The sequence below is a fragment of the Canis lupus genome, chromosome X (genome assembly GCF_011100685.1).
Source record: "Canis lupus familiaris isolate Mischka breed German Shepherd chromosome X, alternate assembly UU_Cfam_GSD_1.0, whole genome shotgun sequence".
Lineage (NCBI taxonomy): Eukaryota > Metazoa > Chordata > Mammalia > Carnivora > Canidae > Canis > Canis lupus.
In genome coordinates this window covers 30,776,634-30,848,722 of record NC_049260.1, presented here as the reverse complement: position 1 = coordinate 30,848,722, position 72,089 = coordinate 30,776,634, and the positions used below count along the sequence as shown (strand labels likewise).

The following is a 72,089-nucleotide window of genomic DNA, read 5'->3' as shown; positions in this document are numbered from 1 at the left end:
AGGCAAAACTTTTCCAGTCCCACACAGCAGAGTTCCCCTTGCATTTCATTTTGAGAAATGTATACCACGCTTGTGGATAAACTAGTCTTTGGTAAAAGGCATGGTATATTCACAAAAATTGGGATAATTAGTGAAGAAGAAAGGAAAAATAACTGCTAGGAAGGCGAGCAACAGTGTTCTCTAGGGTTACAGTATATCAATGGTACTGCTACTTATAGTTGGAGTCTAGCGTGAAAACTGGGGAAATCATGAAATTATAGCATATTAACTCCACCATTAAGCTCCTGATCATCTTTCCTCTTCTAGTTACTGTCAAGGAAAGGGAGACCCAGGTAATCCAATTCAACACCATCCAATCCGAGGTCATAGTTCTATGTAGTAGCAGGACTTGCACCTAGTTTACCTGATTTCCGCTCCAGTATCTTTTCTATGATAAGATTCCCCCCAATTTGTTGGTTTAATTCTCTGGTTTTTGCGAGTCAAGTAGTGTAACGTGATCCTCAGAAGAGAGATATCAAAGATCTAAACAATTGAAATTCTTTTTGGTTAGATAAATACAAAGAAATTGCTATGTTTTGAAATATATTTCAGAGTGCCTGGGTGGCTCAGTTGGTTACTTGTCTGCCTTCGGCTCAGGTCATGATCCAGCAGTCCTGGGATTGAGCCTATATCGGCTCTCTGCTCTTCAGAGAGCCTGCTTCTCCCTCTCCCTCTGCTGCTCCCCCTACTTATGCTCTTTCTGTCAAATAGATAAGTAGCTAAAATCTTTAAAAAAAAAAATATATATATTTCATATGTGAATCTTGTTTTAAAAAAACTTGATATTTATTTGAACACTTTTTAAATACAAGAATGGCAAAGTGTAATTTCTCTTGCTTTTCTCATTGAAATATATCACAAGGAAAGTTATGAAAGTTCTTTCATTTAGAGTCTTATCTGGTTCCCCACTGTACTGTCTTAATTATCAAGTATATTTTCCTTTAAGATAAACATTATTTTCATTTACCAAATAAATTATTACATGCTCATAATATATTTTTTCAAAGATTAGTTTTTGAAATAAATTTTATATTGCTATTTTAAGTCATGTATACTAAGAAAGGGTTCAAAAAATTATATTAACCCCAGATTTTAACCTTGAGTGTTCTGCTACCAGTTTCCCCGATTTCCCAAAAAACACATTTCCCATCACCCTCAACAGCGCTTTTTGCATCACACCCATAAGCTGGTCCTTCACACATAAGGCCGTGAAGGGACATATTTTTCATTTTGAAATTTACCTCCTCAGGCTACAAAAGTGAACCTGAAAATCAAATTCTTTAATTTTGTTTTTATTCTATTAATCTCTGAAATCATTTCCCTATGTCTATTGTCTAATGTTTTCTCTACTGAAGAAATGTGAGATCACATCTCACATACTGATGAGAAACTTTGGGGTCCTGATATATTTCTTAATCTTCCTCGAATAATAATCACAGGCAAATTTCCTATGGAGGCAAACCAGCTGTCTTATTCTTTTTATTAACAATCCTTTTCCAAGGCACCTTTATTGGTAAATCTTACTGCTTGTTGACAAAAAAAATCCGAAACAACCACCACAACAAAAAACCCTTTCCTTGACTTTGGATTATTACAGAGGACAGTGTTATTCTCCAATAACTGCTACCAAATATCATCTTCCTACTTCCACATGACACTTTAAGTCCCTTGTAACATTTAACCACTTGTGTTTCTAGGGCAGGCCCAGATCACTTTAAGTTGCTAACTTGAATATGTGCCATTAAAACACAGGAAATTTTCTTTTCATGGAAGTGCAGAAAGATTACAGCTCACTTGGTGTCAGTGCGTCTTTTAATCTCTGCCTCACACCAACCTCAACACTCTTTTGCTCTGAATAATTCTTCCCCACTACCTCCATCCTTTTCTAGATCTTAGGCACTATATACACTGACAGAAAGAACCCTTCCTTTTCCTCATCCTGGTCCTCCAATAAGTTGGAGCCTATTTTTGATTCCTACTTACATTTTGGTTATATTTATTGGCCCTGCTGCTTGTTATTCCTCTATAGTTTAGGATTTCTCAAATTTATTCCAAACTCCATCCTTAAGTTATCTTGTTAATCAACACAATTATCATTTCTGCTTTATTATAATATGTCTTTCCTGGGAAAAGTATTTTTCCTAACCATTTCTGTTTGATCTACCTGACTGTTGCATCATTTCTTGTTCATATACCAAGTCCTGTACTCTGATATCTAATATCTCCACAATGCGGCCCTGACAAGACAATCTTTTCACTCACTACTTGTCTGCTCTTATCTTAGGCATGATCCAAGTTGTACTTCTTTTTCTTTCTTGAATGGCACTATGTTACTTCTCCCCTTCCATAAAGTGCTTTATATAGCTTATACAGACTCATATATCTTTATATCATGTCTTATACAGCTTTTCCCTTCCAATAGAATACACCATTATCCTTGCCTCAAACACAACCTATTCAATATCATATACTCTTTAAGGCCCATCTCAAATGCAACCTCCCCCAATGGGTTTTTCACTCAGAATCTTTTGCCATCCTTTTTTCATGTCTACTTGCCGTTTGAATTTTCCTGCATTATATGGTTCTGTAACAGAGTGATAATATTTTAGCCATTTCAGTCATTTCTAGACTATAGTAATTCTCCTGGGCTCTGAATGGTTATTATAGAGTCTTTGAAGCCATGAGGTCAATGTTCTACTTAGAACACGATTCATTTATCTTTTAGCAATTCTAATTAATCTTTCAGCACATAGGGCAAGCTCTTCTGATTTGCTTTCATTTTCCTGTTTGCTGTTTCTACATGTCAGTGCTATTGGCAATCAGTAACTTCTTAAAAAATAATGCAATGATTGCTGTACCGTTTTAACTCATTTTATGTATTGTAATAATCTGTATATCTTCTAATTTATATATTTCTTCTTTGAAAGTGGGTCACTGACATTTGTGACCCAAATCCAACCCCAATGTTCATACTTTCTGACTACATGTATGAATTATTCCTAATGCATGTCTCCAAGAAGGTGATATCTTTTCACTGTACTGTATATGACACTATGCTGAGACAGACATGGATATCTTTGGTATCAAAATAAATGTTAGTTAAGCACCTATCTTGAGGTTTTTATATTTCTTTTATAAGCCCCAAATAACAGCAATTTTCTATATAATTTTATTAAAATTGAATGACTTAGCAAATGTGCCCCTTTTAGGCCCAGGATTTATGACTAAAAGAGATATTTTATACTTAATAATAACCACTTTCAATGAATCAGAGTCCTTTCTTATTTATGAAATTAATTGAGCTTGAGGAGGTGGAAAATGAAAGTTAACTACTTTTAAAAATCCTACCCCTTCAGGCTACTTGAGACTCATTTCATGCATGAAAGGACTGACACTTTAAGGGGAATCTAGTGATCTGAATATGTTCAACTTTTCTTTAGTCATTTACAGTTAAGTTTTTTTTCAAATGTGGACACAAAAAGAGGAGCAAAGATGAAAATTCTCCTGAACAGGATCATCTTATTCCCAGTAATTGGTTCTATATACACTAGAATTGCTGAAAGTGTAATTATATATTTATCAATTTGCAGAAGAAATTGAAAATGAAACTTGAGTCTGGTGCTGATAACATTTATATAGAATTACATCAGTGTTTGCAACTGTCATCTTTGTGGTGGAAATACTTCTCTATTCTTGTCTATATCTTGTCAGGCTACATTAAACCCATTTTTCTTCGAATTATTTGTTCTGTATTACCACTTTGGAAATATTGTCTAGCATACAATTTTAAATTGTTTATATTTATCTAAGATTTTCCCTACTACTAGTTTTCATAAAATCATTAACCAGATTTATCTGTTTCCCCATGCTTTTTTTCTCAGCACATAATGGACTGATATAACCTTATTTTGTATAAATATTTTACAGCTTTGATCTGATTCATGTTTATTCTTTTTCTTTTTTTCAATTCTTTTTCTTTAAACTGTTCTATGTATTCTTATTCAAACTTTTATTAGGATAAAAATATTCTTATGTTGAAAACTTATCCATATTGATCTTCAAAAGTGTGTTCTGGTGATCTTTAATTTATAACTGTAATCTCCTTGAGAAAATAATGGTGCAGCCTGCAAAAGAGTGTGAGTGATGCTTTATAAAGATTCAGTTATAAATTGGGAAAAAAAAACAAATTCTTGTCTTATCTAAATGTGAGACCTGAAATCATAAAAATCCTAGAAGAGAACACAGGCAGTAACTTCTCTGACATCATCTATAGTAACTTTTTTCTATATAGGTCCCCTGAGGCAAGGGAAACAAAATGTGCAGAACATGACCAGACATTTCTCCAAAGAAGACATCCAGATGGCCAAGAGACACATGAAAAGATGCTCACCATCACTCATCATCAGGGAAATGCAAGTCAAAACACAGTGAGATATCACCTAACACTTGTCAGAATGGCTAAAATCAACAACACAAGAAACAACACGTGTTGGCAAGGATGTGGAGAAAGGGGGACCCTCTTGCACTGTGGGTAGGAATGGAAACTGGTGCAGCTACTGTGGAAAACAGTATGGAGGTTCCTCAAAAAGTTTAAAATAGTACTACGCTGTGATCCAGCAATTGGGTATGTATTAGGTATTTAACCAAAGAATACAAAATCACTAATGCAAAGGGATGCATGCACTCTTATGTTTAGAGCAGCATTATTTAAAATAGCCAAGATATGGAAACAGCCCAAGTGTCCATCAATTGATGAACAGATAAAGAGGTGGTATAAGTATACAACGGAATATTATCCAGCCATGAAAAGGAACGATGTCTTGCTGTTCACAAGGACATGAATGGAGCTAGGGAGTATGATACTAAGCGAAATAAGTCCATCACAGAAAGACAAATACCATTTCACTCATATGTGGTATTTAAGAAACAAAACAAATGAGCAGAGGAGAAAAGAGAGAGATAGAGACAAACCAAGAAACAGACTTTCAACTATAGAGAACAAACTGATGGTTACCAGAGGGGAGGTGGTAGGGGGATGGGTGAAACAGGTGAAGAGGATTAAGGAGGGCACTTGTTGTGAGCACTAGGTATTGTATGGAATTATTGAATCACTATATTGTACGTCTGAAACTAAGATAACACTGTACTATAATTAAAATAAAAACTTAAAAAAAATTCTTGTCTCAAAGTGTAAAGGGCCCAGATTAAAGAAAGAAAAGCATCTCCTTTGCCATTTTCTGCTAACAAATATTGAGATGTGTTCTTTTCTTTTGGCTTTATTTCTTTCTGTTTTTGTCCAAAGAAGAGATTCAAACCTTATAAGAAAATCTCTTCAGCAGTATTTACTAAGATGTATCACCAACTGCAATGACGTGCAAGGGCTATAGAGGCTAACAGGCCAAGTGCTGTAATTACATTGCAGTATTTTTTACTTCAGGATAAAGTTTCAGAAGCATAAGAAGTTATGTTAGTTAATATTTAAACACAAATTTAATTATGATGTAAAAATAAAATTAAAACATTTAACTGAAAACATACTTTCTTGATTTATTTAGCCCATTACTAGAAATAATGCTTGGACTTAAAGAATATAAATAAGATGTTAGAGACAATACTTTTTACACCCAGACTTTAGAGCAGACTATGTCTAGGAAAAGGAGAATTACATAGATTAATTTCAATGTAATATTTATAATGAAAATCTTTGCATATTTTTAAGTTTATAGTTTCTAATCTAAGATACATTTTTTGTTATTATCAGATATTATAATTTATTTGTTTTTTATCTTGGAAAGTCATAAACTACAAAACCCCACAATAGAAAGAAATCACCATGAATGTCAAACTCCTTCCAAAGAACTGAGGACTTACATAAGTTATTGTCTTTGTATGTATTCACTGCAATTAGCATTTTCCACTCAGGAAAGATACATAATTGTCTGCATCTTTTCAACAAGAACTGTTTTGAAAAGAAATTATATGTATTTATAATCCTATAAATGTATAAGCATCATCAGATAAAAATAAATAAATAATAACAGTAAATCAATTCTCCTTGAAATATTGTTTGATCTGTATGATGTTTTTTTGGGAGAGTTCCTTGCATGATGCTTGCATGATGCTTTTTGGGAGACTTCCTTAACATGGTTATACCTCTCAGATGGCTAGTTATTGTGGTTTGTGAACTCATGTGAGTATAGATAAGGGAGGTCAGCCATCTTGTCTGGCCTGCTGCACTGGAAAAGCACCCAAGCTGAGGCATGGTCTGTGTCAATCCCAGGAAATTTAAATGCAAACCCCTAGGCATGACATGAATGGCTGTCAGTCACTCCAGTTTCTACCCACTTCCCAGGCAACTCCTCTTTTCAGAGCTTTTCTTGAACTCCTCAGAGATTAGCAGTAGTGCTAATTATATCTAAAGGTATAATCCACCAGTTCACTAACCCTTGGGGACCTGGAAGGAGTGGGTGATGAGGGACTATCTGAAAAGTCCATGTGCCCGGCTTTGCATTACTTCCTCACTCCAACTTTGGACTCAGGCATCCAGAGGTCTAGCTTGTTGACACTTTTTTCTGTAATGTAGGGAGGGTGGTGGTTGTACCTAGATAGCCCAGGGAAAAGAACCTCACATGCTTGTCCAGTATCTCCTCTCATGGCTTCCTTCTTGTCTCCTTCAGCTGTTCACATGATCCTCAGTCCCCAAACAGTCCTAAACAACCTTCCCTCTCTCCAGGTTCATTGTGGTTGTTGTGTAAGTTGCTTCTCACCTTACAGCTTTTGCAGGTTTGATGTTGCCTGAAGGAGTTAGCAAGAACATTTTTCTTATAAATTATGACTGTTCATAAAACTTATGTATACTAACATTTGCCAAAGTATTTAGTATTGCATAAAATTATGTCATTAGCTAAACTTAGCATCTGTATTTCATGTATTGCCAAAGAAAATCACAGATTTTTTTTATACCCAGCCACCTGAACATATTTGAGATCTTTAAGTCTACCTGAGGCAACTCAAAGAAATAGACCATAAGCTGGGAGTTCCTTCTCCACTCTACACATAATATAGGAAGCATTAAATCTGTTTGTTGTTTAAATCAGGGGAGTGGGGTACCTGGGTGGGTGGCTCAGTGGTTGAGCATCTGCCTTTGGCTCAGGTCGTGATCCTGGGATCCTGGGATCTAGTCCCACATTGGGCTCCTCACAGGGAGTCTGCTTCTCCCTCTGCCTATGTCCCTGCCTCTGTGTGTGTGTGTGTGTGTGTGTCTCATGAATAAATAAATACAATATTTTAAAAATAAATACATAAATCAGGAGACTGAGTTCTCCTAATTGTTGAATTCATTTCTTAACATAAAATGAAAAAATATAATAAAGTCAGAAAAAAGGTACTTAAGAAAACTTAAGGAAAAAACTCTGCTAACCAAGCTTTTATGACTTAATAATCATCTGTCCTGTTTTGCTGGGCAAATTCTCTGCAGTAAAGGGGAAAACTTCCCATCTGTAGCAGCATTTGTCTAGGTGGCATAAAACTCCATCACAACTGCTATAACCAACACTTAAAGCTGAAAAAGTGCTATTATCTTTGAATGAATCTCACTGGACCTGACTAAAGGCTCTTTTGTCCAATGAACAGTAGCACTAATTTTTTACCCAATAGATACAGACCAATGGGCTATTCAGAAACTCTCTAAATTGATCATTTTCAATCCTTAATTAGCATGATCACTAAATAACCCCCTAGCTAAAAATCCCTGAATCCTACCCCTCATTTCCCATCTCTACTCAGTTAACTTACTGGTAAGTATTGACTTTGTCGTAAGTTATTTTATCTCTGAGGATCTAGGTGTAAGTTTATCAAATGATTAGGTTTTAGAAACTTGACTCTCAAAAAAGTGTGGTCCATGGATAATAAGCATTGATCTCACTACAGAAACAAGCTAGAATCTTCAGAACCCTCCCCTAGAACTATTGAATCAGAATTTGAATTTTAACACAATCCCCAAGGGATTCCTATACAGAATAAAGTTAGAGAAGGGTAGGTCTAGGACAGGATTTATCAGAGGTAAATCCATGGACAACCTACATCAAAAGCACCTGGAAAGTTTGTTTTAAATGCAGGGTCCTGGGCAGAGCTTGGTGGCATAGTCTCTTAAGTGTCCAATGCTTGGTTTTGGCTCAGGTCGTGATCTCCGGGTCGTGAGATCTAGCCCTGTGTCCAGCTCACACTCAGCATGGAGTCTGCTTAAGACTCTCTCCCTCTCCCTGTACCCTTCTCCTGGACCCCTCTCCCTCCCCCTCAAATAAATACAGCTTTAAATGAAAGGTCCTGGGATCCATGTCAGATTCACCTAATCAGAGTCTCAGCCGGTAAAACCTTGGGAATCTGAATTTTAAACAAGCACCCCAAGTGATTATAATGTACACTGAAATGTGAGAACTACTACTTTAAAAATTGCAATCATCAAGTACATTTTTTATCAAGCAATTTGTATCTCACTTTTACAATTAATTTTTCCATTTATTTTAAGGACAATGTGTTTACCATAATTAAGGCTAATCAAACAGAAGCAACAGGAATGCTATTTTATCTCTAAATAGTACATTACAGCATATACAAGATTAAATATTTATTATATTGGCTTAATCTTTTGATCTGTGTGTCAAAATGTCTTATCATTGTGCCTGTGTAATAGCCACAATAGATTATTACCCAAATAAATTGCACCAATGATTCACCTTAGATTCACAGAAATATTAAGAAGCATTGGAGGTTTGTTTGGGTTTTTTATTTTTTTTTGGCTTCATAATTTTATGAAATTTAAATGAGAATGCGGTGCCTGATTTTAAATTTAAATTACTATCTGGAGAGGAACACTTCCTTACATATTTGTCTAACTATAACTTCATAGTGATATAGGTACATCTGAAAGTCTGTCATATGTCTTGCATAATTCATACACTGCCTTTACTATAATTAATTTTATAGAGTGAAAATTTTTTAGTAAATAATAATGGTATACCTTGCAACTCAAATAGGAAAGCACTAGGGGCAATTGGGTGGCTCAGTCAGTTAAGCATCTGTCTTCAGCTCAGGTCATAATCCCATGGTCCCAGGATTGAGCCTTGCATTGGAATCCCTGCTCAGCAGGGAGTCTCCTTTCCCTCTGCCTCTGCCTGTTGCCCCTCCTGTTTCTTTCTTTCTTTTTTTTTTTTTTTTTGCCCCTCCTGTTTCTGATTTCTCTCTCTCAAATAAATAAACAAAATCTTTTAAAAAAATAGGAAAGCATTAGAAATATCAGGTTAAAGGGGTGCCTGGGTGGCTTAGTTAGTTAAGCACTTAATTAGCATAATTAAGTGCTCTTGATCTCAGTTCAGGTCTTGATCTCAGGGTTATGAGTTCAAGCCATAAATTTGGCTCCATGCTGGATGTGGAGTCTACTTAAAAAAAAAATCTATATCTATATCTATATCCATATCTATATCTATATCTATATCTATCTATATCTATATAGATAGATATATTTCAGGTTAGAACAAAAGGAGATCTCTTCAACAAAGGTGTTGGGAAAACTGGACAGCAACACACAACACACAAAAGATTGAAACTGGACCAGTTTTTTACACTATGCACAAAAGTAAATTCAAAATGGATTAAAGACCTAAATGTGAGACCTGAAAACATAAAAATCCTGGAAGAGAACACAGGCAATGAATTCTCCAACATAGGCTATAGCATTTTTTTTCTATATATAGGTCCCCTGAGGCAAGGGAAACAAAAGCAAAAAATAAACTATAGGGACTTCATCAAAATAAAAAGCTTCTGCACAGCTAAAGAAACAATAAAAAAAACTAAAGGGCAACCTATGGAATGGGAAAAGATATTTGCAAATGACATAGCCAATAAAATGTTAGTATCCAAAATATATAAAGAACTTATACAACTCAACACTCAAAAAACAAATAATCCAATTATAAAATGGGCAGAAAAATAAAAATAAAAAATGTGCAGAACATGAAAGGACAGAATGACAGATACCATTTCATTTATATGTGGTATTTACAAAACAAAACAAATGAGCAGAGGGAAAAAGAGAAAGAGAGACAAGCCAAGAAACAGACTCTTAACTATAGAGAACAAACTGATGGTTACCAGAGGGGAGGTGGTGGGGGGATGGGTGAAATGGGTAACAGTGAATAAAGAGTACATTCATCATTATGAGAAGTAGGTGATTAAAATAAAAACTTAAGTGGGTGACTCTTGATTTCAGCTGAGGTCATGATCTCAGGGTTGTGAGATCATGCCCCATGTTGGGCTCTGCACTAGGTGTGGAGCCTGCTTAAGATTCTCTCTCTCCCTCTCCTTCTGTCCTTTCCTCCCACTTCCTCTCTCTAATAAATAAATAAATAAATACATACATACATACATATATACCTACCTACATACATACTTAAAAAAAAAGAGGAGAGAATTTGATGTTAGTTTTCAAATGTCAAAAATATTACAGTTGTGTGACTGTGGGTGTGTGTGGGTAGGTGTGCACCTATGTATGCAAAAATGTAAACAAACTTTCATTAATCTTATTGCTGGCCTGTTTTTTATTGATTCAATTTTTCTGCATTCAGAAGTTGTCCTATATTACTTATTCTAAATTTTTGCTAGTACAGCTATTAAAGAAGAGTACCCAAATGTTGATATAAGGAATAAAGTATTTAAATTATGATTTGGCATAAAGATGATAAACAGAAGATATGTACAGGACAGCATCATGTGTATACATGTTATGGCTTCTTCCTCCTCCTCCTTTTTTTCTTTTTCTTTGAATATTGGTTTGAGGAACGCCAAAATGATTATGAAAAAGTTGGCTAGAAGAATAAACCTTCTTCACTTACCCTAAGATCTTTCTGCTGATAGGAATGGGCAGGGCAATATGAAGAGTGATTGACAGAGGCACAGAAGTGGCCTTTGGTAGATTATGGGCTTTCCCAAAATCTCCTTAGGCTAGTTCATTTCCTCTCAATTTCTCTGATAAGGCTACTCTGGGATATTTAATACATAGATTTCTGGTCCCCCTTCCACATCAACTGAATCAGATTCTCCAAGGACCTGGGAATCTGTGTTTTCTCTTCAAGCATACATATTTTGAATGGCAGAGTAAGAAGACTTAGACTTTTCAAATTTTTTCATTCTAATTATAATGATTTTTCTTGAATGGTGGGAAAAGGGGAAGAATTTTTTGTGATCATGTGGATTTTGGTGCAGTAGATTTCTAAATAATTCTTGTTTCATTTATTCCAGTGCCATTTTGGTGGACTCCTGACTAATTGTATCTTTACCATAACAATGAACTAAATCTGGACAATTAGCTAACTACTTGAACCACTGATATTTTTATTTTATAACCGTTAATTATCAAAGGGAATTCAGTATCATCTCATTTTATCATTTATCTAAATTTACATATTGAATCCCCAGAAAAAATAAATTTACATATTGATTTTAATTCAATCAAACAATTTATATTATTCACACTTTTATTCAAATATATCTGGTTATGTGTTACTAGGTTTATGTGCATGGTAACTGAATAAATATGCACCTGATAGCATTACTATTTAAGCTTCCTCCATCAGGTTTGTGAAGTCAGTGTTTACAGTTTAAAAAGAGTCTGAATTCTGAATATAGAAGTAGTTTTTAAAACTTAAATTGCTTTATAATTCTAATATCTTTTAAACTACAGAAAACTCTCAAGGGCAAAATCGATTAAGAAGTATTGTTATGATAATTATAGAATGTCAAGGCAAAGGAAAATAATGTAGATTTTTACTAATGAAATGGATTGATATATTAGCCTTTACTGCTATGCCATTAACGTATTTTATACCTTTGTCTCTGTCTGTGTGATCCTCTTAGATGTAAAAATGGTTCAACAGGTAAAAGCTGGGGTAGTTTTGGTTAAAGGGACTTCCTAATGTTAAAGTCATCTGAAATTATTACAATGCTTAGTCTAAGCTCACCAAGGTTAAAATTAGTGTATTTTAATTTTCAAAAGTGAATTGTACTTAAGCCAATAATTTTAAGAATTACTAAAGGTTCTATAGGATGTATGATTTCTCTATTGATTGTTCTGCGAGAAAAGATGTTAAGATACCATTTGCTTTCTCATTTGGCTTCCATAAACAATACAACATGAGTTAATAAGTTGAGCTTTAATACTATACCGTACCATACCATGCTACATATCATGCTATAACATATCATACCAGGAAATTTTAGATATCTTATGTTAACTTATTTGTAGATAGCAAATATTATCATTGCCAAACACTTTAGTAAACAATTCGTCTAGAAATCTAAATTTCAGTCCCTTGCATCTTCTTAACTAAATGCTTCCTTTGTGATGTAGATTTCACCTAAGTAGTCTCAATAAATTTTCTTTACTTGTAATTTTGAATAATTTACAGTATCACATATTAAACTACAGTCAAACTTCAAAGCAGTGGAGTAGGTATCTCTGAGCATACGTAACAAAAAATTGACTCGGTTTAATGAACAGCAAATTTAAGTCTACTTTCACAATTTGGGATGCAATATAAGAATTCTTTCTGTCTTATAAACTTTACCATGTTTGTTTCTTTTTTTTTTTAAGATTTTATTTATTTATTCATGAGAGACACACAAAGAGAGAGAGAGGCAGAGATACAGGCAGAGGGAGAAGCAGGCTCCATGCAGGGAGCCCGACGTGGGACTCGATCCGGGGACTCCAGGATCATACCCTGGGCTGAAGGCAGATGCTCAATCGCTGAGCCACCCAGGCGTCCCTACTTTCTTTATATAATGTTCTGGAATGCCCAAACACATTCCTAGATCCAAAGTTCCAAAGTTATTGAAGCCATAGACACTAAAGTTATAGGTAAAGGTATTTTCCTTGTTATGGTATATTTGCCAAGCCAAAAATAAAATGGAGTCCACGAGTATAAAAATATTTATAATGTAATTTTGGCAGGAAAGGAAACCTTAGAAGTACTCATCTAAAATAATTACCAAGTCAGTATGAACTCCAACTATCATATCCACATTCTAGACAGGAGCAGAAAAAGAGGAAGGACGATGGAAAGAGTATGACCTCTCCATTTTGAAAAGCTTCCTAAAAATTCAACACAGCACTTCTGCTTATAGCCCACTGGCCAAATCTTAACCAGATTACTGAAACTAGCTAGAATGAAGACTGAGAATCCTCTCTCTCCTCCTTACATGACTAAATAAAATCAAAGTCTTATCAGTGAGGAGGAAAAGACAAATGGTTATTGGGGTAAACAATCAACAGTCTCCTCCACAAAAGCTCACAAAAAGAGTTTTTTTAATCACAAATAGCACAAAGTTATCTAATATGTCATTGATCTGGGGCACTTGGGTGGCTCAGTTGGTTAAGCCTCTACCTTTGGCTCAGGTCATGATCTCAGAGTCCTGGGATCCAGTCCCGTGTTGGGCTCCCTGCTCAGCAGGGGGTCTCCTTCTCCCTCTGCCTGTACCCCTTGCCCCCCCATTCATGCTCACTCTCTCTTTCTCTCAAATAAGTAAATAAAATCTCTTTTTTTAAAGATTTTATTTATTTATTCATGAGAGACAGAGAGAGAGAGAGAGGCAGAGACACAGGCAGGGGGAGAAGCAGGCTCCACTCAGGGAGCCCAGTGTGGGACTCAATCCCAGGACTCCAGGATCATGCCCCAAGGCGAGGCAGACGCTCAACTGCTGAGCCACTCAGGCATCCCAAATAAATAAAATGTTTTAAAAAAATAAATAATAATAATATCTCATCAATCTGCTTTCATTGGCATAATGAGGCCTTTTGATGTTTAAATATTTCTTAATAAATAATGTGTAGTAATGTTGCAAGATAACATTTTTCTTAAAGTTATTATTATTTGACTTTGAAAAAAATTCCAGACACAAATAAAATGTAAGAATGGACATTTAAGGGGATCCCTGGGTGGCTCAGTGGTTTAGCGCCTGCCTTCAGCCCAGGGCGTGATCCTGGAGTCCCGGAATCAAGTCCTGCATCGGGCTCCTGGCATGGAGCCTGCTTCTCCCTCTGCCTGTGTCTCTGCCTCTCTTTCTCTCTCTCTCTTTATGTGTATCATGAATACATTAATAAAATCTTAAAAAATAAAAAGAATGGACATTTAAGATCATAGCTAGAACTAGAAATCCTGTAGAGTATCTCTACGGTTAACTTTTTTATGTAATCTAAAATGTAACAACATTACATTGTCTAAAAAACCCTTAGTCTGGTCTCTAGTTTTAATCAGAAAGGTAACACTGGGAAATAAGAAAAGGTTCAAAAAAAATTCCCATAAACTGACTGAATTGCTATTGAACTTTTTAAAAAAATTCATGTTTCTTCTCTTTTGAGGCACATGGTAGTACTACACTTCCTTACAAATATTGAGGTTAAATATAAACGTATAACTTCTTTGGCCAAAAATGTGTGAGAAAAAGTGCTGTATGTTATTTCCAAATTGAATGTCATTGGATGATTTTTCAAGCTCCCCTTCCCTGCCACATGTAGAAACTGATCCTCACTCAGCATGGGTGTACCTTCTCAGTGTACCTCTGAGTATATCCTTTCCATCTATGATGAACACGTATTATGAGCAAGAATTAAACTATTATGTAAATCCACTGATTTTGTATGATGTGTCCAAAAGGATGTATTTTCTCTTCTCAAATGAGCTTTATGGTACTGAAATTATCTTTCAGGTGTTAAAAATATAATAGAAAATGTTATTTAAAAAATTAAAACAGGGACACCAGTGTGGCTCAGCGGTTTGGCACCTGCCTTTGGCCCAGGGCATGATCCTGGAGTCCTGGGATCGAGTCCCCGCATCGGGCTCCCTGCAGGGGGACTGCTTCTCCCTCTGACTGTGTCTCTGCCTCTATCTCTGTGTGTCTCTCATGAATAAATAAATAAAATCTTTAAAAAAAATATTTTTACAAACTGTTCTTTATAAGCAATAGATAAATATTTAAAAAATTTAGAGCCACCTGTCTGGTTCAATTGAAAGAGTATGCAACTCTTAGTCTCGGGTTGTGAGTTCAAGCCCCGTGGTGGGTGTAGAGATTACTAAAAAATAAACCCTAAAAAATTTAAATGGTGTGGGAGGTAGACTTTATAAACATCACACATTTTATTTTATGAAAATATGAGGTGTTAACATAAGCAAGAACAGTTTACAAATTCTTATTCTAATCAATCCCAAAAGAATAGGCTGGCAAGGACCAGTTTTAGACACAATTTAAAATTGATCGATAGATCTTCTATGCTCAAAAATGACCCCTTTGAAAATAATATTCTACACTAATATGATTTGCTTTTCTTTCCAGCAATATTGACTTATGTACTCATTCAACAATACATACTGGGTGGTATCTCAAGTACTCTTTAGTACTAAAGAATACAATGATGAGTCAGTTATTTCTGGTCCTCGAGGAGCCCATCATCAAGTACAAAAACTACACAAATGTTTGCAGTTGCTCAAGGCAGGATGCTTCCAGTATTATATATATGAAAAAAATGATATATGAGTTGATAAAAGAAGAATATCACTAGATATTATAGTCATGTATATACTGTACTCTGGTGCTTTTATTTATCATGTACAAATGAGACCTTGAAAAATGAGTAAGATCTTGATGGCCAGAGTCGAAAGAAGGGGAAGATGTTCCCTTCAAGAAAAGGAGACAAAGAAGGGATCCCTGGGTGGCTCAGCGGTTTAGCGCCTGCCTTTGGCCCAGGGCACAATCCTGGAGTCCCGGGATCGAGTCCCGCGTCGGGCTCCCAGTATGGAGCCTGCTTCTCCCTCCTCCTGTGTCTCTGCCTCTCTCTCTCTCTCTCTCTCTCTCTATCATAAATAAATAAATAAATAAATCTCAAAAAAAAAATGAGGGTCCCTCCCTAAAAAAAAAAAAAAAAAGGAGTCAAAGAAAGAATAACAGATGTAATGGGGGAACAACAAAGGGATAGCACAAGCCATATGCTTGTGCCTATGGACCACAAGTTTGGCATAGAAGAGTGTGAATAAAGGCTGAAAAGATGCTGAACTGTTTACTGTTCTGCATTGTAATTATTTCTTATAGGTCTGTGTTTTGTGGAAGAAATGGTACATGAGCTTAGGGGCTTCATCACTCATCCTATGTCCCAGAGTAGCTTGACCCACAATAGTCAGCCAAGTGAAAGAATGCTGGAGTGGAGATTTCTATGTGTGTCCTGATCTTACTAAAAGCTCACCAAAAGCTGGATTCTAGAGAGCCATGATTTTAAAATATTTCATTTTACTGCACTGAATTAGCGATTAGAATTAGGCATGTTCTAAAGAAACAGAGCAGATCACAAGCCAAGTGTACATACTAAGTACAGGAGTCTCCCCCTAACCACCAGGGATAAATCCCAAGATACCCCATGGATGCCTGAAACCACGGATAGTACCAAAACTATATAACTATGTTTTTTTTTCTTACTTTTTTATGTTTTTTTTTTAAATTGAAGAATAGTTGACATACAAAATTATATTAGTTTCAGGTATAACACATAGTGGTTTTACAATTATATACACTACAAAATGCTCACCACAGCTAGTGTAGTTAACATCTGTCACCATATAAGGTTATTAACAATATTATTAATTATATTTCCTATGCTGTACTTTTCATTCCAAAGACTTAATTATTTTATTTTATTTTTAAAAGATTTTTATTTATTTATTCATGAGAGACACAGAGAGAGAGGCAGAGACACAGGCAGAGGGAGAAGCAGGCTCCCTACTGGGAGCCAAATGTAGGACTCGATCCCAGGACCCCGGGATCACAACCTGAGGTGAACACAGACACTCAACCACTGAGCCACCCAGGTGCCCTGAGACTTAATTATTTTATAGCTGTAAGTTTTACCTCTTCCAATCCCTTCATCTATTTCACCTATCCCACCATCCCCCTTACTATATTTTTTCCTATACAAACATGCCTGTGATAAAGTTTAATTTATAAATTAGGCACAGTAAGAGATTAACAACAACAATAATAAAATCAAACAATTTTAACAAAACGCCATAATAAAAGTAATGTGAATGTGGTCTTTCTCTCTCAAAATATCTTATTATATGTACTCAGCCTTCTTGTAATGATCTGACAAGATGCCTATGTGATGAGCTAAAGTGAGGTGAATGACACAGGCATGGGGATGTAGCGTAGGCTACTATTGACTTCTGATAATTCGTCAGAAACGATCATCGGCTTCCAGGTTGACTGCAGGTATAACTGAAACCACAGACACAAAACTGCAGACCCGAAACTGCATAAAGTGAAACTGAATAAGAGGGGATTGGAGGGGCACCTGGGTAGCTCAGTTGATTGAACCTCCTACTCTTGGTTTCAGCTCAGGTCCTGATCTCAAGGTTGTGGGCCAGCTCCTTCTCCTCCGGCCCCGCACTCAGTGCGAAGTCTGCTTGTCCTTCTTGCTATGTTCCTCCCTGTGCTTGCCATCTCTCTCTCTCAAATAAATAAATAAAATCTTTTTTTTTTTTTTAAGAGGAGATTGTAATAATGTGTTTTGACCCTCTTGTTCTAGTTCAGAGTTTCTTAACCTTTTTTTATGCCATCAGCCTCTTTGGCAGTTTGGTGAAGCCTATGCCTCTTCACAGAACAAGGAGTTCATACATAAATACATAAAATATGATGCAAGAATTACAGAGCTGCCTGGATGGCTCAGTTAGTTAAGCATCTGACTCTTGATCTCAGCTCAGTTCTTGAACTCAGGGTTGTGAGCTAAAGCCCCACAATGGGCTCCATGGTGGGAGAGGAGCCTACTTAAAAAAAAAAAAAAAAAAGTTACAATGATTATAGAAAAAAATAATAACATCCCAATAGGTTATCAAAAAGTAAAAAATATTATAATACATTAAAATGTGTACTTCTTCATTAACACAATGCATAATAAGATCTAATGGTGGGGCTATTATAACTGTCATACTTTAAAAGTAGAGATAAATATAAATAATATTTCAAGATATCTTTAACAACTGAAATGTAATATAAACATGTCTGTAGTTCTGTGATGACCAAGTTATAGATACGACTAATATTGTTGTGGTTTGGGAATGCTGTATTGCAGTTAAAAAGTCAGTGAAAATAAAGATGGGATTTTGCATATCGACTGTTCTTGGGCCCCAGGTTAGAGCTGCTTCAGATAACTCAATTTCCCAGATGCAAAGGGGTATGAAATGTAGCAAACATCCCATTTTTACTACCCTTTAGATAGCCACTTGGGTACGTATATGAAAATATCTCTATTCTTTTTTATGTTCTGTCCACTTTCTGTATGATCTTTCTTATAAATGCTAAAATATCCTACTATTATGTTGATAACTGCAAATCCTAGTTTCCTTACCCATACAATGAATGTATTTAGATCAATGATTTTTATGTTTCTTTTGGCTTTTCTGAATGGTTTAAACCTATTTAGGTGATGGATATCACCATGTTTAAAATTATAAGGAGAACACAGATTTTTTTTTTTGTTTTATGAAATAACTGAAGCTTTAGAAAAGATGGATAGAATGATAGATAGGACAATGGATATAGGAATGTTCTGGTTATCTCTAGCTACAAAAGAAACCGCCCCAAATGTAGCAGCTTAAACAAAGAAAATCAATTATGATTATTTTCTCTCACACTTCTGGGGTGACTAAGCTAAGCTTGGTGCCTCTTGATCAGTCTCTCCTGTAGTTCCAGTCAGACGGAGGTTGGAGCTTGAATCATCCAAAGGTTTTTCTCACTCACATATCTGTTGGTCAATGCTGCCTTTTGGCCAAGACTTTAGCAGGCGTTGTTGGCCTGTACATGCCTGTGCGTGCAACTCAGTCTAATTCACAGGATGGTAGTTTGGTTCTAATGGAGAGTGAGTCAAAAAGACAGAGAATTAGGCAAGAAGTTTCATAAAATTTCCTGATCTAGTGTCAGAAATTACATCACTTCATTTCTTCTGCATTTTAGCATACTAGGCTAGAATGAAGTCACTAAACCGGGCCCACTGTATCACCACATTCCAGGCAGTGTCAAACAATTTGTGGCCATATTTTCAAGCCACCAGAAAGAGGAGTTTATGGAGTAAATAAAACAGTCCTTTACTTCCCAGTTCAAAATTTCCCTCACACCTTGTGTTGTGAACTGTTACATAGACTATAAAAAAAAATTGAAGATTCAGGGGTGACTCCTTTGCTATGTATATACAGGTTAATTTTTAACAGTACTGGAGTTCCCTTTGTAGTGAAATTCTTTAATAGAGGGTAGCAATTATGCATTTTTTAATATCAAGGTTGAGCTGGGGTCACCCATACTTTCATTAACAAATGTATCATCTTCTAATCTTGTGTGCTAATGCTTTGAATAGTTTTATTGATCCCAAAATGTTCGTCACTAATTGAAACAGATGCTTTATTTAAACAGCACTTATGAAATGATATGCAAACAAGCTCTGCTTCATGTTTTGGCAGAAGTTAAGTCCAATTTGATCAGAGAGCTCATCTGTTCTATATATACTCTTTACCTGGGAGAGAAAGGGACCTCAAGCCCAGAGCTCTACTCTCCTCCCTTTGACATGACATGTGCTCCTGTGGTGAGAGGAACAAAGACATGAGAACAGAATTGTGGTCTCTACTTTCAGCGTGGACTGCAAACTTAATGGAGTAACCATCTTTAACAATATATCCTAATGTGCTTTATTGATCTGAAAATTGAAACAAGATATATGCAGACCTTATATTCTCTATTTATAAAATAGAGAAAATAATTATGTTAACTATATTACAGGCTGTTGTGAAGAAAATAATGCTAGAAAGTTGCTCCACAATAATGATGAGTTACTAACATTCTTGGAATACTTGAGGCACTGTAGCACTCAATAAATATAACATGTATTGTTATAATGATAAGACATTATTCACATGAAATAATTAAAACTGTCATTATGGATATTTGATTGGATTTGAAACAAAATTTATAAAATAGAGATGATAGAAACAAGAAAAGCATGTGAAAGGCAGGGCAGAGATTCAGGAAAAAGTGGTGGTTGTTTTTTCAGTCAAAATGGCTTATATTGTGACAAGAGAGAACATGAGATAAGGTTTTGGGTTTCATGTGAAAATTAAAGTTGTAACTGAAAACTCTGCATAAAATGGGAACTTTAAAATAGGTGTACCTTTGTTGAAATAAGTGATTAGATCAAATCTAGCAAAAGTTTACAAACACTCTATTTTGTGTGTCTTTGTCTGACTGCTAGATGAGAAAAAGCATTTCCCAAGAGGTAACATGGGCAGTCTGTTCATCCAGTGCACTCTTGGTTTGTATTATTCCACTTGAATGGATCAGGAACCCCAAACCAAGAACTTTACATAGAAATTAGTCTAGGGACTGTTATATCCCCTAGGATTACTGGTAAAAGCAAACATAAAGTAATTCAAGAAAGGAATTCATACAATTCAGGCTGCACAGAGGGGCAAAGGGGTGTGTGGGGATGAACACAAAAGCACATAAAGAAGCAGTCTATCAAAAGAAAGAATCATGAGAGTCCAATGGTCAGAAAGAGTAGAGCCCAAATAACATAAGCAAATACTGCACAAATGTGAGATAAAATATAAGCATTTTTTAAATGGCGAAGACATAAAAAAATGAAATTCAAATAGTAATTTAACAAAAGAAAGAAATAGTAATGAAAAATGATCCTTTTAAAAATAACAGGAAGGGGCTGGCTGGGTGGATCAGTTGGTTAAGTGTCTGACTCTTGGTTTCAGCTCAGGTCATGACCTCAAGGTCATGGGATGGAGCCCTGTGTAGGACTCCAGGCTCAGTGTTCTCTATCCCTCTCTCTCCTCCTCTGTCCCTCCCCTGCTTGCATGCATGCCTGGGCGCGCTCTCTCTCTCTCTAAAAATAAAATAAATAAATAAAATCTTTAGAACAATGAGACTTTTAAAAAAATAACAGAAAAGAACTGGAAATTTCTGAGTGAAAAATATAGGCACTGACTTTTTAAAAATATATATATATTCAATTGGTGTACTAAGTTGCAAATATTTGCAGATGATGACAGAAATAGAGAACTGCAACAAAGTTTTGAGTAAACTAATTCAGAATCCAGAATTCTGCATAGGAAGACATAAGTGAAAACTACAAGAGACATTCTGACACATGAAGGATACTATGGACTCTAACCCATATTGTGGGGGACCTCGTTTTGAATTATATAGATGCCTTAGCCAGCATGCTCTAACTCAGTTCACACCTTTCCTCTAACAGGCACCACTTCATTTGCTCTTGGGCCTAAGAGTCTACCTTCAGGAGGACTGATTCAGAGAGAAGTCCTGTGCAAGTGCTAGAAGTAGAGTCAGGCTAACTAGTAAGGAATCTTGGCTTTACAGGTGCCTGGAATGTGAGGGGGGATGGACACGTTCCATTGGATCCTCAGCCCCTCCTTGCCCTGTGAGGAGTGGCAAAGACAGAAAAAGGGTAAAGTGAGGCTCTGACAAGCATGAGGCCTAGGGCATGGACCTCAGTTGATTGGTGTGAAAGGAGGTTTTAGGTTGTATACTCCCAGAAGCAGATATTGAGCTACACATTGAGAACAAATAGGTTTTTTTTTTTTTTAAGATTTTATTTATTTATTTATTTAAGAGAAAGAATAAGCGGGGTTGGGGGTGGGAGATGGAGGGGAGCAAAGGGAGGAGGAGAAGCAGACTCCTCACTGAACAGAGCACTGAGCAGATGGAGCAGGGCTCCATCCCAGAACCCTGAGATCATGACCTAAGCTGAAGGCAGATGCTTAACCAACTAAGCCACCCAGGCACCCCTACAAATAGTTTATTTAATAGGTGATCTCAAGAAGCATAGATAGAGGAGTGGGAGACAGTGAAGAGAGGAGATCAATTCAGGTGATTTTAATACAGGGAATTAAAAAGTACAAACTTCCACTTATAAAATAAATGCCACCAGGTTTAAAAAGAACAGCACAGGGAATACAGTCAAAAATACTGTAATACCCTTATGGTGAGCATTTTGTAACATGTATTATTGTTGAATCACTATATTGTATGCCTGAAACTAATTTAATATTTATGTCAAACTATACTTCAATTAAAAATTTTAAACCTTTAAAGAAACATTTTTTTTTAAATGAGCAGGGTACCACTGTGGGCAATTGGGGCTTAATCCTGTTGAGGACCTCTGGAAGAATTCAGCTCAGGGTTATTCTAACCAAAGGGTGAGGAAGCTGGGTTATTTCTCTGCTAATCCCCATCCATCATCCGTTGAGAACTGCTCCTGCGGGCATTCACTGCCACTTCTGGCCTGATCCATGGATCAGGAGTGCTCCAAGGGCAGAGCACTCCCCTATAGCCAGAGAAAGCCCTCAAGAAGAAAGAAGCTTTCCATTCAAGCCATTGACCTACAGGGACGATTTAAATGCCCAGAGGACCTGGCAGAGCATGGATGGCATCTGCTACAGTGCAGAATTGGACGAGTCTTTGTGAAAACATGTCCCTTAAAGAGAATGATGGTATGATGGCATAATGTGGCCGGTAAAATTTCCAAATTTCTAAAGAGCAAAATGGTTTCTACCTCTGCTATTTTACATCTGAAGGGGCATGAATACAGAAGGATGAATCTCTTGATCCAGAGTGGCTTCTTATTTATAATATTTGATAATACTTCTATTTATGTTTATTACACAAATCAAATTACTTTGCATGTTTAAGAAAAGATACATATTATTTTAACAGTACATCTTCAAAAACAGAACTATGTTACCATGAGCTTCACTGTTACGATGAATTCCTTTTTGGAAGGAGAGAGACTGGCCCTATGCATTCCTTCGGGTCTTTACTCATGAACATTTCATGAATTGCAAAATGTACACTTAAGAATGTCCTTGGCTTCCACTTTCAGGCTCAGTATCATTAAAAAGTAAATATTTTTAGGAAAAACGAATGGTGTATAACATAAAGCTTTTGACACAAGCTTCATACTTTAACTTGTGCATTTCCACTTTTGTAGACTATAAAATAGCTAGTGATTCTTTATCTTTGATGACATTATAATACTATTGAGATGTTTAAATTTCCTATTCTAAACATTTCTTTTTACTTAAATTTCCTATTCTAAAGGTTTTCATCTCAATCTGTTTCTGTGTGAGCAAAATCAGGCATATTTTTGGGCGATTTCTGTTAATAAAACAACACACTTTGATCAAACAATTCTTTCTCCTGATTTGCTTTAATGAGATTGCCACAACCCAAATACTTCTCTCAGAATGAAAGTAATCAATGAACAAAGGTGATAAAATGTGCCTGGAGTCCTTTTTTGCCAAGAGAAAATTACATTCTAAAATTATATATTTGTGTTTGAGTAGGATGGAATTAAAATAGCAATATTTTGACAATCTTTGAGACTACCTGTTTCCCCCATAGACCAGCTGAGAATGCTGGGGCTTCTGTTAGACATAGTATGGATTCCAACAGTGGTTCATTGCCAATGTGTGTTACTGTATAATATTAAATTATAATATGGTATATGCACATAGCAGCATATAATATGTGCTGTATAATTTACAGTTAATATGTATAATTAATTTGTGATATAAAATATAGTTCATACATATAACATAAACACATACAATAGCTAGATTTGTTTTACAAAGGATTTGAAGTAGTTAATATTCTTGCAAGAGGAACTGATTTTCTTGACATATAGATTTCAGTGCATTTGAAAATAAAGTTTCCATCTTTAACATTTGATGTGTTAAATGTTTCTCATAGTGAATTAAAATTCTAGCCAATCAGTCTCATTGTCATGGATACTTGTCTGATTGATGTGCTTGACTTTCTTTCTAGTTTTCCAGAGAATTTCCTCATATGGAGTTAGGCCTCAGGACAGTTTTTATCACTTGTTGTTTATCGATTACTTACATATATTGGCAGTAAATGGAAATAAAAGTAAAATGGTTAAATTTTTATTATTATTTTTCAAATTTATTATTGAGTTATAGTTGATATCCCATGTTTCAGGTGTACAACATGTGATTCAACGAATTCATACATTTGTATTATGTTTTTTATACTGTGTCCTACCTTAGGGTTGAAAAGATACTCCGAATGATGTTAGGATCTCACTAGGATTACAAAAATGGTAACCTTAGAGACAAAGTGACATTGCTCAAAGGGAAAATCAGCATAGATAAGTGAAACAAAGGATAGCCTGCCTAGCCAGTGTGAGGCCTTGAAGAAATAGCAAAGCTTTCCCTGGCTAAACAGCAAGGTAATGAGAATGTCTTCAACAAAGTAAGAGTAATTATTATGCTTATGTTGTCCAGCTGTCTGCCTTCTACCTTCTTTTTACTTTTTCTTTTTCTTAAAGATTTCATTTATGACTCATGAGAGACAGAGAGAGAGAGAGGCAGAGACATAGGCAGAAAGGGGAGCAAGCTCCCCGTGGGGAGCCCAATGTGGGACTCCATCTCGGGACTCCGGGTCATGCCCTGAACCAAAAGCAGACACTCAACCACTGAGCCATCCAGGTGCCTTGATGTTGTCAATTCTTAATGGTATTTGAGTAGTAGACTGAATATCCTGTGAAGGTCTAGAAGTGAGATTTGAAGATACAGTTTCTTCTTAAAAAATTAATAGCATACCTTATCATTTCTTTGTTTATTTGGAGAGAGCTGAGGGGAGGGGCAGAAGGAGAGAGAGAGAGAGATAGAGAGAGAGAGAGAATCTTAAGCAGGCTCCATGCCCAGCATAGACCTTGACATGGGGCTCAATTCCACAGTCCTGAGATCATGACCTAAGTAGAAATCAAGAATCCGATGCTTAACCAACTGAGCCACCCAGGCGCCCCAATTAATACCACATTTTCATTTAAAAAATAAAAGATCATTAAATTGTTCTTGCCTCTTTCTCTCTGTTGGATAAATCAAGCATCTTAAATTATTTACCTGCTATCCTCAATAATATAATTTGCACAGATTTAAGAAGGAAAACAAGAGTCTGGAGTGAAGGAAAAGTAAAATCTCCTAAGATATTATGGTGAGGATAAAACAGGACAATTAAGGGAGGAAACAATGCTGAAGTTACTAGGGAATTACAGAAAAGTTTTATCTTGTAGGTGCTGATGAAAAAGAAAGAAAGAAAGAAAGAAAGAAAGAAAGAAAGAAAGAAAGAAAGAAAGAAAGAAAGAAAGAAAGAAAATTATATAATGAAGTTCAGACCAGCAGGCGGAAATCTCTGAATGTCATGCTAAAATACTGAAAATCAATTATTTATTCATTCATTCAGGTAATGCTGGTGGGCTCTTATATGTGACAGAATCTGTGTTTAGTAGTAGATATGACGGTCTGAACAATGAAAACAAATAATGAGAGTTAGAAATTGTGTTTGAGAAAAAAATGTTCAGCAGATGGGAGACTAAAAAAATAGAGACCTGAGGTTCCTAAGGGGTTCAGTTGGTTAAGTGAACTTGATTTCGGCTCAAATCATGATCTCAGGGTTGTGAGATGGAGCCCTGCCTTGGGCTTTGAGTCAGTGGAGACTATGCTGGAGATTCTCTCTCTCTTTCTCCTTTTGCCCCTGTTCTCTCTCTCTCTCTCTCAAATAAATAAATCTTTTTAAAAAATTAGGCATATTGAAATTCAAGTGTTTTCAAGAAACTAAATTACGTAATTTTGAGCTTAATCCAGGAGCAGTAAAAGTCAGAAGTGATTCTCAATAATATGAGAAGAAATACTGAAGACTGAGGAGAGCCAGGTGAGAGATGGGCCTCCTGCAATCTAGGTAAAATACAAAGAAACTCAAGAGTGTGACTATGAAAAGGAAAGATCATATTTGGGGAGGGAGGAATGTCATTTGGAGTTTTCAAAAACCTCTTTCAGTGTACCTACTTAATAATACTTTTTATTTTTCCTTTTTTACAGAAAAATGTTTTCTTTATCATATTTGTCTACATTTAACTTTATGCTTATTTTTAAACACAGGGCAATATAGCATGGTGAAACTCATAATGTCATAAATTTTTTCTTTAAGATAAAATGCACATATTAAAGTAGAATTTGAGCACAGGGATGCCTGGTGTCTCGGTCAGTTAAGTGTCTGCCTTCTGCTCAAGTCATGATTTCAGGGTCCTAGGATCAAGCTCCATGTTGGGCTCCCTGCTCAGTGGGGAGTCTGCTTCTCCCTCTCCCTCTGCCCCTCTCCTCTGCTCATCTGTCCTCCCTCTCTTTTTCAAATAAATAAATAAAATCTTAAAAAAAAAAAGAATGCAAGTATAGTGCTCATGTACAGTGTTTCCTATATTTCTCTAACTGGATGAAATTGACTATAGGCAAGTATACTGAAAATATACTCATGAATTTTGTTTAAAGGTAAATTGTTTAATTAAGATTAATTATATGCAAAAGAAATGACATACTTAAAATACTATCCCCCAGTAGGTATAACATTTTGCTCGACAAAAACCAGAGAAAATAATAATTCTCAAATTAACAGGTCATTAATCTTGACCTTATGAAAGAACAAAGTAATTTGTTTCAAAAATAATTGAACCTAATATGTGAAACCTAATAAAGTTGTGATATTAGTAATGTAATTGTTCTCATTTTAAATTTGGGTCAAGTTTATAATGTAATGAGAGAGCAAACAAGGAGAATATTAACTTCATGAAAACAAACAGCAAGAAGTTTCCCTTTCCTCGACAGACAGTAAAGTACAGCATAAATAGGCAAAGTTTAAAACCCTAGAATCAGCTCTTACTATCCTCAGGACAAGTCACTGAACTGCTCTATAACTGCTCTGTCTCATTTTGGGACAGAGATGGTTCAATGAAGAACATATGATGCTATATTTAATTCACTTAAGCCAATGTGTAGAACATGATAGATACTAATTAAATGTTATTAATTGTTTTTGTTGTTATTATTAATTCATCAGGTAAACAGAAATGATCTAGGGGCACTTGACTGGCTCAGTCGGTGGAGCATAAGACTCATGATCTCCCAGTTGTGAATTTGAGCCCCATGTTGGGTGTAGAGATTACTTAAAAATAAAAACATATTTTTTTAAGGATTTATTTACTTAGAAAAAGAGAGACAGTGTGGGGGGGGGGGTCAGGAGCAGAGGGAGAGGGAGAGAGAAACTCAAACAGACTCCTCACTGAGCATAGAGTTCCGCACAGGGCTGGGTCTCAGGAACCATGAAATTATGACACCTCTACTTAACCTCTCTCAGCCTCAGTTTCACAGGTTCCTTTTTCCACAGGCTTCAGTGGTTGAGGTGACTCAGAATATTTCAATAGTAGGTGCAGATTTTTATCTTATGTTAAATGAAGAAATGTAACATGTCTCTCAGGGATGCTAATGCTCCAGAAAACAGTTATCACTAAATTTCTAAACAGAAAGTTCAAGTGCCAAACTTTCCTGAGTTTTTTCCTGCCCATCAACCTCTGTACAGCTGACTTTAAGTAGGTATCTGCTTAGATGGTGTGACATCAGTGGTGCCAAAATGTCTTTGTACAAATCTATTTTTTCACCAGGCTTCAATAGACTTTAAAAGGTCCATCTTTCCTTTGGATCTAAAGCAATGATGGCTTCAGAGGAAAGCAAGTTGGTTAGCTGATCTGAGTAATGCAATGAACAAACATATAATCTAGAAAGAGCCTTAGGAATTGTGATCAAAGGCTGGTACAAGTTAATAGAGTCAAACTTGTCATGTGAGAAGCACACAGCTAGCAGCAATTCCAGGATCCTGATGAGTGCTCTCTCTCTTTATTCCCACTTGCCTGAACATCTGTTAAGATCCAAATATTGTTTTTATGCACCAGAATAAATGGTCATCAAGAATACTCTTCAAGCTCAGAAATCTCCTCCCTAGAGGAAAGTGAGTGCCATATGACTGATAAACGTTAAGAATCCATAAAATGGGGCACCTGGGTGGCTCAGTCAGTTGGGCATCTGCCTTCAGCTCAGGTCTTGGTCCTACGGTCCTGGGATTGAGCCCCACATCAGGCTCTTTTCTCAGTGGGGAGTCTGCTTCTCCCTCCGCCACTCTCCCCTGCTTGTGATCTTTCTCTCAAATAAATAAATAAAATCGTTAAAAAAAAGAATCCATAAAATGATGGATCCCTTTAAGCTAAGGTATTAAGGAAAGGCAATCTATAGGAGCTAGCACTGTAATTGAGGCTTGGAGAATGGCTAGCACATTTATATGTAAACTTAGAGGTGGTTGTAAATCCAGGGAAAGTGGATGACAAGAATAAATTCTCAGAATATGGAATTTTCCAAATTGACTGAGACACTGCACCTTTGGGAAATTTGGGGACTTGAGGCTGCAAAGGTATATTCATGTCAGTGATTGTTTGCAGCACTCACTGAGTACTGGGGAGTCATGAGAAATTTTTATGTGGAAGTATAACATAAAATAGTTCTTTGGAAAATTACTATGGCAGTCTAAGATTAGAGAAAATATTTTAGGTTTATGAAATCAATTTGGTAGATATTTGCAGTAATCTAGCCGTTAAGTCACAAAGTCATGAACTAAAGTGGTAAGAATGGATATGGACAAATAAGGGCAGAGGCAAAAGAAAAATCAAAGTATGTTTTGTAGGACTTGTATGCCAAGCCAGCCTACAAACACTACTACTACTCCAATTACAAAGATTCTCAAAATGGTTAGTCAAACCAAGTTTGTTTTGCTTTCACATAGGTTAAATAGTTCAAATGACTTTGACTGGACTGAGGATATAAATATGAATGCAAAAAGTTCTCAGGATTTCCATAGTTTCTCCAGCTTAGAGATCAATGCAACCCATACTGAGTGAGATCAGGTGTAGCCTGTGGAAAAGTTTGTGTATGTGTATGTTCTGCTCTTTAAGTTAATCATACAGAGCTGGGGCCAGGTAAACATTCGCATACAAAATCTTATGTATCTGTGATTACCACAGAGACTAGGAAATGAGACCGTCTACTCAACATGAGAAGAGATGAGTCTTGGTAATTAAAGTGCTCAGGGAAAGATCTGAAGAGTCCTTTGGAAACTACCATGTTAGGAAAACATAAAATTGATGAAAATATGGCAAAGCAGGGGTGGAAAAGACAGTGAGAGTGCACAAAATTTTAGGAATAACCCATATTTGTGCTTTCCTTACCATTTTGCAGGAATTCGCATAATAGTAGGGGTAAGGTTAATCTACGATAGATAAACTTCTGTAACATCGAGAAACATCAAATAAGTAAGAGATTCAAGGGCACATTTGAAATAACTGACCATGAGCTCTATGCTAATTACCAAGATGCTGTCAGACATTTTTATGACATCACCTTACATTTCCAAAGATAATGGCAAGAGACAAATAAAGGAAAACCTTGATTCTGGGATTAGATAGCATATTTTAAAAAATGAAAGTAGGGTCCTCTGGGTGGCTCAGTCAGTTTAGTGTCTGACTTCAGCTCATCTCATGATCCCATGGTCCTGGAATCAAGCCCCACATCAGGTTCCCTTCTCAGAGGGTAGTCTGCCCTTCCCTCTCCCTCTCCCTCTACCCTTCCCTCTTCCTCCACCCCTCCACCCACTTGTACATGCTCTCTCTCCTCTGTCTCAAATAAATAGATAAAATCTTTTTCAAAAATGATAGTAGAGAAGTAAGTAAATGATGCAGAGAGACCAGTTTAGGTTATAAACTTATGATGAATGACTGCTGAAGAATAATGGTCTGAATTTATCTATGATGTTCTATCCGTGTTCCATTTGCCTTCTTTTGAGTCTGGGGGAATAGATTTGGAGATGACTAAGCAAATATTTAAGGAAATAGCAGTTCAAGCTTAGGTAGGAAGATATGGATAAATTTGAACCCAGTTAGGGGTAGAGTGGGTAGGATGGGCAGAAAGATCACAGAAAACTAAGGAACTGAACCAGGTAAGAAAGGTAGAATCAAAGATTGTTTGATGGGAGGGTCCATACCTAACACAGAAGGTGTAGAGAACTGGAGCAAAGAAGATATTGCATAAATAGTAGACTGAATTCAAATGCTATTAGTGAGCAGGAGGGAAATTTTTAAAAGGCATAAACATGGCATAAACTTTTAGTTCTGTTTCACTCCATCATCCTTTGCCACTGTAACAGAACATACTGTAATGGAGGTGTCCACTGGCTCACTCCTCAACTTTGGGTGTACTTCACATCAAATGTCACCACCACAGTAGTCCTTAACATCTTCTGAAATCTTCTCATAACTTTCAAGAATTTTGTTTTACAAAGTCCATTAAGAATTCATGAAAAAGGGGTGGCATAGTCCATAAATGTCCAACTGTTTATTTTGGCTCAGGTCATGATCTCAGGGTCATGACAATAGAAATATTCATCTCAAAAAATTCGTATATGGCTTCTATGAGATAAAGTAACAACAGTGGCTGGTAGGATTGTTTTATGAACACTACCTGAGTTTCACTTTAATGTGTCCTCGTCTGGAATTCTGGCTCACTTGTTCTACTTCCAGTCTATTGCTTTACGTTTCTTTTCCTTTATAACATTAGGGGGAAAATTTCACAAGAGAGTAGTATAAATCTATTTTAAAACTTTCAGTGAAGTAGTATCTTTTATCATTTTTTTGCATGTAATCCAGGGATGTAAACTGACTTAATGAATTTCACTTTTAATCATCAAATGACAGCTCTACAATTGAACTATTCTTTTTGTGAAGAGCAACAACTCCCTCAGAATTGGCATGATTATTTTTAGACAAAACATAATGAACCTCAGTGTCCTGTTGTATATAAGGCAGCAAAGTCTGCTACTTATGAGAAGGAACACGTGAGGGATCATGAACTGTGCATTGTTGAATTAAGAATATTTGTGACAACCGTGAAAGAAGCTTCTGGGCCAGTAGTTATTGAAATGAACAGAATAATTAAATAATTACACTTGATATGCTTTTCCTTTATATAAGCTTTTTTGTATTGGTCTAATTATCATTTGTAAGGCTGTACATTTCAAGACATGCTTAACAAATATGTGCTCTTCTGACATATTTGCATAGAAAATTTCAGAAGGAATTTAGGGAAGTAAAGGCAAGTCAGGGTGTAAAATGCAAAGTGAGGGTGGATTACTGTAAATGTTGCTGGTTACATAAGAGATTTGCAGGTCTTATTATTTTGAAAAATATTTGTGAAACATGATTATGATAGCTCTGCTCAGAGTTTTCCCTTACAGTTGAATTAATGTTGCCATTATGCTCTGAAAAAAATTGAGCAGTCAAGGAAAGGCTAATTTCATTTTTATTGATATTACTATTGGAAGACTTGTACATGCTTTTAAACACTAAGTACAATTGTTTTTTGAACAGCTGTTAACTAATATGAAATAACATAAGAAAAGTAGACTATAAATTTTCACACATATATGAAAATCTCCCTATTTGTTCTGGCCAAAGATGTGTATTAACGTGTGTGTGTGTGTGTGTGTGTGTGTGTGCATGCAGCAGTCTTTAAAAAAAAGTTGCATTCATTTTCAATTGTTCTTAAGTATAAAGCAATTATTCACCAAGGATCTATAATTAAGAAACCCTTGATAAGCACAGTAGTTCTGAACAAGGCTGACCTTCAACCAGTTATGTTCTGCTTGTTAAAATATTGCAATAGTTGCTTTTATTATAGTGTAACCCTTGCCATTCTAACCACCACAGGCCCTCCCTCAGAACCCTCTGGATCTCCCAGTAATCTGGTAACAACTAAGGAGTTAATACATAGTGTATTAGGGGGCCTCAGAATCTTGCTCAGGTGTCCTTTCAGATTGGTAAAGACTCTAATCTATGCTTTTTAATTATATTTAATATTAGTACTGGATAGAAAGATGGATATGATATGGCTTCTGCCTCCCAGGAATTTATATCTGGTGGTAGAAATAGATAGTCATAAATCATCTCAGTACAAGGTATACTCTGATATATCGAAAATTTAAACAAAGTGCTGGGGAGCATGGTGGAAAGAGATTAATCACAACAGTGAGGATGTGAGAAGTCTTCTTAGGAGATATAGGGATTTACTTGAATCTTGAAGGATGAACTGGGATTTATCAGCCAATATGGATGCAGGAGGGCATTTCAGCAGATGAAACAACCTTAATTTAAACACAGAGGAGGCAATTTCTATAAATAGTGAATAAAGAGGTATGTTTGGAAGGTGTGTGTGATTTGAATGCAGAATGACATATGGGCAGAATTTGTAGGGTGGAGTTTTTGTTTTACTTCTTATTGAAGTGGGAGCCATTGAAGATTCAGGAGGAGTCAAGAGGCATGAGTCAATAAATTTAGAAATCTGGAGGTACTATATTAAACAAATGGTGAGGGAGAGATAGAGCACCTAAATCTGGGAGATCGTCTAGAAGCTTTTGGTAATAATTTAGATCATGTAACAATAATCTTTTCTGTAAATGTTCAGAGAGTAAAGGTTTTATGCTTGCAGGTCATCTGGTCTCTGTTGTAACTACTGGAATCCACTGTTACAGCATGAAAGCAGCCTTAGACAATATCTAAATGAATGTGAGTGACTGTGTTCCAATAAAACTTTACTTACGAAAACAGATGGCAAGCCAGTTTTGGCACACAGGCCTGTTCATTCCTTTTCTAGATCATCAGTTATTAGCGTTAAGTACCTTATTTTGAGTTTCTCACAAAGCAAACTCTGAAACAGGGATTTGAATGCACATAATTTATTTGGAAACACCTGTTATCTTAGGAAACACCTGAAGTGGGAAAGTAGGAGCCCAAAGAGTGAAAGCCAATAATAGGTAGAATTAGAAACAGATTACTACCAAAATCTGGAGTACCTCACTGGGGACCTTATTAGAGACAATGTGGAATACCCCTCAGAATTGCACAATATGCAATGAAGAAGCTGGATATGTATTCATCATATCCCATTATTTGAGGGACACCCTTGAGATATTATCCCCTAAATATTTCTGACATAAACAGGCTACATATGCTCCCATGACAAAGAATGCCTTCAGGCAGAGAGATGCAGGAAAACATTAGTGGATATGAGAACCATTGTGGAGAGTAGGTGAGCTAGGAACAGTATGTGCTTCAATGGGCATCACGGCATATAGGTGAATAGGAAACATTTTTAAGAGAAGGTGAAGTTGAAATGTGTCCCTTTACTGACCTCCAATCAAGACCCACAAGTCTGTGGGAGGAACATTTATTTTAAAGCCAACATGAAGGCAGCCCTGGTGGCGCAGCAGTTTAGCGCCACCTGCAGCCCAGGGTGTGATCCTGGAGACTGGGGATGGAGTCCCACATCCGGCTCCTTGCATGGAGCCTGCTTCTCCCTCTGCCTGTGTCTCTGCCTCTCTCTCTCTCTCTATGTCTATCATGAATAAATAAATAAAATCTTTTAAAAATAATTTAAAAAAAGCCAACATGATGTGGACTAAAAGTAGAATGGCCACTTGAAATCAAAGTTAATGGTAAATGGATATAGGTCCATGAGGAACAGGAAGATAGTTTTAAGAGAAATAAACAGTAAAAGAGTCTGTCACAGGTTGGGTTCCAAAGGAAGCAGTTTTGAAGATGCAAGATGTTTATTAGGAACTGCTGATGCCATCGTGTGTGTGTGTGTGTGTGTGTGTGTGTGTGTGTGTGTGTGTTGGTGGGGGCGGAGAGAGTATAAAACAGAAATGGAGAAAGGTAGGTACATGTTGAGCTGGGATGCAGTCCCAATGGAGGCCTCTGTCAGCCTCATGGGGCATGCAACAACTGAGCTCACCCTCCAGAATTGCCACCAGTCAGGGCAAATGGGCCAGGTCTTTATAGCCCTGTGTTGGTCAGTCATTGGAAGTTGGTTTGCTTTGGAAAGAAGCATGATCTTGGATGAAGCCGTTTTCTTCAGCTGAGGAAAACCTGACAGAAGGCTAGTAGCCAAAAGGACCCTACAGGACCCCAACAACTGAGGGAGTAATTCCTGGTTGGCGCTTGATAATTTCCACCACAGCTACATTTGATGATGATTGGATAGAGAGAGACTAGGGAGAAAAAATAGGCAAATATGGTAATGGCACTGAGAGACCCTAGAGCAGGTGATGCCAGTAATTTAAAGAGAGGGGAAAATTCAGCGGATAAAATCCCAGTTAAATTTTGAGGTCAAAATTACCTTTTTTTGCCAACAGATTATCAGGAAATGAAAATATATTAAACAAGTTGTCCTACACGTGAAAATATGAAAGCTAGTTTCACAAATACCACATCATCTCAGTGAGAGAAAAAGAAGCAAAACAAAGCAAGCAAGCAAACACACTATGTGTGAAGTTCATTTTTCTTAAGACCGTGGCAGAAATAATATTAATGATATCACACTTTAAGACATGATGAAAGTTAAGATTCTTTTTTGAATAACAATAAAATGACCTCTCTGGTGTGGATATAAATTATAATTAGAAAAGCCAATTTTACTGTCTATTATTGCAGAATTTCTACAGAACAAGTTGTAGAAATGTAGTAGTATGGCCTGTTATTTACTTGAAGTAGTGAAATATGCAAGTAGATTTCCATTTTTGTCAGGAAGAAGTTTGTTTTGCACAAGACAAATTTAAGTGAATATGATTGGGCCTAAGTGGTTAACTTGTGCTTTAGTAACAGCATCCTTAAATTTATTTTGATTGCAATGACATAATATGATTCACAAACGTAATTTAAAGATGGTTATAAAAGATGCATGTTCATAAGATAGAGAGATCTCACTTCTAATGCGGTATTATGAAAATTAACTTGCACAATTAGAGGTTGTATAATGTGGTATAACCTGCACATCGTTTTTCTGATAATTTTCTCCAGTTGCTCTTTAATAATCTACATAGAACTCATACTTCTGAGGTGTGTGTCTCAGGCATGACAGGTCTGAATTTCTTATGAGGATGTTACCCTTATCAGCTTGATGCTCACCAGCTTATGAATATCAGGACAATAATATACGTTTAAAAGGAAAACTTCCATAACAATAAACAGGTAAGTGCTTAAACTTACAGGGCCACCTTCAGGACCACTTTTCTGTGCTACCAGTTCCCTACTTCCAGAACCTACTATGTACAGTATAGCTGTTTTGAGCCCATTTTTTGACACAGATTCCTTTGGCAGTCTAAAAAATATATACCCAGAATACTACTTGTATATAAATAAAAATATATGTATAGCAAAGGAAAGCAATAATTTGGAAATAGTGCTGTCAAAATAAAAATGAAATGCATTTGTGATGTAGGATATGTGCTCCTTAGCATAGTGAACAACACAATATAGGGAGTGGTCCCATAATTTTTATAATTCCAAGATGTATATCACAACCATTACATGATTTCCAAATACCTGGGAGTTTTACTGGTGACCTAGTCATAGGTACTTCTTCCTCATTAGGTTGTCCACATTCATACTTGAAGGAAACGATACATTTCAGTGAGATGTTAGTGAAAACATAAATGTTATTTTTTCCTCTGATTCTTCAACACTTTTCAATCCTCTGAATCCTATACTTGGGCATCTTGGGGGGACAGACTCCATGGATGCTAGGTTGGAAACCCATGATAGGTCCTGCTCTATTGCCCTCTGCCAGGGCCACATTTATGGTGAATTGAGTATTGACAAGTCAGTCCAGTGGTCCCTCTGCACCATCTACTTCAATGAAATCCTCTTCTGAGGGCATTCCTTTGATGTAAATGATGCCAGATGGTGAAGGAATGTACATTCCTGAACAAGAGGTTTAAACTTTAATTCATAGACATTTTTCAGCCTTTGATACTCTTCTGATAGTACACCGGTGTGATGCAAGCAGGGATTTATCCTTGTAACTCTGTTAGTGGTGAACAAAATGGCTTGCAACAGAGGCCAGTGTTGAGCAAAGCATAAAGAGGAAATAGGAGTTGAGTTGATCTATCATCGGCTCTATCCTGATCTTAAGAATGAAGAATGAATTAGTAGGCAGGGTGATGAATTATTAGGACCTGATGAATGTGGAATTGTAATAAAGTGGCAAAGCTCTCACTGATAGTATTTCCTGGCCAAGTAAATAGGAAAGTTGTTACAATACAAAAGCAGAGAAATGAGAAGTTAAAATATGTCTGGGGAAGCAAGGTTATTTGTATCATTTAATGGCTGAGGAAATGTCCAATGGGCATTTGTTAATCTTGAACTGAAGTTCTGGGGGAGACTGATCTAAGATCTAGTTTGGGAGTCATATGGAACAAGATGCTGTATGGATGGGTGCTGGGTGATTCAATGGTTGAGCATCTGTCTTTGGCTCAAGTCGTGATCCTGGGGTCCTGGGATTGAGTCCTACATCAGGCTCCCTGCAGGAAGCCTGCTTCTCCCTCTGCTTATGTCTCTGCCACTCTATGTCTCTCATTAAGAAAAAAATAAAGATCTTTTAAAAAAAGATGCTATATGGATTTGTGAGTATGGTAAGATATCTGAGGAACGAGGTACAGGACAAGAGAAGAGCAGAGGGGTAAAACAAAACTTTGGGGGATGCTACATGAAGGGGGAGTGGAGAATTTGTGAAAGAAGACCCTCAGACACAGAAGACAAAGTAATAGAACAGTATTGCATAAGGTAAGCAGTTATAAGGTGAACAGATTCTGGGGCCAAAGGTACAGCATGGCGACTATAGTTAACCACACTGTACTATATATGTGAAAGTTACTAGAGAGTAAATCTCAAAGATTCTTACCACAAAAATAAATAATGGTAACTATGGGAGGTGACTGATGTGTTAACTGACCTTGCTGTGGTGATCATTTTGCAACACACACATATATCAAATCATCACATTGTACCCTCTAATATATACAATGTTATATATCAATTTTATCCCAATAAAGCTGGGAAAAAAGAGAAAGAATTTGCCAAACTGTCTTCTGAAGTGACCATAACACTCTGCTGTCCCACCACCTATGCATGAGAGCTTCCCTTGCTCCACATGCTTGCCAGTATTTTGGTGTTGTTAGTGTTCTGAATTTGGGCCATTCTAATAGGTGTGTAATGATATCTCACTGATGTTTTCTAGTTTTTAAAAGATTTTATTTATTTATTCACAGAGAGAGGCAAAAAACATAGGCAGAAAAAGAAGCAGACTCCCTCTGGGGAGCCTGATGCAGGACTCAACCCCAGGACTCCAGGATCATAACCAAAACCAAAGGCAGATTTTCAACCACTGAGCCACCCAGGAGTCCCTCTCACTGATGTTTTAATATTCATTTCCCGGATGGCATTTGATGTGGGGCATCTTTTCATATGTTTATTTGCCATCAAAATATTTTCTCTAGTCAGGTGTCTATTATGGTCTTTGGTTCATTTTTTTTTTTAATTTTTTATTATTCATGATAGTCACACAGAGAGAGAGAGAGAGAGGCAGAGACATAGGCAGAGGGAGAAGCAGGCTCCATGCACCGGGAGCCTGACGTGGGATTGGATCCCGGGTTTCCAGGATCGCGCCCTGGGCCAGAGGCAGGCGCCAAACCGCTGCGCCACCCAGGGATCCCGGTTTATTTTTTAATGTAGTTGTTTGTTTTGTTATTGTTGAGTTTTAAGAGTTATTTTTATACAATAGTTCTTTATCTGATGTGATTTTGCAAATATTTTCTCCCAGCCTTTGGCTTGTCTTCTCATTCTCTTGACAATGTCTTCCACAAGCCAGAGTTTCTCATCTTAATGAAATCCAGTTTATCAATGATTTCTTTCATGGATCAGGCCTTTGATGTTATGTCAAAAAAGTCACTGCTGTACCCAAGATCATCTAGGCTTTCTTCTGTGTTATTTTCTAAGAGATTTATAGTTTTGGATTTTATATTTTGGTCTGTGATTCATTTTGAGTTCAGTTTTGTAAAGAGTGTTAAGTTCTGTGTCTAGATTATTTTTTCCCATATGGATGTCCAGTTGTTCCCACACCATTTTTTGAAAAAATTACTTTTGCTGCTTTGTATTTCTTTTGCTCCTTTGTCAGATATCAGTTGATACTCATGTGAGTCTATTTCTGATCTTTACATTCTGTCCTATCCACTTATTTGTCTTTTCTTTCACCAAAACCACACTGTCTTAATTACTATAGCTTGATAGTAAGACTTGAAGTTGGGTAGTGTTGGTCTTTCAGATTTGTTCTTCTCCTTCAATAGTGTGTTGGCTATTCTGTATCTTTCACTTTTTTTTCTTTTTTTAAGTAAGCACTAGGCCCAACTGGAACTTGAACTCATGACTCTGAGATCAAGAGTTGTGTGCTCTACCCACTGAGCCATCCATGCATGCATCCCTCTTTTGCTCTTCTGTATAAACTTTAGAATAAGTTAATAACTACAAAAAAAACTTGATTGGGTTTGATTGGGATTGTACTGAATCTGTACATTATTTGGAAAGATTTTGCTGTTAAAAATTTAGTATGTTGACCTTGACTGATAGACCAAAATATTTCCAAACATTAAACAACAAGAATATTTTCATATAGCATTTACTTACAGTACCAAGTCTTTAAATGTTCCAGCACACTACATGGACACAGTTCAAGCTGTCCACAAGCTGCTTTAACTCTGTTTATGTTAGAGAATTAAATCCTGAGAACTCATAATTAAGGTGATTTCCAGTTATATTTAGTAAGTTTAATCTCTATCCTGAACATTCTTTTTTTTTTTTATTTTAAGGATTTTATTTATTCATGAGAAACACAGACAGAGAGAGCCAGAAACATAGGCAGAGGGAGAAGCAGGATCCATGCAGTGAGCCTGATGCGAGACTTAATTCCAGGACCTCAAGATCACGACCCGAGCTAAAGACAGAGAGGCTCAACCACTGAGCCACCCAGGTGCCCCTACACTGAACATTCATAATATAGTAGTCTGAAATTCAGTCCTATTACTCATGACCTTTAATAGTAACAAATAGTCAGTTAAGTTTGTAGCTCCAGAAGATAAGTAACAATGATCAATTTTAACATAATTAACAAATACCTTATATTTTTGTTCAATAGGAGCTGTAAAAGTGTTTTTTTACTTGCTTGAAAAGTGATTGTATTCATTTAGTTCTCAAAAGTGTGAATTATAGCTAAAACACATTTCTAAAAATTTGCAATTCAGAAGTTAGAACACTGGAAAGAGATCTATTATGACATTGGCACAAGAAAGCCTCATCCAAACAATTGCAAACAAGTTTTTATTCAGCTTTGGTAAAGACTTGACATCAGAAAACTTCTGTTTAATGTCTAAATAAAATGTTTAATGTGAGCACAATAAAGTTGTTCTTATGTTAGGCCTACATTAAAGCAAGATAGAAATAGTTTTTATAGTCAACATTCTGCCACTCTCTGAAATGATACACTTTCCAGAAAGATATTTATTACCAGCTGCCATCTTTAAAGTGACAAATTCAATTCAAAATTTGATTTCTAATATTATGTGTAATGAGAAGCACCACTTGCCCTGTGCATTTTTAAAAAGTGATGCCAAACACAAGTATTACCATTTATTTTTGTATTTTCATTTAACTTTGGGAAGAATATTTATGTTATCTACCACATTGTAATGGCAAAATGGCATGTCTCATACTTTGCAATTTCCTATTTAACTATTATTGCGAAAAGAACATATTCAGAAGCCAAACAATTTGGTTTTCAATGCTTTCTTAAAATATCCCTTTGAAAACGTTTCAAGGTAAAGTGAAGGTTATATTTCAATTGATTTTTAGCATTATTCTTGTTCTTAAGACAATATCCCATAATCATAACAGTTGACCTGAAAAAAACATCTATTTTTACAGATTTTATTTATTAATTTATTTGAGAGAGAAAGGAGAGAGAGCGTGAGAGGGAGGAGAAGCAGACGGGGAGGGAGAAGCAGAAGGAAAGGAACAAGCAGACTCTGTGTCAAGAGCAGAGGTGAGGCTGGGCTTCATCCCAGGACTCTGAGATCATGACTAGAGCCAAAATGAAGAGTTGGCTGTTAACTGACTAAGCCCCAAAACACTCCCTTTTCTTTCTTTTAATTGAGAGATCTTTGAGATTTCTCTTCCTTCTTGAATATAAGCCAAACTACTTCTTATATCCTGAGTAAGCCATCCTTTAATTTTTGTCATTTAAATGATGTGCAGCTATTTCAGGGCTTCCAACAATATTTTAATAACTAAGAATCACCTTACATAAAATCTAGTTTCGATTTATTTTATGTATCCTAAGAATATGTAATATTTTTTCAAAAATGATTTTTTAAAAATCAAAGTTCATCATCAAAATATGATTGCTTTTTATATTCCCATGTTACATGGAAAACAGACTCTGAATCTACCTATCACTTATTGTCTCTGAGACCTGAGCCAGGTTATTCAACTCTGATCCTCAATTTCCTCATCCATGGAATGATAATATAAATACTCCTTACATAATGAACTGTTAGGCCATCAATGGGTGATGGTGCTGTGAAGCCCCTAGCATAGAACATGCAGAAGGCACTCAATAAATGTTAGGTCTCCCCATCATTTTATGCAATTGGATAAACATGACTTCAACTCCCAATTATGTTATTCTCTGGTTGTGTCACATTGAGTTATTGACTTAACCTCACTGAATGTCAGGTTTCTTATTTGGAAAAGACAGATAATATTTAACCTTTCAGGATGGTTATAGGCAGTAAATGAGAATAAATGAAATGTGCTAATCTAGTAGGGGCTCAATTAATGTTTATCACTCTTATTTAATATGGTAATTTTCATCTCTACCTTATCCCTGACCCTCACATTTTGTAAAACAGAGTTTTCAACATAGGAAAAGTAATGTAGGGGGCATATTTTGCATGTTAGCACTGTGTTAATAGAAATTTACCTATTTTTAAAAAAGATTTAAAAAAATATTTATTTGAGAGATAGAGAGCATGCACAAGCAGGAGGAGGGGCAGAGGGAGAGGAGAAGAAGATTCTGTGCAGAGCAGGGAGCCTGACACAGGATCCTGGGATCATGACTTGAGCTGAAGGCAGACACTTAATGGAATGAGCCAGCCAGACACCCCTGACATTTACCTTTTAATCTTCAAATAAAACATGCCCCAGAGAAAATCTGTTATACAGCTGGCCTAGAAGATGCAAGGCACAAATGTAAAATGGTAATCAGTTTCATTTTTCTATATCATCTAATAACTGCTGAACAACCCAGCACTCCTTTTTAAAAAGTACTAACACTGGGGTACCTGGATGCTTCAGCCACTTAAGTGTCTGACTTAGGCTCAGGTCATGATCTCAATGTCTTGGGATGGAGTCCTGCCATTGGCCTCCATGCTCAGTGGGGAGTCTGCTTATCCCTCTCCCTTCCCTCTCCCCATCCCCTAACTCTAGCTGTTTTTCTGTCTCTCAATATTTATTTGAGATTTATTAATCTTTTTTTTAAAGTAAATACTAACAACGTATATATGTATATGTATATATGCCTGTATGTATGTATATATTTATGTATGTATATGTATATATATTATTTTCTAATCCCTAAGAACATTTGATAAAGGTACAATTATTTCTACTATTATTTCTACTATTTCTATTATTTCTACTATTCTACAAAGGAAGAAACTGAGGCACAAAAGAGTTTAAGTAAGTTGTAAGTAAGTAAGTAAGTAAGTTGTTGACATTCACATAACTTGTCAGTGGCAAAGCAGAGATTTGAATTATGGCAATTTGTTTCTAGAATCTTTGCTTAGTATTTCTGTGCCATACTATCTCTCTTTAATGTTGAAAGAAACATAGTGAGGCTCTTTTCCGGTTATTGCAGCAGAGCACGCTGAGCAGCAAAGTTTCCCCTGACACCCTGTAGGAGGCTGTGTGGGAAGTCCTGCACAGGAACCAGTGCAAGTGCTGGAAGCTTTTGGAGATGGTGGAGCAGCAGATTGACTTGAAGAACTCTGACCCTCAGAAAGACAGATGCTTCTCCTTGGGCACAATCAGGCTTACATCCAGTCCTCACCTCAAGTTCTCCATATGTATTGTGGGGAACTAGCAACACTATGATGAGTCCAAGGCTGTGGATATTCCCCACATGGACATTGAAGCGCTGCAGACACTCAACAAGAATTGAAAAAAATAATACAAGAGCTATGATGCCTTTTTGGCTTCAGAATCTCTGATCAAGGGGCACCTGGGTGCCTCAGTGGTTGAGCATCTGCCTTTGGCTGAGTGCTCCATTGGACTCCCTGCAGGGAGCCTGCTTCTCCCTCTGCCTATGTCTCTGCTTTCTCCCTGTGTCTCTCATGAATAAATAAATGAAATTTAAAAAGGGGAAAAAAAAAAAAGAATCACTAATCAAGGAGATCCTACGAATCCTAGGACCCAGACCTACATAAAGCTGGGAATTTCCCTTCCTTGCTGACCCACAATGAGAACATGGTGGCCAAAGTAGATGAAGTAAAGCCCATATCAAATTCCAGATGAAGAAGGTGCAGTGTCTGGCACTAGCTATTGGCCACATAAAAATGACAGATGATGAGCTTGTGTAAGCATCCACTTAACTGTCAATTTCCTCGTGTCATTGTTCAAGAAGAATTGGAAGAATGGCGGAGCTTTATACATCAAGAGCATCATGGGCAAGCCCCAGAGTCTGTACTAAGACACAACTTAATAAATCCTAGTGCTATCATTAAAAAAGGAAAACAAACAAACAAACAAACAAACAAAAGAAAGGAAGGAAGGAAGGAAGGAAGGAAGGAAGGAAAGAAAGAAGGAAAAAAGAAAGAAGAAAAGAAAGAAAGAAAGAAACTAAATTTAGGGACTATAACACGACAGAAAATGCTAAGATATTATCTAGTGTAAGCTTTTGCTTTTTCTGTCTTCTCTTTCCTCTCACTATTCTCTTACAGGAAAATGCCTAAAAAGCTATGGCCAGATAGTTATACATCTCTTTTTTGAAAACTCTCTAACATGATACATGTATATGGTGGATTTTGGACTCCATTTGGCTTCTACCTTCTACTAGTTTGTCTCACTGAGAAAGCCAGGAAGCATAATGTCAAAGTTTGGCTGAGATCGCATTTGTATTTTGCTGTCTTGTTCCCATGATCAGTGTGGTCTGTCGCATAGATGTAGAAGCATAAAAACCAATAAGGTGCCTCTGGTTTTTCAAGTGTTGGTTGCTACAAACCATTTTATTGTTGTTTTAGAGGACAGGAATGAATTGCAAAATCAGAATCAGTGCCTTGGGATACTTCAGAGAAAGAAGAGTAGATTTGCTTAGATCCCATCATGGTCCTTTGGACTCTCCTTTTTGCTTTTATTTTTCTATCTCTCCTTCCCCAGGTGGCTCTGATGTTTCATGATAGCTTCAACCACCTTCATGGTGTCATGTTCCAGTGCTAGTGAGCACTTGACTTATTCTTTCTGTTCCCATCCTTCAAATCAGGAAATGTTTTAATTGTAGGTCCAGATGATTGGCTTAGGGATAAATTCATTCATGTTAATAAATCAGTGAGTGATGACATATTCTGCACTTTCTGTTTTTACATGAGATGATCTGTCCTTTACCTACCAGGGCAGCATTGACCTCCAGATGAATACCTGGCATTTGGCAGCAGGAATCCTGTCAACAGTGAGTGGAAGAAGAAAGACATTTCAAAACTAAAATTGTATTCTATTGCAATAATAGGAGCACAATTAAATACAAGAACACTATCAAGGAAGATATACAAACTGAAGAAAAGTATGAATTTGACAACTGTATCTACCTTGTCAGGCTGAAAGAAAGACACTCTTGTAACTCCACTGTTTACCATGAAGCCCTCATTAAATTGGCACAACATTAATTTACATTCTCGATTATGTGCTAGAGACACAGTTCTTCCTAGGAGTGCAAGACAGGCTGTAGATGCTCTATTGAATATAAATTGAGATTGCTTTAGGAAGAAGGCTCTAGTGGCTGATTAATCCACTCTTGATATTTTGTTTAAAGTCTTTATATCTGAATTTTGAACAACCAGGATGCATTTTGCACTTATATGGAGAAGATAAAATTCTTTGTGTATGTGCATGCATGTGTGCGGGCATGTGTGTGTCCCATTTGGCCAATCAAAAAGAATTTGTATATGTTGTGATTGGTTATTTATAGTCAAATGAAAAGGTGATTTGGCAAGCTTTTCTCATGTAAGGCATTTATATGAGAAGCTCAGGAACCAGAAAAAACCCCGAATAGCCAAGGGAATGTTGAAAAAGAAAACCAAAATGGGGGGTATCACAATGCCTGACTTCAAGTTTTATTATAAAGCTGTGATCATCAAGGCAGCATGGTACTGGCACAAAAATAGACACATAGATCATTGGAACAGAATAAAGAATCCAGAAATGGACCCTCAACTCTATGGTCAACTCATCTTTGACAAAGCAGGAAGAATATCCAATGGAAAAAAGACAGTTTCTTTAATAAATGGTGCTGGGAAAATTGGACAGCCATATGCAGAAGAATGAAACTGGACCATTCTCTTATACCATACGTAAAGATAAACCCAAAATGCTTGAAAGATCTAAATGTGAGACAAGAATCCATCAAAATCCTAGAGGAGAACACAGGCAACAACCTTTTTGAACTTAGTCACAACTTCTTGAGAGACACATCTATGAAGGCAAGGGAAACAAAAGCAAAAATGAACTATTGGGACTTCATCAAGATAAAAAGTTTCTTTTTTAAAAAATATTTTATTTATTCATGAGAGACATAGGCAGAGGGAGAAGCAGGCTCTCTGCAGGGAGCCCGATGTAGGACTCAATCCCAGGACCCTAGGATCATGCCTTGAGCCAAAGGCAAATGCTCAACCACTGAGCCACCCAGGTGTCCCAAGATAAAAAGCTTCTGCACAGGAAAGGAAATAATCAACAAAACTCAAAGACAACCTACAGAATGGGAGAAGAAATTTGCAAATGATGTATTAGATAAACGGCTAGTATCCAAGATCTATAAAGAACGTATCAAAATCAACACCCAAGAGACAAACAATCTAGTCATGAAATGGGCAGAAGACACGAACAAACATTTCTCCAAAGAAGACCTACACATGGGGGCACCGGATGGCTCAGAGGTTGAGCATCTCCCTGTGCTTAATATATATAATATATTATATATATATTACTTAGCCATTAGGAAGGATGAATACCTACCATTTGCATTGACATGGATGGAACTGGACAGTATTATGCTGAGTGAAATAAGTCAATTGGAGAAAGACAATTATCATATGGTTTCACTAATAAATGGGATATAAGAAATAGTGAAAGGGACCATAAGGGAAAAGAGGGAAATTGAGTGGGAAAAAATTAAAGAAGACAAACCATGAGAGACTCCTGACTCTGGGAAACAAACAAAGGGTTTCAGAAGGAGAGGTGGGTGGGGTGATGGGATAGCTAGGTGACGGGCATTAAGGAAGGCACATGATGAGATGAGCACTGAATGTTATACTATATGTTGGCAAATTGAATTTAAATAAAATTTAAAAAAATAAAAAAAAGAAACTCAGATATAGGAGTTTATTAAGCTACTTTATTTATACATCATTGCATTTTTAAGAAACTCTTTCAAATTCAAAGAACCCTTCAAAAATTCTTTCCTACTGTGTGAGTAATTAAACATAGCCTATCAGAATTAGTAGGATGAGAAGATTCTTGAGCAATTCTGAAACTTTAAAACTGAAGGCTTTCCATAGAAGCTTAGAAACCCACTACCACAGTGCAGTGGATCCAAGTAGATGAACACAATTGCTCATGCCATTTGCAGGATGGAGACTCAGGAAAGCTGGTGATGAGTTTCAGTCCAAACCTGAATGCCTGAGAACCAGAGGAAACAAAGGTGCAAGTCTTAGTTCGAGGAGGCCAGAAACCCAGGCACACTGATATTGGACAGCAGGAGAGATAAACATCCCAGCTCAAGCACAGAGCAAATCCATTTTTCCTCCACTTTTTTTTTTTTTTTTTTTTTTTGAGAAAGAAGTGGAGGAAGCAGATGGAGAAGGAAGGAGAATATTAAGCAGGCTTGATCTTGTAATACCTGAGATCATGACCCTGAGATCATGACCTGAGTGGAAATCAAGTCAGATGCTTAACCAACTGAGCTACCCAGGGGCCATTTCTTCCTCCACTTTTTAGTTTCTTCAGGCCCTCAGTGGTGATCATGCCCACTCAGACTGGTGAAAGAGATTTCCTTCATTCAGTTTACTGATTCAAATACTCATCTCTTCTGGAAACGCCTTACAGATATATCCAGAAATAATGTTTTACTAGCTATCTGGGCACCCCTTAGTCCAATCAAGTTGACACATAAAATTAATCATCATAAGTGGATTATGTATAGAAAATGATATTATAAAATTCCTACAACATGTAAAGGGAATCAAAAAGTATGTAGACAAGAAAAACCAGGGATAAAAATGTTTCACAGATGTCTCAAGCAATTAATTAAGTTATATATATTTTTTCTGTGTTTTTTTTTTTTTTTTGGTGCTTACAGTATATATCAGCTTTCAAAATTTATAATTTGTTATTTCTTTTCCCATTTTCTTTTTTTTTTTTAAATGTTTATTTATTTATGATAGTCACAGAGAGAGAAAGAGAGAGAGGCAGAGACACAGGCAGAGGGAGAAGCAGGCTCCATGCACCGGAAGCCCGATGTGGGATTCGATCCCGGGTCTCCAGGATCGCGCCCTGGGCCAAAGGCAGGCGCCAAACCCCTGCGCCACCCAGGGATCCCTCTTTTCCCATTTTCAATAGTCTTTTTCTTTCATTTAATCTTTTTCTTAAACAGGCTCTACACCCAATGTGGGGCTCAAACTCATGACCCTGAACTCAAAAGTTGCATGTCCCACCAACTGAGCCAGCCCGGCACCCCCAATAAATAGTCCTTTTCAAACCTAATTTTAAAATTGTATTATTTATGTATTTATTTTAAAGACTCTTCTTTATTTATTTGAAAGAAAGAGTGTGCATGTGTGCAAGAGCAGAGAGAGGGGCAGAGGGAGAGAGAGACAAGCAGACTCCCCGCTGAGTGGGGACCCAGAGATCATGACCTAGCCAAAATAAAGAGTCAGATGCTCAACTGACTGAGCCACACAGGCACTCCTTTAATTTTTTAATTTTAATTTAATATTCTCTTCTCTTAAAGAGGCTGCATAAATCAAGCAACCTTCAAGCCCCCCCCCACCCCACACACACTCCGGAGCAAGCTCACCATATCACAAGTGGGAGAACATTCTTGCCTTTGTTGAAACATCTGCTACTTAATCCTTTTAAACAGAACTGACAGTTTATCCAGATATATACAGTGCTTTTCATTCAATACCTATTTCATCAACCCTGCCGGTATGAGGATGGACCTAGGCTGAAAGCAATGAGAGATGGTGTAGTTAAATTTCTGATTCAAGTAAGTGACTTATGAAGAATGTGAATATACTGTAGTACAGCTTGTAAAAATATTGACCTTGCTCTTACTTTTTCTTTTCATCCATTTTGTAATATGTTTATAGTAGCATTGAATGACAATGTATACATTTTAAGCTGTGTATATTGTTTATAACTGACAAGAAAAATCTAGTATGCTGTCATCACTACAGTGACAAACATGGTGTAGTTTAATATAGAGGATAGAATATTATTAACATTGTATCAGGCAGATCTGGTTCAAACTCTGATTCTTCTTCCTTATTTGACTCTGAGCAAATTGTTTTACCCCTGAGCCTTTGTTTTCTTCTCTATAAAATAAGGATTAAAAATAGTTATCTTGAAGAATGATGGAAAATTTTAAGAGAGATTTTATAGGTGATTCCAATATTTGGCTCTAAGCCATTATGGTCAGTGAAGTGGTGCATTCTGTGTGTTATTATTATCAGAGATCCTTTCCATTGAGGAGGAGAATTATTGGGTCATTTTACGATAACTCTATATCTGTCGAGCAGAATGTCTCTACTTCTAGGTAGACGCAAAGACTGCTTTTTGTAATCTATCAAATAATTCTTTTAACTCTATCCTAGAAAATAGTTTTATGTCATACTACTGAAGACATTTTGACAAGATCATCTAATTAGAATGGCTTGTACTGTGATAAGCAATTAAAATTCCTCCATTGTTTTTGTGTTTAGCTTCTGTGGTAAAAGATTTATAGCATTACTCTCTTATTTTTGGCAGGCCAGTGCATGGTGCTCTTCACAACACCTTAGCATCAATTCACATAATTAAGATTCACTGAATTAGCTGTTGCTGAGTAACACAGTACACACTGACATATAAAAATATAGTCACCTTGTAAATATATTTATAAAATGTCTGTAGGTCAAATTTCTGCCATTGGCTCAGCTTTCATTCTTTAGTATAAGAGATTCTGCTTTGGGCCTAGGTAGCCATCTTTGGGGCAGAGATTTTATTCCTATGGCTATGGCTGATTGGACCAGGAGTGGACACTTGACCACCAGAATCCTTCTCTCAAGAATTTGGAATAAGAACATGTTAAGCTGTATTTGTAGATAGCTGACCTGAAATCTGATGTATCAATGCTAGACTTGACACTCTAGAAGTTTAAAGCTCTATACAAACCAAAGTTATGGGGTAGTAACTCCTAAGTATCTTCAGAGGAAGTTAGTATTCAGAAAGGAAACTGGGGTAGGCTTGCAGAATAAAAACAAATGTAGTAAACCCTGTGAATGAGAGAGGGAAGATAAGGAGGGCATGAGAGCAGAACAAGAGCCAGAAAGATTGAGATTGAGAGACCATATGCCTGATAGTTTTCTAGTTTCTGTAAGATTCAGCTATACTTCCAAATGCTGGGCCCTGTCAGATTCTCCTCCTACTAGAGAGTAAAATAAATTCTTTACTTAGTTGAACTAGTTTGAGTGAGTCTCTGTTTCTTATACCATGTGATTGTTTCTTAGAATTATACCAGTTATATATTTCATATCTGCACAGAGTCTGAATGAAGCTAAGCAAGACAACTGTAGAAATATGCAAAAGTGCTACAATAGCATGAGAGGTCTAATTTATCCATCTGTATCAGTTTCATGTTGCTGCTGTAACAAATGGTCACACATTTTGTTACTTAAAACAATAGAAATATATTATTCTACTCGAGGTCAGAATTCAAAATGGGTCTCACGGGGCTAAGATTAGGGTGGCAGCAGGGTAGCATTGATTGTGAAGACCCTATGGGAGAATCCCTTCCCTTGCCTCTCCTAACTTTAAAAGACTGCCTCCAATTCTTGGGCCTTGGCAACATCATTTCAATCTCTCCTTCCATCATTACATCCCCTTCTCAAACTCTGACTTTTCCCCTTCCTTCTTTTTTTTTTTAAAAACAGGCTCTATGCCCAGCATGGGCCTTGGACTCACAACTCTGAGATCAACGAAAGAGTGGCATGTTCTACTGACTGAGCCAACCAGGTACCCTCCACTTCCCTCTTTTTTTTTTTTTTTTTTTAATTTTATTTATTTATTCATGAGAGACAGAGAGACAGGCCAAGACATAGGCAGAAGGAGAAGCAGGCTTCCTGTGGGGAGCCTGTTTGGGGACTCAATCTCAGGACCCCGAGATCACAACCTGAGCCAAAGGCAGACGCTCAACCACTGAGCCACCCAGGCGTCCTGTCTACTTCTCTCTTTTAAGGACACTTATGATAACATTGGGGCCAGTTAGATAATCTCAAGATCTTTTCCTTAATCATACCTGAAGAGTCTGGTTGCCAAGTAAAGGAGCGTATTCATAGGTTTTGGGAATTAGGCCATAGACGTCTTTGCAGAGATTATTCTACTTGCCTCACCATCCATGATAATAGTATTTTAATGATTTTATAATCTATCTCTTCAGTCATGTTTGTATGCTTAAAATTATTAAAATTTTCAGAGTTTATGGTAAGGTAAGAGTAATAAGTTTAAACTTTATAGTGTTTATAAATTTTACATAACTGTTGGCTGTTAAAAAAAGATCTTAGAAAGATAGGTGTTCTACGTTTAAGTATATTTTGATGATGAATTTTTTTATATTTTGATGATGAATCTTTATAAAATATCTGACAATTTTTCAAAGGAAAAATTACTAACTGGGTGCAGCTAACATTGTGATCTTCATCATTAACATATGTCTTGAAGATACTTTTAAAATATGACATTTGTTGTTTAAGAGAAATTGATATTTAATTTCCAGGAAAATATTTACAGTTTTGGTCCTAATGTCTTACCCTCCTCTGTAATACTTTGAAATGTGTAATATGAATATTGAAATTAGACAAAGAAGACATTGATCATCCATAATTCTCCTTCAGTTCACTTTAGTCACCATCCAGGAATTTCTTGTATTTATGAATATATGAAATAGTACCCCTACTTTACTTAGATGTCCATTAATAGTTTCAACTAATAACTGTATTTTATTTAGTAATTCTCCAAATTTTAATTCTATCTATACTTATATCATGAGTTTTAAAACTTCCAAATATTTGAGTATTTGTTTATCATGCCTTTTAAATAAATTGTTGGGATAGGAAAATATTAAAAGAAAGGGGATCCCTGGGTGGCTCAGCGGTTTCGCGCCTGCCTTTGGCCCAGGGCGCGATCCTGGAGTCTCGGGATCTAGTCCCGCATCGGGCTCCCAGCATGGTGCCTGCTCCTCCCTCTGCCTATATCTCTGCCTCTCTCTCTCACTCTCTCTCTCTCTCTATGTCTCTCTCATGAATAAATAAATAAAATCTTAAAAAAAAATTCTTAGGCTTCACAAAGGTGAATGTGATCTTGGAATTACACAGTCACAAAGCAGGCGCGAAACCGCTGAGCCACCCAGGGATCCCCAATAAATAAAATCTTAAAAAAAAAAAAAGAAAATATTAAAAGAAGGAACACATTCTACATCTTCCTACTAAAGGTCCCACAGGTATTTATTTATTTAAAGAAGTGAAGTTGTGAGCTGGGAGTTTAAGGCAATGTATAAGAGCAACCATAATACTCTATTTATTTTGAATTGGCTATTTTTAGGGGGGAAAAAAGAATACAAAATCAAAGGATAGTCTCTTTTTTTTTTTTTCTTTTGATGTAAGCAGAGTTACTTAGAGTCCCCTTGGATTTGTTTTTTTTTTTTTTTTCAACAAATGAAACCAGAACTGTAGAAGATTATAGGTCAATGAGGAATTCATTAAATCTCATTGGAAATTAAAATAGACTGTATTTGTCATATTCTCCAGAGAAACAGAACCAACTGTGTATGTGTTTGTGTGTGTGTATGTCTGCATTCTTTTTCTTTTTTTTTTTTTTTTAAGGAACTGGCTAACTTGATTATGGAGGCTGAGAAGTCTGGCCCCTGGAGATCTGATGGTGTAACTTCCCATCTGATTCCCAAGGCAGGAGAAGATCCATGTCCCAGCTCAAAAACAGTCAGGCAGAGAGAGAGAATTCTTTTTGACTCAGCTTTTTATTTTCTTCAGGCCTTCAGTGGATTGGATAAAGCTTATCCACATTGGGGAAGGCACACTGTGTTGCTCAGTCTACGGATCTAAATGATAATCCCATCCAGAAACACTGCACACCTCCCCCCTCCCCCCAAACACACACAAATAAATAATGTTTAACTCAATATCTGGGCACTTGACAGTTAGTCGACAGTTACAATTAACCACCACGTAGACTTTTAAAATATTCTGAAGGTGGTAGAAAATTAAATCATTTGCATTTAAAATTAATTGGTACTACTTTCTTGTAGTTCACAGTGTGATATAAATCGTGGTAGGAAGAGAAAAGGTAGAAATTCAAATCTCTACAGCAGAATATGATAAATATGAAAAGGGAGGGAAGCCAGATACATACCTAATGCAGACTGCCAATTTTAATGATGGTGGCCAGGGCGAGCCAGATGGTGGACAACACGGACTTGTTCAGTTCTGCCTCCTACAGTGAAGGTGGGAGAATCTGTGTTGGGAAAACAGGAGAATTAAAGGATTACAGACAGCTGATGAGAGAAGCCTGGCTTTGCTCTGCAGAATGGAGTGAGTAAGTACTTTTTTGTAGCACAACTCATCAAACAAAAGGGCACTGAAGGACCAGAGTGAATTATTACTCCTTATACAATGTCTCAAATTTAATTCTACTCACAAGGACAGAGGAAGCCACATTGTAGCAGAGAGCATTACTGTCTATCCCGCACCTCCTCTGCTCACCTCTGACCTCACCTCACTGTACAAGTGGGCCGTACCTTGCACACTCCCATGGCACACTATAGCTTAAGGGTACTATAAGCTTTTCTGTCTCAAGGCTTTCTCCTGCCTGCTGCTCTGTCCAATCAGGGTTTTCATGTACAAAAGAAAAACATCAACCGGTGGAGGATGGAGGTCTGTAGTGAAATGCTCCAGCCTCCTGTCCTTTGGTGGGGGAGGCCAATTTGACGGGGAATTCTATACAATTCCTCATAGGGTTCATAGAGGCTGAGCCTATTTGCTCAGAAGGAAAACCAGCTTTTCATTCTCAGTGTCATCGGACATCCCCCCTCTCTCCTTTATCCTTCCATGGATAATCTGTCAAATAAAGAACCCATTTCCAAACACTTGCCATGCACTCTGCTGTTAGGAAAACCCAAACTAAAATACACACTCAGTTTTATCCAGATAGCTCTACTGAATACGAAACCATTTTATATTCCCAGTTGGCCCAGAGGAAAGTGGGATGCTGTGGGGAATGGGGGACAGGTTCTGGAGTTGTTGTCAACTCCATTTTACTAATGAGGAAAAGTCTTTAGATAATCTGAGTGATTCTCCCAAAGTCACACAGCTAATAAGTGGCAAAGTCTTCTTTGATGTGCTAAATAGAACCTTGGCAACACACAAAAAAAGAATGAATCATTTCCCAAATGAGTTCTGTGTGCTTTAATTCCATGTATAATTTCAATTTAATGTGTCAGATCTTGCTGGCTTAAACCTTTCAGCTAAACCTCATTAATTTGGACTCAATATATGCTTTGTGATAACTTGTAAATGTAGGAATGAAATTTATTTTCTCTGTAAAAATATTATCTAATCTCAAATATACATTTTTAATGAGACCAAATCATTTCCTCAATCCCCACCTTAGGTTTTCTCCAGCCATTATCCTTTAATGTTCTATAGTATCCAATAAAAGGCAAAGAACATTAGGCACACTCAATTTTAGGATACTTTCTGGTTCTCACAATGACTTTTGGCATCATGAAATCAAGCTCTGCCGCACTTCAAGTTATATTTGGAGAAGGAAATATTCATGTACTTTTTCCATTTTTATTTAATAGGCACCTATACAGGGCTAACTGTACACCAAACTCTATTCTAAATGTTTCACCAATAGTATTTCATTGAATTCTCGCAGTATTCCTCTGAGGTAATACTGTTAGCCTGATTTTACAGATGAGAAAACTGAGGTATAGGGAGATGAGTGATTTGATCAGTGTAACACAGCTGGGAAAGGGCTAAGCCTGGATTTGAACTTGGAAACTTGGCTCTGAAGTCAGAAGTTAGCGTTCTTATCTGCTAATAATGCCCTGAACAACTGGGAAAGTCATTAGGAATAAAGGCTGATTAGAAACGACAAATACCCACCATTTGCTTAGACGTGGATGGAACTGGAGGGTATTATGCTGAGTGAAGTAAGTCAGTCGGAGAAGGACAAACAGTGTATGGTCTCATTCATTTGGGGAATATAAATAATAGTGAAAGGGAATAAAGGGGAAAGGGGGAAAAATGAGTGGGAAATATCAGAAAGGGAGACAGAACATGGAAGACTCTTAACTCTGGGAAACGAACTAGGGGTGGTGGAAGGGGAGGAGGGCGGGGGGTGGGGGTGACTGGGTGATGGGCACTGAGGGGGGCACTTGACGGGATGAGCACTGGGTGTTATTCTGTATGTTGGCAAATTGAACACCAATAAAAAAATAAATTTAAAACAAAAGGAATAAAGACTGAAGATGAGGGTTGCAAAATATGCTTTTCAGGGTTGTCTTTCATTCCTAATTCTCCACGAATACTTAAGTAGTTAGGTCCCAGTTGCCTCTAAATGCTTTCATGAACCTTTTAAGTCTTTTTAAGCCCCTGTCACAGTCCTTTCAGGAGGAGACATTGTGACCGAGAAGGGCTTTTGTAAACAACAAAGAGAACCGATGAGAAATAAGAGGTTTTGGAGTACGTGCTCTTCATCTGAAAGTTCAATCACAAAGGAAGGGAAAGGCAGCAGATAATAATTGTAGAGAAGGCTTTTAGGCAGTGGGCTTGAGCGTTGACAAGTGGAAAGGGCCCAGAGCCAGCCGGGGCTGCACACAGACAGGCTCATCCGGTGCCCCTCCTACCCCCAAAAGAGCCATAGGGCCTCACTGACCAGAGGGCTACTTACAACCAGGCAGTTACCAGAACCAGGAAAATCCCATACGCCCCCATAACTCCTCACCTTTCCTCTTTAAGAACAGCCCCCACCCACTGCCTGGTGGCAGACAGTAAACTTTTCTGTCTCCTTTGTTCTGCCTCTGGTGAATTTTCTGACCACCTGTGCCACCCTCTTCCACCTCATATCACCCCACATTTGGGGGGCCCCATCCTGATCGGAGAGACACCACAATGACTATTAGTCATTTGCCCATCCAAAGAATGCGTAAATATTAGGCCAATTCATAGTTTAGCCACACTCTCCACCAGACTCAGGACAGATCGAGTACAATCTTGCAATTGTTTCTAGTGCTGAACCAGACTAATTGTCCAACTGTGAAAGGGAATTATTTTCCAGACTAACTCCCCTTGCCCCAAAATGATTTTGATGATTTTTATAACGTGTGTTGAGGAGGAAAAATTTTCCCTTCGAAGCTTCGAGGTTCTTTGGCTGGTCTAATTAAATTGACATAAAACAGATTAACAGGAGAAAAAAAAAAAAAACCTTAATTCCAAACATAAGGAGCCTTGCAAACACAAGAATCCCAGGCAGTCAGACAGTTTAGGCTTATATACAATCCTGAGGTAAGGAGAAGGGGCCTACCTAGGGGTCTGGGCTTCAAAGGGGAGAAAGACAATTCACAGGAAGATAAGAAGAGCAGATGTTTGCTAAACCAGCATTTGCTATGCCACCCCAAGTCTTTCTGACAGAAAAAAGTTTTCTCTGGTAATAGCTCTCTTGCTGGTCAGGTTCTCCATCGAAATTCTTTCAGGCAGTTAGGGAGAGGGAAAAAGCTTTTCCAGAGTCGGCTGGGTCTTAATTGCTTTCAGCTCAAAACAATCCTTATGCCAAACTGACATATTGTGAGGTGGCATATTCTGCTCCCCTTCACATATAATCGTTCTTATTTGCACAAAATTCTTATCAAAGCACTTAGATTTTCTAAAACAAACTATCCAGCTATTTTATTGTTCTATCAACAGCTTTTCTATATATTCTTTTAAGAAAAAAAAAATTGCTTTCCCCCTTAGATATTCTTTCTCTAATTGTTTTCCTAAGCCTCAATGACACTTCTCCACATTTAGGCTAGATTAAAGAAATTTGATTGTAATTAAGGCCACTAGAATAGCATTTGTCCTCCTAGAACATTATTTTCCTTAATAAATGATTCTCTCAAGTTCTGAAAAAAGATTAACATACTGAACAGAAAGAACACTTAGCTTGTAAGGAAGTCATATTATTTACTTATTGGGATTTACTTGGAAGATACTACAAAGACTAAAATCCCCAAGATGGAACATTATTTAATGGTACAAAATAACACTTATTTTATTGATTTGACTTTGATTTGATTTTCTAACCCTGTGTTTTGTGGTTGCCTCATTTTCTTATTAGGGTTATAACATCATAATGTTGGAAGCTGTGACAAAAATAATAAATCCCGACTTTCTCATTTTACATCTAACAAAAAAGAAGCTCTTAGAGTTTAAGTTATTGTGTTTCCTTGCTTCCAATCCAGTACTCTGGGGCAGCCCGAGTGGCTTCAGCCCAGGGCCTGATCCTGGAGACCCGGGATCAAGTTCCACATCCGGCTCCCTGCATGGACCCCGCTCTCTCTCTGCCTGTGGCTCTGCCTCTCTCTCTCTCTGTGTCTCTCATGAATAAATAAGATCTTAAAAGAAAAAAAATCCAGTACTCTGTCCAATAAACATCTTCTCTCGTTGATCTTGATATGTTGTTTCTCTGCAAACATAAGCTCATTGGTTAAATGAAATGTGATGTTTTAAAAATATATGCTTAAGTAAAATATTCACAAATGTTAATTAATCATGATGGTGATAGAGTAAACGTCAGTAATGTACTTTTATATTTGACTTATTAAGAAAACACTGGTTGTTCAGTTTAGTTTACTAGATCTCAAGGAAGTTTTTTGGAAGTGTCTATTTTATAATTTGATATTGATTCTATATATACAACTCTCTTTTGAGTAGGATTTATACTTCTTTATTATAATCTTCTTTGTAGAATTTATTTAGATGTATGTGTACGCAGAGCACAAGTGAGGTTTTATAAGCAACAGCACGTTTGTTTATTCTGAAAGGTAGCATCAAGTCAACATATAATTAAAGCAAATTAGAGACAGAAAAAGTTCTGCAAAAGAAAGAAAAGGTGTTTCTAGTGAAAACCAAGATAACAGAAAGTGCTCATATGCATTCAGAAAAGACTTGCCATTCAAAAGGCAGAGAAGTCTGACATGAGTCAGATGGTCCAAGTTTAAGTGTTCATCAAGGCACAGGGAGAAGGTGCCCTCACCAGTGAGTGGATACAGAATCCCAAGTGGTCTGGCTTAAGATATATGTATTGGGGCACCTGGGTGGCTCAGTGGTTGAGCATCTGCCTTTGCTCAGGTCGTGATCCTGGAGTCCTGGGATTGAGCCCCACATCTGGCTCCCCACAGGGAGCCTGCTTCTCCCTTTGCCTATGTCTCTGCCTCTTTCTCTGTGTCTCTCATGAGTAAATAAATAAAATCTTAAAAAAAAAATGTGTGTGTATTAATCTATGAGTCTGATGTAATTAAATGTCTGTGTCAAGCCACTATCTTCTCTTGAACTTGATCCTGTCTGATCACAACTCTCTTTTCCATCTACAGAAAGGGAATGTGCTGATTTGACTGTGTGTGTGTGTGTGTTTTAAAGATTTTATTTTATTTTTTTTTAATTCATGAGAAACACAGAGAGAGAGAGAGAGAGAGGCACAGGCAGAGGGAGAAGCAGGCTCCATGCAGGGAGCCCAATGTGGGACTCAATCCCAGGACTGCAGGATCACATCCTGGGCCAAAGGCAGGGGCTAAACCTCTGAGCCACTCAGGCGTCCTTGATTTGATTGTTTAGTGCCATTCTGTTTCACTAGATAATTTTTTTCTCTCTCATAATATGTTATCATTCTCTTGCGAGTGGACTTAGCAAATTTAGTTTTGTTAAAAAACAAAATTCAGCTGAGTACATTTAAATATCTAACTAGCTTTCTGCAATGATTCATGAATTGGGCAGCATCCCATCTAACAAATATGACGGGGTCTTGAGGAGCTGTACAAAATGGAAGGGTTTTTTGGTGTTTTTTGTTTGTTTGTTTGTTTTTTAACAAAATGGAAGGTTTTTAAAGACAGAAAGGAGGTGGGATAAGGCAGTCATAAACCAAAGCAAGGATTATATTGGGCAAGATAACCTTCTTTGGGGGAGGGGCGGGGATCTATCTGCAGTTGACCTCCCTGTTGCTGATCAGGCTAGTCCTGATCCACAGGTTAAGTCACATTCCTGGGAGTGGCTAAAACTGCAATTAAGTCTTTTGTATGCTGTTGTGGGAGCTAGGGATTATTTTGGGCCTGTTGTTCCTTTTTTTAAATAGTCTTCATGATTTTAAATGTGTCTATAATGAATCTAAACATTTATATGCTGTAAAACCAAGAGGTATAGATCATATTGTGGTTAGTTCACCAAGTTGAAGACATTTCATGAGACATTTTGGAAACTGGCCATCTAGCTTTGTGCTTTGAGGATGGAATCTTTCCAACTATTTTGCTTTAAGGCTTCTGAAATAAATATTTATTCTATTTTTGTTGTTGTTGTTTTCCAGATCCACATAACTAATTCACAAGTACACCACCAGTATATTTATCACTATGATTTTGATGTAGTTTTTGGAATGTAGGTGAGGTTGGTGACGGCCAAGAAAGAATTCTTGAGACATCTTTGGTGCAAAATGGTGGTTTTATTAAGGCATGAGGTTAGGACCTGCAAGCAAGAAGAGTGGCTGCCCCAGGATTGTGAGGGGAGGCTGATTATATACTCGGGAGTTGGGGTTAAGGAAAAAGGGAGGTTTTCAAAAGAACTTTCATATGCTAAAGAGGATCTAAGAGGTACTGGAGGCCTTGCCATTGTCAAGTTAAGGTTGTTTTTCCCTCTAGTAAAGCATTAACATTAAAATTACATTAACATTAAATTGGGAGTTTCCTTCTGGAAGTTAGGTTATTGATAAGAATGCTTTTTTCTTGTAAATCACTAAAACATTTAAAAACTGAAGGAGACTAAGATCTTACAAGACTCTAGATCTCTACGTTTGTTTTTCCTTCTCTTCGTTTTAGGGCAGCCGGGAGTGCCTGAGGAATGTCACACAGATCTCACCCTGGGAGTGGAAGGGGAGCGGTTTGTAGCATGACAGATTGTGCTCTGTCCTTAGCTTGCCTTCTGCTCCCTCATCAGTTTTACGGCTGTAATTCTGTAAAATCATCCAAATTAATGTATGACACTAGGTTACTTTTAGTTGAAGCTTTGGACTGTTGTACTGTAGTAAAGCTTTTGCAAAATTCAAGATTTGAGATTTACTAGTATCTTGAAGGTTCTGCTTAACTGAGATGTTGTTGTCCTTGGAATGTAGATACAGGTTCTAAAAATGGATATAACTTTTTTGAGAGAGCACAACTCATTTCCTAAACATCTTAGAGAGGTCAGACGGAATTAATACATTCATAAGAATGAATATATTTTTTCCAGACTCCCAGAGTATTTATAATAAAATCTAATGACTAATTAGGGGCTTGTGTAAAACTTTACTTATAAAATTAAATTATACTTCCTAAGTAATGGAAATTTGTGCATGTTTTACTTTGCCATTGCGATATTGTCACTTATAAGAAATACATATTTGGTCTTTGTCCAGTTTGGTTCCTGGCTCACAGCTCTCAAAACCCTGGAATCTCCTGAACAGTAAGAGCAATGGGAATATCTTTTGTCATTATATTTGGTCTCTTGTCCTCATTTCCTGAATCACTGCAGAGTCATAAAGGTGAAATTGATGTCTTAGTATTGGCAACAAACCCCTTTCCACCACAAGTGGGTTTATGTTAATTGGGTGACTGTGATGGGGGCTGGTTGCCAAAAGAACCCACCAAGAATTGAAGGTTAGAATTTTCAGTCTCACCCCCAGACCTCAGGTGAGGGGAGATGGACTGGATGTTGAATCAACCACCAATGGCCAATCATTTAATCGATTGTGCCACTTTAATGCAGCCTCCATAAAAACTCCAAAGGGTAGGGCTTGGAGAGCTTCTGGGTTGGTGGACACATGGAGGTTTGTGGATCATGGCGCACCTGGAGATGGCTTGGAAGCTCCTCAGTCTTTTCCCCTACCTCGCCTTATGCCATCACTTCCATCTGGCTGTTCCTGAGTTCTATCCTTTTATAATAATCTGGTGATCTAGTTAATAAAATGCTTATCTGAGTTCTATAAACCACTGTAGCAAATTAATCAAAGCAAGGAGCGCGTTTTGGGTACCTCTGACTTAAAACCAGTTTGTCAGAGGTACAAGTAACAATTTGAACTTGTAAGTTGCATCTGAAGGGGCCCTGGGGGTTGGGGTTTGGAGAACTGAACCCTTAAACTGTAGAATCTGATACTATCTCCTGGTACCTTGTATCAGAAGTAAATTTAAATAGTCCTAGGTGTCTAGGGGCTACTGTATTAGCACAGGTCTATAGTAGTAGAGAGAGCTTACAGTTTTTTCTTATAAATGCACTGATTAATTTTAAGGTAAAAATATGAGCAAATTAGAACTAACACATTTGTAAACAACTGAGTGAAATCCTGTCAAACCTTATGCTTTTTAAATTGATTGAAACTATCTTAGAGTTGAATATTGTAAATACCTTACTTTTTTGTTCTTTTATTTTGAAAAGCTAATATTGAAAGGAAGGAAAAATTCTTTTCTACCTTTCAAGTTCTCCCAGATGGACCAAGAATTAAATTTACATAAAACATTAACAGGAGAAAAAAATAATGTTTTACTACAAGTGCACAGAGGCCCAATTATGAAACGGAGACCCTGAAGAAATGACCAAGGGAGAGTTTTTATACTTTTTTAAACAAAGACGTAATCTGTGAGAGACCACCAGGACAAAGATACTTAACTTTGGGAACTTCATTTAGTAAGGAATTCTAAACAGAATCTGGCTAATGAGTTAGTAGATTAGAAAAATAACAAGGTGTTTCTACAGATTTCATGTTCCTCTCTCTGGTGAGAAGGATGTCTTCTTAGTATAGGGAGGGTACCTTTCCCAAGGGAGATTTATTTCCTGCTTTCAGGGGAACAGAGAAGGGTCTGAGTGTCCTTGTACAGACTCTCTTAAGTAATTTATTTAAAGTAATATGCCAAAGGGGCTCGTCTTGGGGCAGCCTGCCTACCCTTGGCCCTTACAATTATTAATAGTTATATTAAGTGAAAGGGATTCCAGATGTCCAACATAACTTAATAAGGAACAATCTCTCTATTATACTATATATATGGTATAATTATGATGATTATTTATTTATCATTTTAAGTAAGCTCTACATCCAATATGGGGCTCTAATTCATGACCCCAGATTTAGTCACATGCTTTACCAACTCAACTAAGCCAGCCATGTGTCCCAATTCTGATGATTTTAAAGAATTGTTGGGGTTCCTGGGTGGCTCAGTTGGTTAAGCATCTGTCTTTGGCATGAGTCATGATCCTAGAGTCCTGGGATCGAGTCCCACATTGGGCTCCCTGCTCAATGAGGAGTCTACTTCTCCCTCTCCCTCTGTCTCCCACCCTCATTCATGCTTTCTCCTTCAAGTGAACAAATCTTAAAACAAGACAAAACAAAACAATCTTGCCTTCTGCATGTTAAACAACAATGTGTGCATTTATAGAGGGTAAATCCCAGCCATTTTCTCAAGTGTTTTGTTTCCACAGGTTTGTACAGGTAAGGAGGTATGGGGACATAGGGTATTTTCCCTTTTTTTTGGTAGCTGTGTCTGGTTGTAAGTAGCCCATTGGTTATTTAGGGCCTATGGCTATTCTGAAGTGGGTCACCCGATGGGCCTGTCTGAATGCAGCCAGGGGGTCTCTGTGGGCCATTTCCCCATTCCATTTCTCAAGCTTATTTGCCTAAAAGCAGCCTCTATGCTTAGGAGGAAGGTGGAAAAAATAGTAAGAATATTGCATTATCTGGTCCCAGAGAAAGAGTTTTTATGATAAACTCCAATGCCTAAAGGTGTTATATTCAGAAATCCATAGTAAAAGTGTCCTCCTACAAACCATTTATGGTAGGTTTCAACAGAATGAAAAGGGAAAAAAGCAGCCCATCTAATGCATACCAGTCACTGGAAAGTGTCTTGAAACCAAATAATTCTATCTGAGTCAGAAACAAACCTTCACATTATGCATTTTTGCCTGTCAAGATGAATTAGTGTTCTGGTCATAGCTAATAACGTGATGAGGCTTTATCACTTTTTTATTCTTTTGTTTATTTAACAATTATTTATTGATCACATACTAAGCACTGGGCACTGTGCCAGATGCTAGATATAGAAAATTAAAAAGGGAACAGATGCCTTACTTTCACAGACGTTAAAGTTGAGTTGCAGAGGGAGGAGGAGTCATTAAGGAAATAAATACAAATCTATAAAATAAAACAGTTACAAATTGTGATAAGTACTTTGAAAGAATATACAAATATTCAATGAGAGAGAATATCAGTGAGAAAATAGTCCTATTTGGGGGTTCAGAAAAATGCCATTTTGAGGAAGTGTCAATGAGGCTCAGATCTGAAAGATGAGAAAGGGTTGATCAGGGGAAGATTGAAAGGTATGGAGCAGTCCAAAAAGGAAAACAAACAAACAAACAAACAAAAAAACAAACCAGCAATTTGATAATAGGAGCAATTCATTGGTATTACCCAGACATATTTTGCATTTTAGGTCATTAAAATTGTTTTAAATAATGCAAATCAAGAGTTTTTCCAAGAGATGTCAAATTTGATTATTAAACCATCCCACTAATTTTCTGAAGTATTCTTCATAAAATCTTTCAAGATTCAGCCTTTCTTATTCAAATGGATTCTTTGTATCATTTGTTCAGTTTTGAGTTATGAGCATTTAATATTGAAATCATCTAATTATATCCATGTCATTAGATTGGAATGTTTTCCTAGCTAGGAGTTCAAAAGATTTAACATAATTTTATAGTGTTAAATGATCATTTATTTAAAGGGATTTATAGCAGAGGTCCATCTCCTAGAACCTAATTCTATCAGGTTAACCAGAAAAAAAGCAAATGGGCCCACTAGGCTGGAAAGCAAATGGGCATGCTAGCTGCTCTTTGGAGAGCATCTTTGTTTTCTCAGTTTTCCTTAGCTGAAATCACCGTAAAAGTATTTTTTCTAGCTTCAGGAGATTAAAGCAAAGTCCACCATTTGATGTCGGGTGGAATAGGTGGCACCTTTGCCTTGCACAGCACTTTGTTAACCAGTTTTCTTCAAGTGGCAATTTCTTTTGTTTCTAGATGGCAGATTTGTAGCAGAGTGGCATCCAGAAATCATTGTAATTGTGGCAGTATTTCATGCAATTGTTGGAGTATTCTCTGTTCAAGGATTTCAAAACACTTCTCTAATGGTAAATTACCTTCACAATATTCCTTTCTGTAAACTGCAAAAAAATTGAAGCATAGGAAGCAACAGTTTACCAAGGTCTGGTGCTGATTTTCTTAGTCAACATATTTGTTGGAGATCTACTAAATGCTGATCCCTTTGCTGGGTGCAGTGAATGAGTTTTGAAGGGAATGAAAGACAAGTTTCCTGAAGTCTGTTGTTTGATTTAATGAGCGAAAAAAAGAACTAAAGAAAATTATTCATATGTAGAATGCATTTATAAAGCCAATTATAGATGTTCCCAATAAGCGCCTAAGTGTTTAGACTGGTAAAAAGGCTAGATAAAGAGGTTGCATCGTGTAATTAGGATCGTTGACCTTGGAAAGGTTTTTAATGAGTGAGGCAGAGTTTGACATTGCAAAGTGTGGATGACATTCTGGGCAGATTCAATGGTATATTTAATGATATAAAGGCCAGAGAGAGCACAATTTATGTGAGGGTTGCATCGTGGCTTGCCAGATATAGCCAAGGGCTGGATAGTCCAAAATCAAGTAGAATTAAAGGCTCTTTGGTTAAGGGAAGGGTTTCTGGCAATAGATACAGCTAAAATAATTTTAAGGGAAATGATCAAAAGGACACCACAGTAAAGTCCTTACTACATCATGTGGCAAAACTTGGATGATAGAGGGAGACATAGAAATACAGAGGAAAAGACCTCTGTTAATTCTTTGGTGACAGTTTTGTGCATTGGGTTCCAGTGGGAATGAAGAATCAAATCTTGAGAGAACAATCTTAGAATCAGTCATAAAAGACAACTTGTTGATTATTTAGTTCACTCTCACTCTTCATCAAATTGTAACTGTGCAAATGAAATACACACATGTTGTATTAATTAGGAGATATTTCTAACAACATGTTAATATATAGGTTTAGCAGATTGAGATTTTATAGAACTATGTAGAGTTTTCAGAAATTTTACTGTGACATAATTCCCTTTACCTGCGTTCAGTTCACCGAGTCTCTCTCTTGCCTCATTTATGGAGCATTTGACTGACTTGAAAGCATTTTTTCAAGCACAAATCCTTAGAATTCCAACAAAAACAGGAATTTCCATGACAAATTATACTTAACCATTACTATAGTATGATCTTACTAACTAAATTGTTCACACATTTTTTAACTCAAGCAATTCTCATAACATATCCAGTATTCTATAGTATTATTCCATTTGTACAAACCTTAATAAAAATCAAAAGCACCTTCTAATCAAAAATATGTATAATAAAGTAATAAAACAGAGAACCTACTATAATAAAAAGGAAAATTAAAAAAAAATTATTTGAGAGGCAGAGGAAGAGAGAGAAGTTGACTCCCCACTGAGCAGAAAGCCCTATTCTGGGATCACAAGACCATGACCTGAGCAAAGGCAGACGCTTAACCTCCCGAGCCACCCCGGTGCACCCAATAAAGGAAAATCTAATTATACTGTGATAATAATCCCTAAAGGTAGTCCACAATAAACCACACCTTCTAGTATACATGTGCTTTTGTCTTCCCCATTCCCGGAATTGGTACTGAATCAGCAAATTGCTTTGAACCAATAAAGTGCAGTGGAATTGATACAGCCTAAGTTGTGAGGCTAAGTCAGAAAACACCTTGTGGCTGCCCATGTTTCTGTGGGATATTTGCTCTAGCTGAAGCCAGCAGTCCTGTAAGAAGTTCCACCATACTGAGAGGAAGCCATGTGGAGAAGCTGCAAGGGGCAGGGGCTTGGTGGCTGGAAGTAAGAGAGGGGAAAGAGCTGTACTTGCCTTGCTCAAAGTTGGTCTAGCCATCCCAGCTCAGCTGCCAGATGTGTCAAGCCATCTTTGATATCCAGCCATATGGTACCTTCTGAGTGCTCCAGCCCAGCCTTTTGACTGCAAGTGCATGTACAATCCTAAATTAACTCACAGAGTATTGAAAAATAATATTTAAGCCACTAAGTATTTGGGTGCTTTGTTTTGCAGGAAGAAGTACTTAGAACATACACCAAACCTAAGAGTAAACTTAGTTATAAATTTCAAATTCGTGTTGGTGTTTCTGACAAAGCAAACAGAATCATAATCAATTCTATAGTTATTAGAAATAATGAATCACCAAGAAGCCTAGGTGGCTCAGCGGTTGGGCCTTTGCCTTTGGCTCAGGCCGTGATCCCGGATTCTTGGGATTGAGTCCCACATCGGGCTCCTTGCATGGAGCCTGCTTCTCCCTCTGCCTGTGTCTCTGCCTCTCTCTCTTTCTCTCACTCTCTCTCTCTCTGTGTCTCTCATGAATAAATGGATGAAATTAAAAAAAAAAAAAAGAAAATAATGAATCACCAAATTCTTCATTATTAGAAAAAAGTTCAGCATTGTTAGAAAGAAACAATATTCTAATTCCTGCTGGTCTTTCCTACCATGATGCATTTTGGCATATTAGCAATAACCTTCTGTAGTAGATAAAAGTAAAACTACAGGCTCTGGATTCTGTTAAAAACTTCCCTGGGAACAACATGCATTTTTTGTTTAATAATTCTAGCAACAGATAGCAATAATATCGAAGCATGTTATTATCAGTGAATGATCATTTCTCTTCATATATGCAGTTGAAAAATAGTGCTTATTTAGATAAAGTTCTCAAAGTTTTACCTTTCATCAAGCTTTCAATGGAAGCTGAATACAGAATTTGAGATTGTACTTCCTGATAGGGACTTGCTTTTTGAAGATTTTTATGCCAGATGTACAGTGGACATTCCATGATGAAAATTGAGACCCCCAGATAACATTACCTACATGAAACACTCCTTGATTTCTCCATGGGAGTGGGCCACATACACTCAAAGGTAAAGACAGTAACTCCGTTCAGTAACAGAAACATGTGTCCAGTAGGTCAAATAAATTGACCTAGATCATATAATTAATATGTGGTAGAGTTGTACTTATCTCAAAGTTCTGACTCTAGGGTCAGACTCTCTTCTTTATCATCGCAGCAACATTGATAAAGATATAAGATATTTATATAAAAAAGATCTATACCCGGAATAAGTTCACAAGCATATAATCATATGCATGTGATTTACATACGTGTGTATAGTATTAATAACAATTTGCCATTTCTCTTTTGTTTAAAATGTTAGTTATTGGCTTCCAGCAAGTTTCAAGTTCTTAAAATTCCTAAGTCCCTTTGAACCCATTTTACTCTATGGCATTTTGGGGGAGAAAATAATCAGAAAGGTGCACAGATTGTTCTGTAAAGCAGTTCCTTACTATGTAACCTATAACATAGATTTTTTTTTTTAATTTATTTATGATAGTCACACAGAGAGAGAGAGAGAGAGGCAGAGACACAGGCAGAGGGAGAAGCAGGCTCCATGCACCGGGAGCCCGACGTGGGATTCGATCCCGGGTCTCCAGGATCGCGCCCTGGGCCAAAGGCAGGCGCCAAACCGCTGTGCCACCCAGGGATCCCTATAACATAGATTTTTGTTGAAATATTGGAACTACTCTCTGTTTCTATGAGTTTGACTTTTTTTTTTTTTTTTTTTTAAGATTTTGCATGTAAGGGAGATTCATGTATTTGCTGTTCTGTGTCTGGCTTATTTCACTTAGCATGATGCCCTCTAGATTCATCCATGTTGTAATGAATGGTAAGGTCTCTCTCTTTATAAAGGCTTAATACTACTTGTGTGTATGTGTGTGTGTGTATCACATTTTTAAAATTCATTTATCTGTTGACAGACACTAAGGTTGTTTCCATATTCTGTCTACTGTGAATAATGCCGTAATGAACATGGGGTGCAGATAGCATTTCAGGATAGTGACTTCATTTCCTTTGAATATGTACCCAGAGCTGAGGTTGCTGAATCATATGGTACAACCATTTTTAATTTTTTGAGCAAACCTCATACTGTTTTCCATGACTGTACCAATTTATTGTACCACCGGTAGTGCACAAGGATTCCCTTTTCTGCATAGCCTGGTCACTACTTATTTTTGACTTTTTTTTTTTTTTTTTAAGATTTCATTCATTTATTCATGAGAGACACAGAGAGAAAGGCAGAGACACAGGAAGAGGGAGAAGCAGGCTCCCTGCATCCCGGACCCTGAGATCATGCTCTGAGCCTAAGGCAGATGCTCAACTGCTGAGCCACTCAGGCTTCCCGATAATCTTGTGCTTTTGATTTGCATTTTTATAATGATCAGTGATGTCAAGTATTATTTCATATATCTGTTGGACATTTATAGGTCTTTGGGAAAATGTCTGTTTAAGTCATTTGCCCATTTTTAATCAAATTGTTTTGTTGCTACTGAGTTTCATGAGTTCCCTCTGCATTTTGGATATTAACCCCTCATCTATATATAGTTTGCCAATTTTTCCTTCCATTCCGTAGACTGCCTATTCATTTTGTTGATGATTTTCTTTGCTCTGTAGCTTTAGTTTGATGTCATCCAACTTGTTTGTTTTTACTTTTGCTGCTTTTGCTTTTGGTGTTAGATTAAAAAAAATCAGATTAAAAAAATCATCGTTAAGACCATGTCAAGGAGTTTACCACCTGTATCTTCTTCTAGAAATGTTATTGTGTCAGGTCTAACGTTCCAAGTCTTTAATCCATTTTGAGTTGGTTTTTGTCCAATTTCACTCTTTTGCATTTGGCTGGCAGCTTTCCCAACACCATTTACTGAAGAGACCCTCCTTTCCCCCTTTTCAGCATGTCTGATATTTGAATATAGTTGCAACTGAATTCGTGGTGCAGATCGGCCTTTTTAAAAACAACCACCACCACAAAGGACAAACATCTCAATCAGGGTTATTGGTTGAGAATAATGGAAACTAATTGGTTAAATTAAGACCACAAGAATTTACTGGAGGAATATCTAGAAGTTGACAGAGTTGACTTGAAAGCTGGTAATCCTGGTGGGGGACACTTCTTTAAATGATCCACAGTTAATATCTTTCTGTGGAGAGATGTATTTGGAGAAAACAAGTAAGATGTGTTTCCTGATGAGACGTCTCTCCGCCTCTAGCCACCATTGTCTGCAGATTGTCCAGATGATCCCCATCCCCACAGCTTTCCTTGCTTTTTTTATTGCTTTCCATAGTAGAGCTACTCACTAAGGTTACTACAAAAACTATTCGGTTCTCAAAGTCGAAAAAAACTTTTTATCAGGCTACTACTATTGGGCACATGCATATGCTCTGGTCATCAGTCTCCTAATCCCCATGATTCTACCCTTCCTACTCCTTCCTCTCCCCCCCTTTCCACAGCCAATCTCAATCTCAGCCATCTTTTCCTGCTAACAGAAACTTGTGCTTCAGGCAGACTCGGGTGAATTTAGATTATTATAACACCAAATGACAATTTTATTCCCCTTGCAACTGATGATTCTAGTAACGAGCATGTGGTGTAAGACAAAGATCACTGTCTTCTGGCCTGTGGATGATATGTGAGTCCCTGGTGTCTGGAGCTGCTACAGCCCTATTGAGGCCACAGGAAGTTGCCAACGCGCTGAGGATATAAGGACAGAAAATTGGAAAGAACATGTCTTTGATGATGTCAATTCTTTTTTTTTTTTTTAAGATTTTATTTATTCATGAAAGACATAGAGAGAGAGGCAGAGACAGGCAGAGGGAGAAGCAGGCTCCCCGCTGAGCAGGGAGCCCCATGAGGGACTCATCCTAAGACCCCGGGATCACGACCTGAGCTGAAAGCAGATGCTCAACACTGAGCCACCCAGGTGCCTTGATATTGTTAATTCTTAACAGTATTTGAGTAGTAGATCATCTGCAATTCTGCTTCACATAATTATACAGTCCCTAAATTTCTAACATATGTATGATTCCCTTTGTATCATGGCTAATTTTACTTTGTCAGTGCAATGTGTCTATCATGTTTTTTTCCTAACATGTCCTCATCCCTCTCTATTGATTTAGTTTTAGTGGTAGATATGGGACCAAAGTTAAGTCAATAAGCATCATTTCTGGCATTTGCAATACTGAATATTGAGAAAGAAAATTGGTTCTTCATTGACCATGGATGTAAAATGTTGAATTTGTTGACTACCATGTTCTCTACCCTATGATGGAAGGTGGACTGAATTTTTTTGTTTTAGAGAGGGAGAGATAGAGGGAGAGAGAATCTTAGGCTCCATGTCCAGTGTGGAGCCTGATGGAGGGCTCGATCCCACAACCCTGAGATCATAGCTTGAGCCGCTATGATCCAGAGTGAGCTGCTTAACCCCCTAAGCTACCCAGGTACCCCAAAGCTGAGCTGATTTTAGAAAGAATAAAGTTGAAGGAGAATTAGAGGGAGGAGGAATATATGGAGGAAAACAGATATAAAGGAACAAAACTATGAGACAGCGTCCTATTGGCCTTTGATTCTCTGATCCCAAGTGTTCCTGGAGTCCAAATGACACACTGTACTTCCCTTAGCATAGTTATTCAACCCTTTCTTCTATTAGAGAATAGCCTGGACTCTTCCCATTGATTTCCTATATTCTACAGAGGCTCCGGGGATCCACAAAGCTTCTCAAATGCCTCTGAAAAAAGTCACTGAAGTAGCTGAGAGGGATCTTTTCTTCATGAGGCAGTTGAAGTCTCAGAAAAAGTTTGTCTTCTCTTTTTACTATCCTCAGCTGAAGGGAACTTAATTTCTTTTGTATTAAGTATAAGTCTTTTTTTTTTTTAAGTATTTATTTGTTTATTCATGAAAGACAGAGAGAGACGTACAGAGACACAGGCAGAGGGAGAAGAGAAGCAGGCTCCATGCAGGGAGCCTGATGTGGGACTTGGTCCTGGGTCTCCAGGATCATGCCCTGGTCCAAAGGCGGCTGTAAACCACAGAGCCACCTGGGCTGCCCAGTAAAGTCCTTCAAAAACCAAAGTTTATCTCAGAATATTAGAATTGATGCAAAGTAAAACAACATATCAACAAAAAGTATTTTGGAACAGTTCTCTTCAATTTAGGCTGTAGCAAAACCGCCCAGGACAATGGGCTTAGAAAACTTTGGCTGCAATTTGAAATTAGTGGTGTGTGTGTGTGTGTGTGTGTGTGTGTGTGGTGTGACAATAAGGAGGAGAGGGAGAGTTTGGGATGGTAGCAGAGGGCACTAGGCAATAGGAAGAGGGAGTTCTGGTTTATTATTATTATTTATTTATTTAGGAAGATTCCATTTACTTATTTGAGAGCAAGAGAGTAGGAGCAGGGGCAGAAGGAGAGGGAGAAGCAGACTGCCCTCTGAGCAGGGAGCCCCACACAGGGTTTGATCCCAGGACCCTGGCATCCTGACCTGAGCTGAAGGCAGATGCTTAACGACTGAGCTACCCAGGGATCCCGGGAGCCCTGGTTTAATATGACAAATTATTATGCTTTCATACTTGAAGGAAACTGGACATCACTATTTACACAGTGAATAAAGGAGGCTTTTTATTTTTATTTATGTTTTAATTTTTTTAAAGGAAACTTTTAAAAATCCACACTCTGCTATGTGAATTTTTTAAGGGAGGAGTTAGGACTATTTTGAGCTTTTCTGTCTCAACAGCTCCTTGCCAGAAACAGCTAAAGCAGGAAGGCATTTCCTAGGGATAAATCCCTCCCATTAGATCTGTTTGGATTTGTCACTGCTTTTTATTACAGCCAACCCACCACCCCCTGCCCCCAAGGTTATGGCAAAGGGCTGAATACACATAACAAACCTAGTGACCCTGCAGGAGTTTCTAGCTCTTTCACAACTCTTCATTGCCTATCAACACATCATCTCTCCCCACATCCCCCCAGTCTGGTGTTAGCAACCCACCTTGATTGCATCACTGCACTCTGTATGTCTCAGGTTGGATGGCACAGGATTGGAGACAGGGATCGTGTGAGGCACGACTTCTGTAGGTGTAGATGACAGTGACATGCAGGTGGCAGTAGGAGAGAAATGACAATGGTGTTTCTAATTTACAATTATAAACCTGATTCTTCTGAGATCTGAACTGCTGGCACTGACATTGAGACAGATTATAGTTATTTCTTCCAAATTACATGATACTTTACAAAATACCCTTTGGTACAGTTTGTTTTATTGACTTGATAATGTTTTCAAACTGAATAAAATTAAAATAGAAGATTTTCACAATTACGGGTCTTACTTAAACTAATATTATTGTGTGTTTTGGATCTCAGAAATAATCCTTTTGGAGTGAACTCACGATGATCTTCTGAGAGATGATACAGTGAAAAATATTTCCTGCTAGTGTATATTGAATTGCCATTGACTAAATTAAGCTCTATATAGATAAAAACATAATCTTTATTTACTCTGATCCTGGGAGAGCAGGAAGTGGTAAGTTTTTCAGCTCAAATATTTAATGAATTAAATTGTTACTGCTTGCAGAAGGTGTGAACTGGCAACCAAGTGATAAAGTTAACCCACTGTCTTGCTTTGCCTGAAGAAGCTATCCTTACTGAAAAAATTTCAAGCAGGGGGGAACCTGGGTTGAGATTTTTAAATTTCTCCTGAGTCAAATTTCTATCAAAATACTTCCTTTATTATTTAATTAAACAGCTATCCAGAATATCAGGTCTATCAATAATTAGATTTTATTTTTTAAATTTTTTTAAAAGGACTTATTTATTTTAGAGAGAACACAAGTGAGGGGAGCGATAGAAGGAGGGAGAGAGAGAGAGAGAGAATTTCAAGAAGACACCTTGCTGAACACAGAGCCCTACATGGGGCTAGATCTCAAGACCTGAGCCGAAATCAAGTGTGATTCTTACTGAGCCCTCATGCCCTTCAATAGTTAGATTTGTATACAAACACTAAAGCCTCATAAATTGCACATATTATTCTTTTAACAAATATTATTGAGGACCTCTGATAGTCCTCACAGTGTTCTGGATGCTGAGGAACAGTAATAAACCCTCTTTGTGTGCAGGTAACATTCTAGCAGAGCTCTAAAACAAATGATTGAAATGAGCTATTTCATGGAAACTTGTTCTGGTGTCCTGGATTTCCCCCATAAAGTCACAAACCTGACCAGTATAAATAATTCTCTCTGTTATGAAAGGCATTGCTATGCCACTTATTTAGGACTCATCAAATATATTATTTAGGATATTTATAGCTGCTATAGCAGAAGA

At 37.2% G+C, this 72,089-nt stretch overlaps 1 pseudogene; it reads left to right on the top strand.

The window, feature by feature from the left end:
- Window positions 1-22,436: 22,436 nt before the first annotated feature.
- On the top strand, window positions 22,437-42,725 carry LOC100687248 (annotated as a pseudogene).
- The last annotated feature ends 29,364 nt before the right edge of the window (window positions 42,726-72,089 follow it).